Genomic DNA, 72,089 nt, shown 5'->3' on the forward strand with positions numbered 1-72,089 from the left:
TAGGCATAATACTATGAAAGTTCAATGGAAAGTTCAGTACAGGTTGGAACAGTCAAAGCAGAATGGGCAAGTTCCTAGTAGGCGTCACCTAAGCAAAGGCGCAAAGACAGGAACGAACTGAGTGTGTGTTAGGGGAAGCCAGTTTAGTTTAAGCTGAGATTCTGTGCACCAGAGAAGTGAAAGTAAGCTTGGTTTAGCTCAAACTGTAGAAGGCCTTCAATGCTAGGCTGAAGAAAGAATCTAGGCATACATGGCCTCCCCCGGATTTGTGTATTCCATTCTATGGTGTTGCTAAGTGATGCATTCCAGAGTTCTTGACTGTTCACTTCTGTTACTGCCAGTGGTGTGACTTAAGCACCCTTGGCCTTTTTACACAATGGCAAAGACCCAGGCTTACTGTGCGCAATTTTGGATTAAGGTTTATCGATGTTTTGTGGGGCTGTATCACTGCCTCAAGAAATGCTGGAGTGTTGTTAAGGGCTTTTTCACTAAAAAGGAGGAAGAACACATCCCTACAGCTGAGAGTATTTTTCACAAAGAAAAAATTGCGGTGCTTGGCCATATGTTGAAGGATAAATCTCTAGCCCTTGAACAGAGAGCTCAGGCTGCCTATAGAATTGGACTGTTGGCCTTTACAGGTACTGATTTAACCAGCTGTGCTGACAGAGGTGTTCCACAGTCTTTTCGCCTGTTCTAACACTGTCAGTGAGTGATTCTCACAGCACTCGTCTTAACATTCCAATAACATTTCCTTTGCCTAAATTATTAGTTTTTTGTCTTTGCACCGCCAAAGATATTACTAATTACTTTCTCCTCAAGGATCTCATGTTTTTAAAAGAATGTGTCCATCAAATAAATTACTAATTAGGTACTTTCCTGTTTTTAATTTAAAAAGTATATATATATATATATATACACACACACACGCACACACACACACACACATATACACTGAAATTGCCTATCAAACTTTTCAGTATCATGAAAAAATTGAATCTATACTGAATTGATATAATTTCAACCCTTTTACAGAATAAAACGACTCGGTATTTTATTTTTTATCTTGTAAAAATGCATTACACAGACACTAGTTCAGAAAAATTATGAAGAACTTAAGGCTTTTAAAATACCTACTAGGAAAGCCAATAGGTGCCTTAGTGAAAAGCAACCATGTATACTTGGCTAGAGAATTCAGTGGTAAACCATTTAAAGACACACTGCTCTGATTGTCAAGTCCAAACTTGCTTCACTTTTTTTTCTAATAAATTTCATGTAAAAAAATTTTATAGACAATCCTCAACAACACATCGCCTTATTAGAAGCTCTTGTTGGTAGCTGTTAGTGTCCTTGGTAGATCGATTATTTTTTAAATGGGAAAATGAATTACTTCAATGCAGTTTAATAGACTGCTTTCACAGAATGGTGTCCATGAGAGAAAACATTTACTGTTTTCAAGGACCAGGGGGTCCGAGGTACCAGAATGATTGAGAACCACTAGCATAGGACCAGAGAGAAGACAGAAACTCAGGAGAACACCCAGGTGAGGGGGTGTAAATGGCATCCACTACTTGAGGCAGGCTCAGTTCCCTGTAGAGCTGTGGTCACCATTTGGGGTAAGAGTTAGCTAATTATAAAGGGATCAGAATCCTTTAACTTGATGTTACTTAGCCTTGGTTGTACTGGTGGGAAACAATGGAAAGGGCTTATGCCCAGGCTTTGGCTAAAGCTTTACACTGCATAGAATATCCTTGGGACCATGGGACTGTGGTAGTGCAAATAAGAGGAATCCAAACCAGGTCAAAACTCCAGTGGCTAGAATCCAGCCAACTGTGCCAGCTTCTCCTCACCATCTAAATTGTCTCCATCAGTGCCTTCTTATCTAGGACCTTCTCGGAGTTTGAGATTTGAACTAGGATGATCTGGGGTTCAGGTATATGATGGAAGTAGAGTCAAGCACCAGGTTGGTCCCAGATCTGCAAAAGATTTGAGCTGAGAAATGTGTAAGGAGAACAGGACAGTGATGGACAACTCATGAAAAACCTCTCTCTTACCATTTAGACCCTGGCTTTGCAGCTCAGCCTTTTGGTGTTTCCTTTGTTTGCTCTAATGCTCTGGTACTTTTTCAAGTACTGAAGACAGAGACTCAGGAATGAGACCATGAGGGAGATTTGCTAGGTGAACACAGCCAGGCTTTATTCATCTTGCAATTCTGACTCATAGGCGCCTGATTGAAGGAAACAGGGAGGAGCTTTGGGCAGGCAGGGACCTCCCAGTGCTCTTCATATAACTCCACACTGATCAACACACACTTTCTCATCTTCACAGCAGCACACAGGGTGGGGGAGAAAGAGGAAAACTCAAAATATCCGAAGTATCACATCCATAGCGATGAGAATATGAACACAGGAGCACTCAAATGTCACTAGCTACTAGATACGCCAGATACTTCTGGAAATGCAAATGCTTGTTTTACAGGAGGACCAACTGCTGGAAATTTTGCAGCTGAGTACATGAAAGAAGTAGCTCACTTGTTGCAAAATTACGAGATGGAACCAAAAGTAAAGATCCAGCTACTCCAGAGTGTTGCATCTTGGTGTTACTTAAACCCTGTCAACCAGAGAAGAGCCAAACATTTGCAGTTTATTCCTATTCTCATTGATCTTTTTGATAACAGACTTGAGCATACCATGAAAAGTGACGTAAACAGCAACCTCCTGGTTAAATTTTGGAGTTGCTATGTTCTCTCTGTCATGACATGCAATAACCTGCCCTGTATGCAGGAGCTTAGAGACTACAGTTCTCTAAAATATCACTTGCAAATGTTGGCCAGTGAGAATTGGTCTGGATGGCCTGAGAATTTTGCAGAGGTGCTGTATTTCCTCATTGGTTTTCACAGGAATTAATTTCTCTAAATCCAGTTACCTGATGCAGCTGTCTGCACCATTGTATCACCTTGGAAAACTGAAATAAATAACAAAAGCCAATCACATTATTCTTCAGCATTTTCTTTTAGATAGTTGAAAAATTCTATATACATTTTCATAGTTACTGCAATAACCAAACTTATGAAAAGCGCCACTGTTTAAAATAACCTCATAAAAATTAAGTTCATAAAATGAGAATTCATTGGAAGATGCATTACCTATATAACTGTTAGGAGCAATGGTGTGTTTGGGGGGCTATTAGATGACATTAAGCTAAGGCACCCAGAAATGCCAAATCCAGACCCAACTCACAGCCACACCCTACAGTGGACACTGTCATCCCACCCATATGTATCCTTTCAGCCCTATTTCAGTGCTGGCCTTCCGGTTGCCGCATCTTTGGCTGAGGTTGCGTTCTGGCTACCAGACCATGATCTTTCTGCACATCAGGCTGACCAGTTTGGGGGAATTTACACTGAATAGGAGCAGTGCTTACCTCCACTGGCACAACTCTGGATAGAGATGGAGTACCATGTGTTCAGACACCTAAAGACAAGCCTAAAGCTAGGCTCCTGGATTTTTACTCTCCCTATTTTGCCTGTTAAGAGAATATGTAAAAGAAAGCTTGCACCTGACTTTTGTACTGCCCAGCCTCATCAAAAGCTTTGTTACAAAAAATGTTTACGGAGAAGCGCTTACAGGATGTGTACCTGTTTGTGTCTAACTACATTAACATTTGCCTCTAGCTTAAGTCGGAGCCCTCATAGATTGAACTACGTACTTTCCTATTTCACAGACTTGCCTTGACTAAGCTTACTTTAGCGTTACGCTTCTACCTTTCACTGAGGGGCCTGTAAAAAAAGTAGTGTAGGTCCGTGATCCTTGCTTGTATTTATTACAGGAATGTTGTTAGGGATGCTAATCACATCACGTGGATTCATGAGGCTCTCAGGGGCAATTTTCTCAAAACTTAAACCAGGAAACGCTGTGTTCTACTGAGCAACTGTTACCTTTTCATCCTTTGTGGATTTTGTGAATTGTGTTAACGCAGAGTTTCTCAAACTAGAATTCAGTTTACAGTGGGAGAATAAGGGTCGGAAATCATAAGTCCCCTTTAGAAACTGGGTCACGGTCACAAATTACTTTTTTCAAGTGCTTTTTAAATTGAATTTTAATTTTTCCTCAAAGTAATTCATGAACGTAGTTTGAAGAGTCAAATAATGCCAGGCCTCTGATGAGAAACAGAGGTTCAGATTTGGGCCTTGAGGCATTTTTATGCTACGATTTTAAAATCGCTTACCAAAATTCTAACAACAAATGGTTACTGTTTTCCTTTGTTGTCCCTTGTAAGCTCATCTCTCTGTAACATTTGGATTTTCTTAGAAGCAAATCCACGATAAGACTTTGAGCACAAGGGCTTTATTTGCTAATCTTCATGTGGACATATGCTTTCATTTCTCTTAGGTAAATACCTAGGAGTAGAACGGCCGGATCATACAGAATGTGTATGTTTAACTTTTAAGAAATTGCTGAACAGTTCGATAGCATCTGTGGCATTTAACATTGCCACCAGCACTGCCGGACAGTCCCAGTTGCTTCACATCCTTAACACTCGGTATGGTCAAGTTTTGTTTTTCAAACTTCAGCCGTTCTGATGGGCACATAACAGCATCTCACTGTAGGTTTAATTTGTACTTCCCTAAGGACTGTGTTGCCATCTTTTCACGTGCTTATTTGCTATCTGTGCATATGCTTTGCAAGTGTCCAAATCTTTCCTCTATATAAAAAATAAGGTTGTCTACTTAATGAGTAGTAAGTTCTTTATAGATAGAAACCCTTTGTTGGGTATATTTTGCAAGTATTTTCTCCCAGTCTGTGGCCTGTCTTTCCATTCTCTTAAAAGTCTTTCAAAGAGAAGTTTTTGATGTTTATGCAGTCTGATTTATGGTGTAATTCATGATTTTTGTGTCCTTTTTTGAGAAATCTTTACCAAATCCAAGGTCACTAAAATTTTCTCCAATGTTTTCTTCTGGAAGATTAATAATTTTAGCTCTGACATTAAATTTTAAAACCCTCTTCAATTCCTTCCTCTTTTGCTCCCTGCCATCAAATCCTGGCAATCCATTTTTGACATTTTCCAGAAATACTTTCTATTTGCCAAGTCATCCTATTCTACTTAGCTCTCCTCTTTCTTTAGGCTGATGGCCCAAATCTAAAACATACACAGCTGCACTAATACAGTAGCCACTGACCTCACATGGCTCTTTAAATATAAATTAAAATTTTAAAAATTAAAATGTTAGTTCCCCATTCATACTAGCCACATTTTGTGCTCAAAAGCCATATATGGCTACGTGGTTATTATACTGGACAACTCAGTTCCAGCATCCCAGGAAACTTTATTGGACAGCGTTGCTATAGATTAATAATAGTTTCCATTTATTTTTTTTTTTTTATAGCTACTTTTATTATTTATTTATTTATTTTATTTTTGGCTGTGTTGGGTCTTCGGTTCGTGCGAGGGCTTTCTCTGGTTACGGCAAGTGGGGGCCACTCTTCATCGCGGTGCGGGGACCGCTCTTCATCGCGGTGCGCGGGCCTTTCACTATCGCGGCCCCTCCCGTTGCGGGGCACAGGCTCCAGACGCGCAGGCTCAGTAGTTGTGGCTCACGGGCCCAGCTGCTCCGTGGCATGTGGGATCTTCCCAGACCAGGGCTCGAACCCGTGTCCCCTGCATTAGCAGGCAGACTCTCAACCACTGCGCCACCAGGGAAGCCCAGTTTCCATTTATTTAAGCATTTAGTTCAGGCACTCTAGGAAAGGTTTTCATTCTCACAAAAACAGAGGTGGACTTAATATCGGAGATAAGAAAATTAAAGTTCTATAAGAATAACTTGCCTAAAGTAATCCTTTAAAGCTTGACACTGCTCTTTATTGCCAATTTATACAAAGCTTCTTGTATGCTTTCCACAGAACTTAATCCCAATGCTGTATACTTTGCAAACAATTTCCCTTTATTTTGTCCTTTTCTTCCTTCAGAACAGTCCACATGAGAAATCCTTAACTTTACCCTACTCTTACTTCATATTCCTTCAATATACATACTTTGTCTATACCAGTATGTGAAATGTGCAAATAGAAAGTTTCAGAATGCTTAGCTATTCATGCATCTCTTCATCTGCTCCCCACTTTGCTTCTCTAGAGGACTACCAACACCACCCCAACATTTTAAGCTTCCAAGAAGAGTATGATCATACCAGCCTTTACTTGGCTTCTCAGATTCACTTGGGGAGCCTTTGCCTCTAGATGCTCACACTCCTACTGGGTTAGATTACCTGGGCGTGGGGTCTAGAAATCATCAACATTCCCTCCAGTGAGCTTGAGGTGCAACCAGGTTTACGAGGTAAGACCTCAGCTGTCTCAGTCTAAAGAGGGAGAATTCATTTTCCCCTTGTTTCCTCCAAGCTAGCAGATTAGAAAGGAAACAAAACAAAAGCACAGAAATAGACAAATTTTCTACCCAGACTCCTTATACTTCATTCTTCAAGATATACACAAAGCTCAACAGAATGAAGTTTATTTATCATATACACAAGTCATGTCTGACAACTGAGAAAATGCTATTTACACAAAACACCGTAGATTAAAAATACATAGTATTTGTATTTTAATACAATAATAGGGCCCCAGGATACAAACAAGGAAGTCTGAGTCCAAGTTTTCATTATAAAGTTATTTGCTCTGCTACAAAGAACTACAGTGGAGGTGAACGTTGGCAGTATATTTCTCAAGAGTCAATATTACTGAATTTCACACACATGGTTTTGCATCTGTAGAGGAAGAGACAACTTCTTCAGCACATGTACCAATTTCTGAGTCTTCTACTTCAGAATCCTCACCAGTTTCCTCTTCAGAATCAAATTCCTGACTATCCGGTGATTCAAAGTTATCCAGAGGTTCTTGATTCAGTCTCTTGTAAAGAATAAACCAATAATTTATTGTAAAAACTTCACAATCCAAGCTCATTATCAGTATGCTGATATAACTGACCCTCAATGTTATAATGAGGTTTCATTTCATAATGTCTCTATGTTAAATTCACTTACAAGCAGTCAAGTGTTTGTTAGATCAAAGTGCTAGCCATGTTAGATCATATTTCTGCAAAGTCACAGTGTTTAAAAGTTTGCTTATTTTTTTTTCTAAGTACTCGCGTGCTTTCAGAATACAATTTAAATCAGTACTTCTCCAACTATCTACAGTAAAGGACCAGGTTTCCTAATTTCCCATCTGCTTTGGATTAATACTTCCATGGCAGTTAAGAGAGCTACTACAGTACTTCCAAATGAAAACTTCAAACGTGAGTTCTGTCATGGCGCTAAAATGTATGGCAGAAATTCAGTACAAGAAAAGTTTTGATTTGAAAAATGTCCTTCCCAACAGCAAGATGATTTTTTGCAGACATGAATAAGTTTAAGACCTATTTTTTAAGACTGGTAACAGTCATCAGGCTAATTCTTATAAACACATTAGCTACTTCCAAATTAAAAAAAAAAGTCAGATAAGACGACCAAAGTTATTTCGTACACCAATTACCAGTTTTATAAATGACAGTAGTATCTCATTGGCATTATAGTTAAATTAAAAACTGTCTGGAGATATATATATATATATATATATATATATATATATATATATATATATCTGATTCACTTTGCTGTACACCTGAAACTAACACAACGCTCTAAATCAACTATACTCCAATAAAAATTTAAAAAAAACAACTTGTCTGAAAATTTGACAACTGTGAAATATAATTTTCCATATGTTTTTCAGATGTAAGTTAATTCCTTTCTATACTGTTACAAGAAAATAAGTGTTTTTTTGCTTCATAATAATAGCATCTAACAATTATTGAGCTCTCACTATGTATACGCAATTCTCTCAATTTTCTACCTATTCTCTACTTGTTATTCTCATAGCAAGCCTATAAAGGTAGGCACTATTACTCCCATTTTATAAATGAGGAAAATGGAGCCCTGACAGGATAAATAACCTGTTTGACTCAAACTTAATGGTGCTAGGCAGGGGGCTAGGACTCAAACCCAGGAAATCTCATTCTAGAGCCCAAACACTTTCTGATCACACTACTGCCTCAACTTTATAGAAAAATAGATGCCTCTGAATCAGGTGAATGTTAAAATACCTACCTCTATTATCTCTGCCATATACTGTACATGTTCTGCTACTTCTGCCAATTCCTTATTCTCCTTCTTCAGGCGGGCAATTTCATTGTCCTTTTGTTCAATTTCTTTATGAAGCTATGTGACATAAATCAAAAAGTTCAGTTTTTCATAGACTTGCTATGCTATAAACCAAATTATATGCCTCCAAGTATATAGCTGACACACATTTAGCACAAAGTTCCTAACAAAGGTGCTGTCTTCGGCTCTCAACACAAAAGGCTTCTTTTTGTATAATAGTTCTGGTAACAGAGTTGCCTAATTAAATTTTTATTAAGACAACATTAAAGCTAGTTTATATTGCTCTAATAAAATATCCTGGGCAGCAGAAAGAAAATAATCCTGGAATGTTTAAAAATTCCACAAATTATATTCAGTACATACTTTCTCATTTTCCTTAAGTGCTTCATAGAGAGCCTTCCTCCGTTTTTCCGCCACTTCTTTCCAATATTGAGAGGATGGATTTTCTAAAATAAATTGTTTTACATGTAACTTTGAAAATCATTACTGTTATATACTGCTGTAAAAACCCAATAACTAAAAAAAAAAAAAAAAAACCAATAACTTTTTTGTCTATTTTTTAAAAATTTACAGTCTCATTCAGTACTTAGTAATACCCATTTTTTTTTTTTAGTAATACCCATTTTTAAAAAAATTAAAGTTAGAAAGCCGAATCAGTTTTTTTCTCTTATTTTTCCCAACAATTTGAAGATTTCAGTCCCTTCAAAGGAATTGCAACACAAGTACAATGCACATATAACTTTCACCTAGATTGTTAAAGGTGTTTGCAACATTTGCTTTGTGTGTTCATATTTTTTAATTTGTTTAACATTCACATTTGTGAAAAGTCCAGATCAATTATTTTTACACTGTCCTTAAATTTGGATTTGTCTATTTCCATGATTAAATTCAAGCTACACAAGTTGGCAGGAACACTGTAAGAATGCTGTATCCTTCTCAGTGTATCACCAAAGAAGCACATACTAATTGGTCACAATACTGGAGATGTTAAATTTGATCACTTGATTAAGATGATTTCTCCCTTGTAAAGATACTTTTTTCCTTTAGTAACAAATAAATGATCTATGGAGTAAAATTTTTGAGTCTGTGGTATTAATATCCAGTTCCCTAACAACCTTTCACCCAATTTTACCTCCACTGATGTTTCTTGTTCCTTCTACATTTAGTAGTTGGCATTATTCTGTAAAAGAACTTTCCCTACCCCAATTCAAAAGAAAATTACCAGTATGGATTCATGTATTCTTTTTTAATTCAATGTATTATAATCCATTCTTGTCATTATTCATTTTGATGCTCAAACTTTCCCAAATTTAGCCAGGGGGGGATCCCTTCAAGCAGACTCCTCGTTTTAACCGGTGTCCATCAGGTTTTGAGTACTTCCGTATTTTCTAAGACAAGAGATTCCAAGCTCACTCTGTAGTTTCCCTGCCCCGGTCCTGGAAGCAGCCATTTCTCCAGGGAGCTTTAGTGGAGAATAGTGTTTACAAACCAAGAACTGAATGCGATTGTGCTTCTTATTATTCGGGTGTCATTTGTTTCTGGGCTCTTTTCATTGGCAGAGTTAGGAAAGGTTCTTTTTAAAAAATCATCAGTTTACACCAACACTCCCAATTCCAGTTCCACAACAGAGTTCTTCCTTTCCTTCCCCATTACATACTGTATCTCCCTTAACCATACCATGGACCCAACAATATCAACATATTACTCATTTGCTCAATCCTAAAATATACACAAATTTTTTCCCAAACTGCTACTACACCAATACCACTGCCAACAAAAATTAAATTCAAGATTTCTTTGTAGTTCTTTTAATCCTCACAGTATAGCCCTCTGAGGGTCTACAGTCAAAGTTCTGTGTTCAAGTTGCATGGATTAATGTTTTTCATCTATGTGGTATGTTAGCAATATAATGTATAGTTGAGTTGTTTATTTCCGTATTTAACTTTAGTGTTTTTTTCCCACCAATCTTCATTAATTTTAGCCAAATCAGATATAAGCGTCACAAATCCTGTTGTTTATTCTACATTATTATTAGAGCTTCTTTATTTGTATGCAGTCAACCTTTCTATTGGGTTGGCCAAAAGGTTCATTCGGGTTTTAACATCTTAAAGAAAAATCTGAACAAACTTTTTGGCCAACCCAATAAATGAAATCCTACTGTCTTACTCATTTTTCCCCTCACTGTCTTCAGGGGACTCAAAATGAGCCCAAATGTCACTATAACCTTGAGTAAGACAATTAACTTCTGTAGGCTCAATTATTTTCCTCAGTAATAATGACCCATGATTAGGACAGAAGTAATCACCTTCCATAATACTTATAAAACATCATTAACTTCCTCTTCTGATTTCCACTGCCATTAAAAACTAGTATTTATTATAGGCACATGCTTCTCATTCATCTTTACTCCCTTTATTATTCCTACTGTTCCCTTCATTCTCCTGGTATCTTTTCTTCAAATTCACTATCTCTAGACATTTTTCTTCTGAAAAGACTATTTCCAAGTCTTATAAGTCCAATATCAGAGCTGCCATATTAATCACTTTCCTTTTCTTTAATATTTCATCCATATATGGATCTTACCAAACAGTAGGACCTGCCCGAATGTACACTGTTTTATAATTTACACCATAAAAAACCTTAAATTACCAAAAACATAAAAGTAAAATATCTAATAAATTAAGAGCTGTGGGCAGAGTTCATAACAGTACAACAAATAATATTTACCCTTATTATAATTAAAAAATTTAAGATAAAAGCCATATATATATATATATATATATATATATATATACACACACACACACACACACACACACATTTTTGTTTTTTTCCATACCTGTAATCATAAGATCAAATGCTTCTTGGGTGACGCCTCCAAGATTTTTATTTTCACTATGTTCTGGGTCAGTAACAACTCCAGAGCTGGAAGTCTTAGATATTAACTGGTCATTCCAATGTTTCCGTTTGGACAAGCTTTTAACCAACTATAATGAAAATATATACATCAGTCATTTTGTTTAATGAACAAGAAAGCTAAGCGGTTTAGTCTCTTATGAATTAAAACTAAAGCACTCAGATATGGGGATATATGTAGAGCTGATTCACTTTGTTATAAAGCAGAAACTAACACACCATTGTAAAGCAATTATATTCCAATAAAGATTTTAAAAAAACAAAAGCACTCATATCTCTTTCTGATATCTTTGACCCTTTTAAGAAATTACACAATTCAAAACTCTACCAAAATGTATAGTTATATTTTAGGAATTTTATTTACATCAACTATTCTGAATTAGACTTGAGTCTAAGGCTTAGCTGAATTTATTTTTATTTAAATGATTCAGTACCATGGAAAGGCACTATTTTCAACCTGCAGAAGTCTAGAAACCCTCATCCATGATTTCATCATTTACATACAGGGGTAAATGATTGAATCTAACATTTTATTCTTAAAAACAAAAATCAAGCATTATGCCTATAGGTTAACTCATAACTTATTACATTATCCCAGTTCTACTACAGGTATTCATACCAATTTTGAACTTCCTAAATTGAAAAATTAAAACAAAAACCACTTTTGTGGGGAATATACAATTGTTATCCTTAAATTATTTCCAAATTTCAATGACTTAGGTATTTCCGACCAAGGAACTCTTTGAAATGTTTTTAATGTAAAGGTAGCATCATCTGTACCCCATTCTAGCTCAATAATACACACCTCATTTTCTCTTCCGACTAGCGATCCAGCCGTAGAAGGCTGAATCATCTTCAGAGTTCTTCTTGGAACAGGACTACTCTGAAAGTCAAGATAATGAATTATCTGGTTACTGAGTTCCTATATGGATTGTTACCATCTTAATCCTACCATAATTTACAAAAGAAAAAAAACTGCTAAGGACACTAATGTTTGATCTGCTATATAATTTTATAATGCTACATACGATTTGGTCAACTAGCAAGCTTATTATTTCCCTAAAATTATAATAAAGTTTGAAGAAATTCTAAGAATAAATCACATTACCCAAACTTGACACAAACAAGTAGCTCTTCTTCCATTTCAATATACGTTCTTGCTATAGTCATGTAGTCATTTGTTTAGTTAAAACAAAAATATAACATTAAGTTCTAATACTCCAAACCATATATGATGAAATTCCAGTAAAACAGGAATATTTGTATTCCCTCTTAAAAAGATCTTCTACACAGAAACTAGAAATTTACCAAACATCATAACATTTAATGCTACCCACAAAAAAGGTAAATTGGAGGAAAAGGTTAATTATTTATACTGCAAAATACTTCTTTCCCCTAATCAAAAGGATTCATCTCAGGCTTCCTTTAAATTGCGAATAGTCCCTAACACATTTATATGAATCCACCAAAAGAATATCACTTTAAAGAATATTACACATGTAAGAAGACCCACTTCCCCCCCTTCAACCTTTACCTGACTGTAGAAACAGTTTTGCTTCAAGCCCATTCATTAGCAGACAGAGAACATGTCAGTGCTTGAGGCATACAAACACTCTAAAATGCACAAGCTATTGTTTTTGAAAAAAAATTGGTTTCCTTGTAATATGTAAATACCTTCCTGTATATTTCCTGATCTAAAAGGTCTCTCTATTTTTGCAAAAAATGATTAGTTATACTGCCACCACGGGATAGCAAACAATGGTGAATACTCAAACAAGGTCAGCAAGAACATGACACCAAAGCAGCGTGAGAAAGTTACTAATTCCACACTGTACTTCACAGGACTAGAGTTCACCTTTCCCACGGTAAGGTTTCTACTGCTGATTATTATCTCACTATTTAACTGAAGAACAAATGCTGGCTACTGTGAGAACAAATATTACACCAACATTTCAGATATAATTTAGATTATAGATTAGTCAACAGTCTCCAGACAAATAGAAGAAAATACAACTTTGGAACCTTAATAATAGGAGGTGTTAATTTATTTAAATGCTTGCTACTCATAAAGGCCAAAGAAGCCAGCTAAATGACCACTTCCAAGATTTAACTTTCACAACTGTAAGCTTTATAGAATCCAGCCATCCAAATGTAATATTGCTATTATCATTTTATTCATACAGATCATGCATTAGAATAATAAGTTCTTTACAGCCAGAAAGGTTCTTATATATTGAGTCGTAATGTTTTTAGAAAACAATTTGAGATTCTATGAACCCCCTCAAAAAAAAGAGCATACTCGCACAGAATTTTGTGTACAATTGGCAAGGAATCGATGAACTCCTAAAATGTACTCTTACAGACCTAGTTTCAGTCCAACTCCCTCATTTTACAGATGAGTAAACTGAGGCTGAGATGCTAAATAACTCACCCAACGTCACAGTTTTGGAGGCAGAACCAGAACCAAACAGAACCCAGATCCTTTTATATCCCAGATAGTTGTACTATAGATAGTAAATATTAGACTTCTCTTTTAACTGTTAAAATCTGCTGAAATTACATGAATTATTTGTCTGGGATTTGATTCAGTGGAGGAAAGGGGGAGTGAATGGAGATGGAGATGAAACAAGACTGGCCATATACTGATAATTGTTGAAAATGGGGAAGTAAAATGAGATTATACTATTGACTCTCTGTTTGAATATTTTAAAATTTTCATAATAAAAAGTTTAAAAACACACACATACAAAGCACAGTGGGAAGATGCCATCACCCTTTATGAAAGCTGATGGAATAAAATTCACAAATTATCGATGCAAAGTATTATTCATGAAAAATAATGTAAGAAAGATACTAAGGCAAGGTAAACAAAACAACCTATCAAAAAGCACCTGCTATCACTTACAAAAAGGCTTTTATTTATACTATTTAATTTAAATCTGGAAACTGGTACACTTTCCTGACAATGTAGTCTCATTCCCAGGAATCCTGAGAATACATATAGTCTAAGTTGTGTGGCAAGACCTCCTAGCTAAGTTGTAAATTCATTTAGAACCTTAAGAGCGAAGCCAGTCAAAATTACAAACTCAAAATTAAGCTCTGTCTTTATTGTTACAAGAATAAACATTTGGAACAAGATTTCCAGTGATAGTATAATACGGGGATTCAAAAAGTGTGGCAAAATGAGCAAGTTAGATGGTAATGAGCATGATGTACCCTGGAAATATATGCAATATAATGCAAACTGTGTCTCTGTGGTCAAAGACACTAATCTGAAGATACACAAAAAGGATTTTAATAAAATCATTTCATGAAATGTACTAAAAGTAGAAACAAAGCATTTCTTGTATATAGAAAATCCTAAGGAATCTACTAAAAAACTATTAGAATAAACAAGTTTAGCAAGGTTGCAAGATACAAGATCAAGATACAAAAATCAATAGTACTTCTATACCGTGGCAATGAGCACCCCAAAAATTTAATTAAGGAAATGATTCCAGCTACAATAGCATTACAAAGAATAAAATACTTAGGAAAAAATTTAACAAAAAAGTGAAAAGGGGCTTCCCTGGTGGCGCAGTGGTTGAGAATCTGCCTGCCAATGCAGGGGACACGGGTTCGAGCCCTGGTCTGGGAAGATCCCACATGCCGCGGAGCGGCTGGGCCCGTGAGCCACAATTACTGAGCCTGCGCGTCTGGAGCCTGTGCTCCGCAACAAGAGAGGCCGTGACAGTGAGAGGCCCGCGCACCGTGATGAAGAGTGGCTCCCGCTTGCCACAACTAGAGAAAGCCCTTGCACAGAGGCGAAGACCCAACATAGCAATCAATCAATCAATCAATTAATCAATAAAAAAATAAAATCTTTAAAAAAGTGAAAAACTCAAAAAACTCCAAAAACTTTGTTGAAACTTTTTTCTTTCAACAAAACATTGTTGAAAGAATGTAAAGAAGACCTAAATAAATGGAAAGACATCCCATGTATGTGGATCAGAAAACTTAACATTCAACCATAATTAATTTTTAAACAGTTCTCTATTGTTACTTGCCCTCAGACTAAAAACTGATTAACTCAACGTTCATAGAAATTATATTCAGGTTAAATTTGACTAAATTATGTCAAAAAACATCTTACTACATGCTTTCTATAACAAATTAAAGTGATTGCATCACATACCTTTACATTCTCTTGGATTCCTTCTTGTTTCTGCTTCATACTGTGATTCATTATACACCTAGTGAAGAACAGAAGATTAGTAATTCAAAAACAGAATATGGTCTGCATCAGAAAGTGAAACCTAGTTTTTTGTTGTTGTTGAAAGTACAATCATAAAAATAAAAATTTAAAAATCATAGCAATAAAAAATGATGGAACTATCTTTTCTCACTGTACCCAAACTCAGCCCTGTCAATGACAAGTGACTAAAGCTAATGACTCTTAATATCTTTACTTTATACACACATATACAATAATTCTGGCTGGAAAAACATTGTTACAAAAGGGAAAATGTGTATTCTAAACAAACTTACAAAACGTGACGGTGTCCTGGATTAAATACAGGACTCTCAAAGATCTGAAAAACGGGACTTCCCTGGTAGCACAGTGGTTAAGAATCCGCCTGCCAATGCAGGGGACACAAGTTTGAGCCCTCGTCTGGGAAGATCCCACATGCCACGGAGCAGCTAAGCCCATGTGCCACAACTACTGAGCCTGCGCTCTAGAGCCCGCGAGCCACAACTACTGAGCCCACGTGCCGTAACTACTGAAGCCCACACACCTAGGGCCCATACTCCGTAACAAGAGAAGCTACTGTAATGAGAAGCACACGCACCACAGTGAAGAGTAGCCTCCACTCCCCTCAACGAGAGAAAGCCCCCCCCCGCACAGCAACGAAGACCCAACACAGCCAAAAGTAAATAAATAAATTTAAAAAATAAGATCTGAAAAACAGTCACCAGGAAAAGCAAAACACAGATACTTGGGTGTGTCCAAGTCAAGAGCAGCATCCTAACTCTGCTGTTTCAAAGGCAGATTTCAGCTATAATAAACTTGGCTCTGGTAACCAGCAATAACTTAATAGTGATTTAATATCCAATCAAGTAAGATTATGCATTTACATTTGTAGGGAATGTTTAACCACCATCATGAACTGAGACACTGGTGGAAGCAAAGAAAAGGGAGCAAGAGACAAAGGGCTATGTGACGCTGTTAACCACACCGCTGGGCCGGACTCACTCCAAACCCAACTTTGAATTCCCCAGCCATGTCTCTCCCTCAAACAGATCTCCCTGATTTCTGTGGCATGCCTTTCTTTACCCAGTGCAGTGGCTTTTAAACTATGACTATGACCCGTCCCATGTGAATACACTATACACTGTGCCCTAGCACACACAAACGCAAACGAAAATGTTTAGGAAAGAAAATCTAATTGTGTGACGCACCCTATTTTCTATTCTATTTAATATTAAGCAAATGCTGATCGAGCTGAGCCAGGGCAATGATTTTCAAACTGCGGGTTGCAGCCTGGGATTCCAAAATCACTCAGTGGTTGTTTAGAAAAATGTAACTAAACAGACGAGAAAACATCAGAGTGCAAGGCATATAAGAAATAAATACTGCTTAGTGAAGGTTCTAATTTAGTTGGAAGGTTGCATCCTAAATTGCGATGTAAAAAATGTGCTTTAGTACATGTCCAAATTTAAAAAGTTGAAAGCCACGGATCAAGTCTAATCCTTCACTTGTTCATCACACTCCCGCCAGAAACCTTGCGTCCTTACTTTTTATTCTCTAGCTCTTTTAAACGACTAGATTGAAGATTGAAAACTCTGGCATAGGACTGGGTCCAAGGAAATCCTGATAAACTGTTGAAACCAAGTGTCACCAAGTTCAATTTTTTTTTTTTTTAAAGGGGGACGCAGAGTTCAGGGACCTTGTCCCATGAGCCCAGTTTGCAGACCCCCTTGGATCACCGCCAGTTAACTACTGGTCAAGAGGGTGGATGTTCCGCCTCATCCCGACAGCCAGGCACGCCCAGGCTGAGGCCCTCACACCAACCAGCTGCACACAAACAGCCCCGCGACCCCGCCAGCTAGTCCTACGGACAGAGACCCAGAAACCAAAACCTAGGCGGAAGATGCGGTGCCGCGCGCCCGAGCCCTCCAACCGCCGAGCGCGCCACAGGGACTGCACCCGCCAGCCAATAGAGAGCGTGGACGGGACAGCGCGCCAAAACCGATCCAACCAATGGGGCAGCCCCGAGCCTCACCTCCCTCCCCGTCCCGGCTCCTGTGACCGTTCAACAGCCCCTTCACCTAGACCCCAGCAGCGGCCCGGCAGCTGTCACAGGAGTACCCGACTTCCGGCCGGTGGGAGCCCAAAGCGGCTGGTCTAGCAGCCCCTGCGGACCCACTCCGGCCACCTCTCTCACACTTACTGGATGGAAGCGGGCAATCCTCGTAGCGAACGCACGTAGTTGTGGCTGCGGCGCCTCGCGTGGGGTCCACAGGCAATACGCGTTCGTCCCCGCAGCCGCAGGAAGGCTTGCGCGCGCGGTTGTGAAAGACTAGAACTCCGCCCTTCGGCCCTAGACGGCCACGTGATCGCCTAACACGAGACGGAGGGCGGGGCCATCCGAATGCGGCGAATCGCCTCTGGGCTCCGCCCGCTTCGGCTCCGCCCCTTCCTGCGCCTGCGTGGTGGGCGTAGCCTGTGTTTGGGCTGGAACATCCTGGGGCTTCTCCTACTTGATTAGAGTCCTCGGATTCTGCCCTCTGACCCGTGCTCGGAACTTCGCTTCAGAGCGGAATCCTTTTTTTTTTTTTTTTTTGACTTTTACAAGCGGGGAAAAGACCTGCCCCCACTAGTTGTAAACACTGGGAGAACAAAATATTGTATATGTAGTACGGCTTATTTTTCTGTAAAACCCTCGTTCCGCGGACTCCTAATTGTATTAAGAGCTTTTATGTTTTGGCTTTTTGTATTTTGACTACATTGTGGTGCGGTAGTAGTGCCGGAAGGCCTAATCCTGCAATGAATCCTGCTATTCACTGAGCATCTAGTACGTACCAAGTACTGTTCTGGGCGCCGGGAAAACAACTACCATTGCAATTTGAAGGAGCAGGAAAGCCTTAATAATAATTACGTCTAGCTTTTTTTTTTTTTTTTTTTTTCTTTAAGTCGTTTTACAAATTTCTCAACTTTCTTTGTGGGCATAGTACATTTCGGTTTACTGGAGTCTGGTTAAATCTTTTGTTTACACCTACCATAGCTATTAATACAAGTCTGTTTTCCCATTTCTTAACTTTTCATAGGATTATCATTCTCAGAAGGAAGGAAATATTTATCTACTAACTACGCACAGCACCGCCTTTAGGAAATGCTTTCTCAGCTGTATACCCTGCAGACACTGCGTGCCCACCTCCTGCCACCCGCCCCACCCGTATTTCTTTTTGACAGCGCTCAAAATCTAGCTTTCTTTGGGGTGAAATGTAACATTTAATATAAATTCCAAATAAAGGAAACAACCCACTGATTTGAAAACTGTTAGTAGACAACTGAGTTTCCGAGTAAGAATTTTGATGACCTTGTAATTTGACTTTGAAACACCAGCCAGTCAAAACTAAATCTGACTTCTAATTTCTTCATTCGGCCACATGATAAAAAGGCATCACTGATGAAAAAAGCCCAAATAGTAAGTATATATTTTAAAATATATAAAAAGTTATATTCAGGTAGTCTGTACTAAGTATTGTATAAAGCAAAGTACCTAATGTTATTTCTTAACAGAACTAAAAAGCTGGGAAAGAAAAATGTCTTCCGTATGAAAAGGGTAACCAAACCAGAGGGGTAGAATTTAGAGGTTATCCTAGTTGAAAATCTAGAGGCAATAAAAGAATTGATTTTTTAAACGTCTTATGAAGCACACCTCCCCAAATGTTATCTGTAGTTGCTAATAGTACTGGTTAGTTTTGGAATGGTGTGGAGAGACATTAACTTTATACATTTTAGTGTTATTTGACTTTTTTTAAGTTTAGCATACCAAAGGAGATGATGCCTCCCTTAGGAAAAATTGTGAAGCCCCCAGAGTCTGCAACCACCATGTCACCAGCTTAGGTAAGATCCCTTATGCTTTGCCTGCTAAATGATCAACTAGTTGATGTGACAAATTAATTCAGATATCTACCTATGCTATTCATTTGGGTGGCTACCAGCCACATGATGGCTATTGAGCACTTGAAATATGTCTAGTTTTCATCGAAATGTACTATAATGTAAAATACACACCGAATTTCAAAGATTTAGTGTGAAAAAGGTAGAATGTAAAATGTTTCCATAATTTTTTGTATTGATTACATGTTGAAATAATACTTTGGATATATTGGGTTGAATACAAATATTGTTAAAATTAATTTCACTTTTAATTTTTTTAATATGGCTACCAGAAAAAATTGTAATTACAGATGTGATTCACATTTGTGTCTCACATTTTATTTCCATGGCACCTGGCTGCTCTAAACTATCGTAATGTACATTATCCCATTGAATCCTCTCAGTAGCCATGTAGGGCAAATGTTTTCTACTCCCTTTTTTATAAGACTGAGAGGCTAAATCACAAGTCCAAGATCTCACCCAACTAGGCAGTGGTAGACTGAGACTTCAGATCTTCTTTTTTTTTTTTTTTTTTTTAAGTTAATTAATTTATTTATTTTTATATTTATTTTTGGCTGTGTTGGGTCTTCGTTTCTGTGCGAGGGCTTTCTCTAGTTGCGGCGAGCGGGGGCCACTCTTCATCGCGGTGCGCGGGCCTCTCACTATCGCGGCCTCTCTTGCTGCGGAGCACAGGCTCCAGACGCGCAGGCTCAGTAGTTGTGGCTCACGGGCCTAGTTGCTCCGTGGCATGTGGGATCTTCCCAGACCAGGGCTTGAACCCGTGTCCCCTGCATTGGCAGGCAGATTCTCAACCACTGCGCCACCAGGGAAGCCCGAGACTTCAGATCTTCTGACTCAAAGTCCACATGTGGAAAGAGGGAGGTTCTAAAAATATTCCTCTCTCGAGAGACAAAGGTTCCTCAAACCCTCGAAGTACTGGGGAATGTCTCCAAAACATATGCTTTTTGTTTGTTTGTTTTTTGGCCGTGTTGCTTGTGGCTTGTGGGATCTTAGTTCCCCACCAGGGATCTAATTCGAGCCCTCGGCAGTGAAAGTGCGGAGTCCTAATCACTGGACCTCCAGGGAATTCACCGTATCCTTTCCTATTGCTTTTGAAGAACAATTTATAAGGAAACAATTTTGCAGGTATCTGGAAAAAAGTTATAAGTAGTTAATCATTTAATCAGAATTTTTCTCTAGGCATCCAAATATAGTGTCTTATCTTTAGTATGAAACCATGGGTATTGATAGGGTTAAGTTTATGCAGTGATGTTGACTCATGTATAATCCTTTAATTTATTGCAGTCTTCCACTGTACAAGTTTTGAAAAATTATGGGTATTTTTATGTAATCTTTCTATTAGCCATGTGTAGCTTAGCACAGACTCCGTTGCTGGGCATTGTAGGGCTGTGTCTTCTTATCTTGCCCAAGAGCATTTATCAGTTTGTGAAAGAGAAAGGAAGAAAGAAACACAATACTGTATGATAATAGAAAAATAAAGCTAAATCATTTAGCATGGTATAAAGAATAATGATAAATTAAAATGTTAATGAAAAGCAATAGAACCTTTTAAAATTTTGTTATTATTTATTAAGGCTAAACTAAATTCCCAAGGTTTTCAGCCAGAGTGCAGAAGTTGCCTGACTTTTACATGATAATCTCTATCCTTCTGAAAACTGCCAAGGGGAACAAATAATAATTTGTTACATTCTGATTCAGAAAGCTCATGTAAGATCATTTGTAGAGCATCCATTTTACCCAATTCCCCAGCTCTGAATTGTATTCAAATAGTTTAACTTAGGTTTTAGGTTACCTGTGACATGTGCAAGGTTTAAAAAAAAAAAAAGTGAGAGTAGGAAAAAATGTTAAAATTCAATGTATCAGAATTAAGTTTTTTATTTTTAAGATAACATTTTAATAATAGTTAATATGAGACACATGGTAATTTTAAAGATGAATAATCAGCTATAAAAGATAGTTAACAGGTGATTACAAAGCACCAAAGAAATGAAAAATAAAACACACAATGAGTGCAGTCCATGATGAACATAAACCTTTTACTTCAGACATTATAATTTCTCTTCTCATTGTATATTTCATTCTCACTTTAAAAGGGTGTTTTCATTTTCAAGTGTCAGAACAGTGAGTATTGATCCTGAGAAGTCCATTATTTACAGAAGACATATTTCGGTCTACTAGTTGTCATTTGTATAAAGAAACTGTTGAATTTTCATGATGGCCTGTCAGTGTTCTTTTTTCAAAACAAGTGCATTCCAGGCAGAAATTTTCTTCTTGATCTCTCTTTCATTTGATGTTTATTTATATTTTATTCCTTAAACCCAGACCATTTCTGAAAGGATTTGAACATGGAGAAATATTTCACAAAATCCATAGCAGTAATTTTACAAAAGTTAGTTGGTAAATTTGTATGATGAAAATGAATTGTTGGCTACGTAAGGAAGGATGGATGTATTAGGGCTCTCCAGAGAAACAGAACCAATAAGGTATATTATATATATATATATATATATAAATAAGGAATTGGCTCACATGATTATGGAAGCTGGCAAGCCTAAAATCTGCAGATCCAATGTCCATTCTGAGTCCAAAGACCTGTAGCTGCTGTAGAACCAGGGACCAGTTCAAAGGCTCCCAGGCAGGAAAGTGTGCTCTTGAAGGGGGAAGGGGAGGTAGTGAGGCTTTCATTTGATTGAGTGAGGCACACCCACATTATGGAGGCCAATCTGCTTTACTCAGTTTACTGATTTAAATGTTTATCTCATTCAAAAACACCCTCACAACTTATATATACTATCAAATGTAAAATAGATAGCTAGTGGGAAGCAACCACATAGAGCAGGGAGATCAACTCAGTGCTTTGTGACCACCTAGAGGGGTGGGATAGGGAGGGTGGGAGGAAGACGCAAGAGGGAGGATATATGGGGATGCATGTATATGTATAGCTGATTCACTTTGCTATAAAGCAGAAACTAACACACCATTGTAAAGCAATTATACTCCAATAAAGATGTTAAAAAAAAAAAAAAAACCACCCTCACAGAAACACTCAGAATAATGTTTGTTCAAATATCTGGGTACCCTGTGGCGGAGTCAAGTTGACCCATAAAATTAGCCATCACAATGGGAAAGAAAGCCTTGTCTGGACCTTGACTGAGGATTTACTTGGATCCCCTTAGAATGGGAAGACCTGGGAGTACACTACAGTCCATGCTCGGCTGATGGGTTAATAGGAATGTCTTATAGGAAGGAGAGAGAAAATTATGTCTTGTGTCTTATTAGTATAAAGGAACCAAAAATTGTTGAGCTTTATGTGTAGGTGAGTGATTGCAGCTCTGTTTTCTAACAGCAGACCTTGGTTCCTTCTGAGAGCTATGAGGGAAGGATCTCTCTCCTTGGCTTATCGATGGCTATCTTCTCCCTGTGCCTTTTCCCATCATCTTCCTGCTATATGTGTCTCTATCCAAATCTCCCCCTTTTGTAAGGACATCAGTCATATTGGATTAGGGTCAGCTATAGACTGAATGTTTGTGCCCCTCCAAGATTCATATGTTGGAACCTAATTCCCAATGTGATAGTGTTTGGAGGTGGGGCCTTTGGACAGTAATTAGATCTTGAAGGTGGAGCCCTCATAAATGGGATTAGTGCCCTTATAAAAGAGACCCCAGAGAGCTCCCTCACCCCTTCTACCATATAAGGAAACAGTGAGAACATGGCCATTTATGAACTGAAAAATAGGTCCTCACCAGACTCAATCTCCTGATTCAGATCTCCTTGATCTTGGACTTCCCAGAACCAAGAGAAAATAAATGTTTATTGTATAGGCCACACGGTCTCTGGTAATTTTTTTTTGGCCACGCCGTGCGGCATGTGGGATCTTAGTTCCCCAGCCAGGGATCGAACCCATGCCACCTGCATTGGAAGCTCAGAGTCCTAACCACTGGACCACCAGGGAAGTCCCTCTGGTATTTTTATTATACCAGCACACACTGATTAAGATAGGATCATCCTGATTTTCTCATTTTAACTTGATTACCTTTGTAAAGACCTTGTCTCCAAATAAAGTCACATTGTGAGGTACTGGGCAATAGGACCTAAGCATAGGAATTTGGGGGGGTACACAATTCAACCCATAACAGAAAGCTTTTCGGCTTTCCCACTCTACCTTTCTCAGCTGCTTGCTCCTCACTTCAGAGTGGGAGTAGCCAGCATAAACTAGAACTAATGCAGAGCAACTACCTAAGCCATTCTGCAATTTGTGTAATTTTTCCTTTTTATGGTCATTTCATTTCAACTTTATTGTATTTGAAGCAATGCTAAGCAGCTCCTGCATTTTAAAAGGGCTCTCAAGAGGAGAAAACCCCTTTTCTTTGAAAAATCTGTTTATCTTGTTCTCAATGAAAAGAAGTATTTCTAAGTAAGTTTTGATATATGAGGCCCAAATTTAAACTTTTGACATTATACATCGCCAATCTCAGGAAGGTCTGTCCTGTTATATTATGTTTTTGAACATATAAGATGTGTTCCAGTAACACATTTGTCAGAAATAATACAGGAGACATAGAATTTTATTCACAGACATTAGGAAATATGAATGAAAATAATAACATATATTTAAAAAAAAATAAAAATCTTGAGGTAGAGAAAAGGCTTAAGACTGGCTGAAAGAAAAGTGGTCAGACTTGTGTTCAGAAAGGGCAGGAGACCTTCTGGGTAGATGGATTCCCAGTACAGGAAGAAGCCTGGTCAAGTAAGCTACATCATACTTCCCCTCTCAGTAGCTCTTGGGACTAGGTTTCTGTCGGCCAGTAAGAGAGCAATTCTATTCTACTTTTGAGGGGAAATTGTACCAGTTAGTAGAAGTTTCAGTTTAGTAAAGTATCTCAGATTGCATACAACAGACATTAATTGGTTAACTTCAGTGCTTAGATTGTGTCTCCAGGATCTTCCCATAGTGCAGTGCAGCTCCAATGACAGTCTGTGCCCCTATGGTCCACCCTTGAAATTCCTGGGAACAAGAAGCTGACTGACTCTGCTTGGGTCAGATGGTCCAATAAGCTCTGGCTTAGACATGTATATGGGGGGAGGTGGTGTGATGCATTGTCCCATAGACATGCCACTTCACCCCACTCCAGGTATAAGGGCTGTTCCTGGAGAACAGTGGATGGCTGCTACCCTAGGAGGTCTCCTTCAGGCATTAAAAAATATAACAAGATCATTAAAGATCACCACACTTTGAGGGTGGAGGTAAAATGACTAAGAAAAAACTTATGATGGACCTTTGCATTTGAGCCAGGAAAAGACTCTTTAGTTATTGAACTCTAAACCTGTCGGTTACTTCTACTCTACAAAATAGACAAAAACAGGGATGTTTCTCAGAAAAATGAAACGTGGTGACCAGCACAGAAAGTGAGTCTGAGTATTGAAAGTGGAAAATGCAAGGATGTAGTTCAAGTGATCAAAAGTAGTTGAGGCCAAGGAGACTTTGAGTATCAAGGATATGCTCTATATCTTAGTGTGATGGTGGTTACAAGACTGTATATAGTTACCAAAACTCATTAAACTGTATACTTAACATAGGTGAATTTTATTGTGTGTAAATCATACAATAACGCTAGAAAATAAAACAGGCCAGTTCCTGGGAGAGGCTGCCTGGATGCTGAAGGAGAATATAGACAGAACCCCTCACCTGTAGGAGGCTAGAGCCAACTTATCTGCCACCAAGTGACTGTGCTTCAGCAGATAACAAAGCAGAAACAGAACTTGGGCTCAGGAAAAGCTTCAAGTGGCCTGAGAAAATTCAACAAAATTAACATCGGAGAGCCTGAAACCAAGGACAGGCATCCTTACAGCCAAATAATTTTTAATCCTATCTTAACATTTGTATCTTTTATGAAGCATTTCACATGTACCATTTCACTTTCATCAGCACAAAAACCTGCAAAGTGAACAAAATTATTTTTTCTATATGCCACAGAGAAACTGAACTGGGCTGGTGTCAGAATGTGTGCCAGGTATCAATTTATTTCCTCTCGGCCCCAGATTCACTGTCAAGTTCCAGAGGGAGGATTTAACCACAAGTTCCGCCAGCAGAGCACCACAGCAACTTCTGCCACTGTCCTTTCCATCCTCTCCAATGAGGTCTGGATCTCAGAAAGGAGGAAATTCCTTGGATGCTCTATCTCAGCACCCAAGGAAGCAAAGAGAACTCTCGAGAATGCAGTATAAGGAGCAGCCACTGTTCCTGCATCTAAAACACAGCATCCAAGGCAGACCCCATGCCCCCAGCCAAGATCTAGACCTTGTTGGAGAGGGCATGCCAGTGGCAGGGAGGTCCCTGTGGTGCTGCACCCAGGGAACTTGCTGGAAATCTTCCCTCTGGAACTTGCCTCAGATCCACCCTCTAGGGTGCCAGAGGAAGCTATTCCCTGGGAGGTGTCTCCCCTGAGACCAGAGGGGTATTCTACTACAATATTGCCCAAGATGTGGGGGCCGGTGGCACCTGGGAAGCTGCTGGCTGCTGGGTGCTGATGGCCTCTGCAGACTCCTGTCACACGCACTATTGGGTATTAATGGGAAACTTAGAAATGTAGCTTACTCAGCAAAGTCTCCTTCTACACATGAATCTGCAGGACAGCAGTTGTTCTAACTGGCTGCCACTCCAGTGCCTTTGGGATGTGTTGATCCCTGCGCACCTGTACGCACACATAGAAAGACCCTTAATCCCCTTTAGAACTTGCTTCTGACTAAATCCTTACTTCTGACAAGTAGGATGAACGCCTTGTTTTAAATCAGATTGTCTTTTCTTGTGTTTTCTATCTCCCTAGGGTAACGTTCATTATTTTATCCCCAAGAGACTAGATACAGCTTGTTCAAGGCTGTCAGGAAATTTGAAGTCGTTCATCTTAGTCTCAGGTCATCTCGTTTAGGCACTGGGCTGTAGGCAGGAAAATTACATTGGACTCTTGAGGCTTAGGTAAGTGCCTAGAAGGGCCATCATCCTAGGTGAAGCTGCCATCTGAGAAAACTGCTGAGAGTATGAGCTCTAAAGACTCTGCTCTTAAATCCTCTAATATGAGAATGTCAAGAGTTCAGAATTTATTTTCCAGATCAGCAAGGTTATATTTAGAAACAAAGATTCACTGGCTTTTTCCTGGATATTTCTTTAAAGATAAATGCACCACTTATGAGGTATTCTTACCCCCAAATTGAATGTGAATTGGAAATCTACTGCCAGTTTAAGGAAATACTGGGGACAGAAATGTGGTAAGCACCATGGGGATGCCATCAGCAAAATCCAAAGTATAGGAAATGCTACAGGACAAATAACCTGGTTTCTTAACTAAATGGCAGGATGAGAAGAAAAAAAAAAAAAGCAGAAGGAAGGATTTGTAGAGTACAAAGAGACATAATAACAGGTGCAATATATGGATCTTGTGTGGAATAACCAAATGTAAAAAAAAATGAAATAAGGGAAATCTGAACGCTGACTGGATATTTTATGATGTTAAGATATTAGGTGTAATAACGGTATTATAGTTTTTACTGTAATGGCTTTATCTGTAAATAGTGTTTACATATTGGATATTTTCTTTGAAATAATCATTGTGGGAAGGAAGGGTAAAGGTATAAGTTAGGCTTTCTAACATGGGCACCATTGACACTTGGAGCCAGATAACGCTTTGTTGTGGAGGCTGCCCTGTGCGTTGTCTGCTGTTCAGCAGCATCCCTGACCCCTACCCACTAGCTGCCGGGAGCACTGCCCAGTTGTGATGATCAAAAATGTCAACAGACGTTGACAGATATCCCCTGTGGGGCAAAATCACCCACAGTTGAGAGTCTTTGGTGTAAATAAGACAAGATTGGCCTGGTGTTGATAACTGTTGAAGTCAGTGTATATGAATACATGAGGAGTCGTTATTCTGTTTCCTCTACTCATATATGTTTTTTTTGTTTGTTTGTTTGTTTGTTTTATAAATAAATTTATTTATTTATTTATTTTTGGCTGTGTTAGGTCTTCGTTTCTGTGCGAGGGCTTTCTCTAGTTGTGGCGAGCGGGGACCACTCTTCATCGCAGTGCGCGGGCCTTTCACTGTCGTGGCCTCTCTTGTTGCGGAGCACAGGCTCCAGACGCGCAGGCTCAGTAGTTGTGGCTCACGGGCCTAGTTGCTCCGCGGCATGTGGGATCTTCCCAGACCAGGGCTCGAACCCGTGTCCCCTGCATTGGCAGGCAGATTCTCAACCACTGCGCCACCAGGGAAGCCCTACTCATATATGTTTGAAACTTTCAATAATACATCTTCTAAAAATATTAACTTAAAACGGGTGAAGAGATAGAAATACTGCAAAGTGTTTGCCCATAAAAACCTTGGCAACCACAAATATTTGCACCAATTAATTTTTGGAGACAAAAGACAAATGACAAGCTGAGAGAAAATAGATGCAATGTATTTCACAGGTAAAGGGCTAATTTCTCTAATTTACAGAGTTCTAAAACATTGAAAGAGAAAAAAGCCACCAACTCGATAGAAAAATGGGCAAAAGACAGGAACAGTCAATTCCCAGAAAAAGATACACAATTGGTCCTTGAATATATGAAACAGTACTCAACTCTACTCATAATAAGCTATATGCAAAGTAAAACACTGAGAAACCATTTCTCACCTATCAGATTAGCAAATATTCGAAAACTTGACAACATCCTTGTGGTAGGCAGAATTCTAAAATGCCCACCACCATGATGTTTGACCTCTGGAGTTATAACCTTGAATAGGTTATGTTATATAGCAAAGACAAGTGAAGTTTATGAATGTATTTAAGGTCCCAAATCAGTTGTCTTTAAATTAATCAAAAGGGGAATGATCCTGGTAGCCCTGACTTAACCAGTAGGCTGCCTTCAGCAGAAGGCTCAGACCTTTCTTGAAGGTGGAGACATTCTCCTGCTGTCCTTTAAGAAGCAAGCCACCATGAGTTTTATAGCCTCAAAGAAATGAATTCTACCAACAACCTGAATGAGCTTGGAGCCAGATTCTTCCCCAGTAGAGCCCTCAGATGAGAACACAGCCTGGCCAACACCTCTTTTAATGCTGTGTAAGACCCTGAGCACAGGGTCCAGTTAAGCTGTGCTCAGATTCTTGACACAAAAACTATAAGATAGTAAATATGTTTTATTTTAAGCCACTAAGATTGTAGCCATTAAAAAAAAAAAAAAAAAAGGTTGTAGCTATTTGCTACACAGCAGCAGAAAACTGATAGAACATTCTATAGGTGAGGCTTGGTGAAAACAAGCACTCTCATACATGGCTAATGGGAGTGCAAAATGATAAAAGCCCTATGGAATTTGGTAATATGCAACAGTGCATTTCTACAGTGTCTGTATATGCATTGACATTTTTTATATATTTATTTATTTATTTATTTATTTATTTATTTTTGGCTATGTTGGGTCTTCGTTGCTGCGCACAGGCTTTCTCTTGTTGTGGTGAGCGGGGGCTACTCTTCGTTGCAGTGCACGGGCTTCTCATTGCAGTGGCTTCTCTTGTTGCAGAGCACAGGCTCTAGGCACATGGGCTTCAGTAGTTGTGGCACGCGGGCTCAGTAGTTGTGGCTTGTGGACTCTAGAGCAGAGGCTCAATAGTTGTGGCGCATGGACTTAGTTGCTCTGCGGCATGTGGGATCTTCCCAGACCAGGGCTTGAACCCGTGTCCCCTGCATTGGCAGGAGGATTCTCAACCACTGCACCACCAAGGAAGCCCCGCATTGACTTTTGACTTAGCAGTTGCACTTCTGGGAACTTACTCTGAAGATATACCGCTATACATTTATAACAACATGTGCTCAGGGCTTTTCACTATAGCATTATTTATTTATAATACCTAAGTGTTGGAAACAACCTAATTGCACACCCATGGGAAACAGGTTGAATAATTATGGTTTCTCTACACAGTGTAGTACTATGAAACCATAATAAAAGAATTAGGAAGCTCTTTGAGATGGAGAATTCCTAGAATATATCATCAAATGAAAAGAGTAGAGTAAGAGAGTATATATAGCATTCTACCTTTAGTAAAGAAAGAAATAAGAATATAGGTGTGTGTGTATTTGCTTATTTTTTATTAAAAAAGAAACACAGAAAAGCTAAATAAGAAACTGATGAAAATAGAAAGTCATTACTTAGGAGAGGGGAACAGGATGAGAGTGAGTCTTTTGAGTGTATATAAAATTTTTGAACTCTGTAAATGTTTTACAAATGCAAAACAATTAAATCAAAAACTCTATTATTGATGTGGATGTGGCAGTATATAGTGGAATATGTACCAGTATCTGCAATCTATTTTGAAATGTTTCAAAAATATAAGATACATGGATGTATACAGAGCTGTTTAGATGAATGTGATAAAGTAAATATACTAAAATGTTAATGGTAAATTTAGGCAGTGGGTATACAAGTGTTCACTTAAATTTTTTTCTGCTGCTCTCTATGTTTGAAAATTTTATAGTAAAATGTTGGAAAAAATTAAATGAAAATGAACGCCCAAAAGCAAACCCTAAACTAATTCTAATTGTGCACCAAATTGATGATGTAACCACATAGAGAAAAGAATTAATTCAAGTACGTTTTGAACATAGTACTCCCTACACTCTTAGTGGGATGTATTCAAAAGACAAAAAATTTCAAAGCAATCTTGAACTTTGCTTATTAGGAATCTATGTTGACTTCATGATAAGCAGTCAGTCAGCTCTCCCAAGTTAAAGTAAATACCAGGACAACAGAATTCTTCCTGAAATAGCTTGCTTAGATTCAGTTTCAGAATGTTAATAACCTTATTCACAATAATTTACCAAACAGTATTCATGGCATATAGTTGCAGGAAGAATTTTTTTACTACCCACTAGGTGGCAGTGCTCTCCAATCTAATTAAAAGCAGAACTTGAATTGGAAAGACTCATCTAACAATCTATATGCTACATTGATTTTCTCACCTATCGAGCAAACTAGATTTTCATTAATATCTATGCAAAGTAATGTTCTTCAGAATTTTAACAACAAAAGAAATAGATCCTATTTCCCCACACATGGGCTATATTATATTAAATCAAATTCAGAATCACTGGATTGGTGGGGACTTCCGGAAGTCCGCTAGTCCCTTTACCTACCTGCAAACAGAATAATCTTCTGACTCATTATCTTTTCTCTGCCTGGGAAATAGGACATTCCTCAAAGTTCTGTCCCAACATTTAGCATAAAGTCAAGTGGTTCATTTATTTCTTCATTCATTCTTCATAAGGCAAACAATTTCTGAGCAATTACCATACGCCAGGTAATTTGCTAGGTGTTGGGGATAGGATGGTGCCCGCAGACACAGTCTGTTGCCCTCGATGATATTACTGTCAATTGCCCTGGCAGTTGGCCCTCCTGAAAAAGTGGAAAAGTTGGTGTGGCTCCTAGTAACATGGCTTACTCTGCTCTTTTCAGCTCAAGCAGAGGAAAGATCTTACAACTATAAGAAATGGAGTCCAGTGGGGAAGAAAAGATTAGTAAATAATTACAAGGCAACATGAGAAATGCAAGGGAGTAAGTAGAGGGTGCTGTGAAGCCCACAGGAGGGGGGAAGAGCCCAGCCAGGCTCAGGAGTAATCAGGAAAAGCTTCCCATGTGAAGGGGCATCCTAAATTGACTTGTGAAGGATAAGTAGACCCTAGATAGGGAGGGGGCAGATGGAATGGGAGAGGGGAAGGGCCATCCAGCTTGCAAAAGTTGGAAGGGGAGGAATAGCATCTTATTTGAATCTGTATCCCCAGTGCCCAACACAATGCCTAGCACACAGTAGACTTTTGTTAAACATAACTGTCACTCTGATGCTGTCATACAGTGTGACTTTGGACAGATCCGCCACTTCTTCGAGTCCAGGTGTCCTCACTCTGAAGGTGAATAAGATCACTTGAGGAGATTGTGGAGAGGGAGATAAGAGGGCTCAAGACCTAAGCCTGAGGACCTCAGATACTTAAGAGACAGGCAGAGAAAAAAGAGTTACCGAGGAAGGCTGGGAATCAGCAACGTCAGAGGCAGGAGAAACCAGGCGAGCGTGGTATCTCGGAGGCGAGCATTTAAGAACTTAGCATTGATCAACTGTCAGAAGTCAAGTAATTTAAGAAATAGTAAAAAGTGACCATTAATTTATCGATAAGAAGTTGCCATTAGACTTGGTAAGAGAAGATTCAGTGGCCTGGTGGGTGCAGCAGCCATATTGCAGTGGGTTGAGGCTAGAGTAGCACGTGAACCCGTGGAGCCAGCAAGTACAGAAAACTCAAGAAATCTAGCAGTGAAGGGAAGATCCAGATAGGAAAACGAATGAACATTTAAACCATGTTTAAATGCTGCTGGAAAGGAGACAGGGAGAGGTCACAGGTAGTGGGGGAGAGGCAGATGAGGCTGTGGGGCAAGTGTGGCATCTGGGAAGGTGGGAGAGCACAGGAGGTAAAGCCTTGTGGGCTGGAAGAGGGTCACCCAGAGGTGTACTGAGCTTATTAGACACCCAGAGTGGACCTTCTTTTTATTTTATGAGACTTTGCCTTTTTAGAGCAGTTTTAGATTCACAACAAAATTGAGTGGAAGGTACAGAGATTTCCCATATAATCCTCCCTGCCCCAGACACATGTATAGCCTCCCCCATGATCAACATCCCCACCAGAGTGGTGCATTTGTTACAATTCATGCACCTTCACTGACACATCTTTATCAGCCAAAGTCCACAGTCCCTTCAGGTTCACTCTTGGCTGGAGTACATTCTATGGGTTTGGACAAATGTACAATGACATGTAGACATCTTTATAATATCATACAGAGTATTTTCACTGCCCTAAAAGCCTTCTTTGCTCCACCTATTTATCCCTGTCTCCCCCACAGTGCCTGGCAACCCCTTATCCTTTTACACTCTCCAGAGTTTTGCCTTTTTCAGATGTCATATAGTTGGAATCATATAATATGTAGCTGTTTCAGATTGGCTTCTTTCACTTAGTAATATGCATTTAAGGCTCTTCCATGTTTTCTCCTGGCTAGATAACTCATTTCTTTTCAGTGCTGAATAATATTCCTCTGTCTGGATGTACCACAGTTTATTTAGAGTGGATCATTTTTTAAAAATTGAAGTATAGTTGATTTACAATGTTGTGTTAGTTTCAGGTGTACAGAAAAGTGATTCAGGTATTCTTTTTCAGATCCTTTTCCATTAGAGTTTGTTACAAGATATTGGATATGGTTCCCTGTGCTATACAGCAGATCCTTGTTATCTATTTCATATATAGTAGTATATATCTGTTAATCCCAAACTAATTTATCCTTCCCTTGCCCCTTTCCCCTTTGGTAACCCTGAATTTGTTTTCTATATCTGTGAGTCTATTTCTGTTTTGTAAATAAGTTCATTTGTATAATTTTTTAAAATTCTACATATGTGATATCATATGATATTTGTCTTCCTCTGTCTGACTAATTTCACTTAGTACGATAATCTCTAGGTCCATCCATGTTGCTGCAGATGACATTATTTCTTTCTTTTTTATGGCTGAGTAATATTTCATTGTATATATATACCACATCTTCTTTATCCACTCATCTGTTGATGGATATTTAGGTTGCTTCCATGTCTTGGCAATTGCAAAGAGTACTGCTATGAACATTGGGATTTGTGTATCTTTTTGAATTAGAGTTTTCGCATTTTCTGGATATATGCCCAGGAGTGGTATTGCTAGATCATATGGTAACTCTATTTTTAGTTTTTTAAGGAACCTCCATACTGTTCTCCATAGTGGCTGCACCAGTTTACATTCCCACCAACAGTGCAGGCAGGTTCCCTTTTTTTTTTTTTTTTTTTAAACATCAAGGAAGATAGCACCCCATCTCCCTGTGTCTGTGGTAAACTCCTAGGTTTTTTTTTTTTTTTTTTTTTTTTTAATTTATGGCTGTGTTGGGTCTTCGTTTCTGTGTGAGGGCTTTCTCTAGTTGTGGCAAGTGGGGGCCACTCTTCATCGCGGTGCGTGGGCCTCTCACTATCATGGCCTCTCTCATTGCGGAACACAGGCTCCAGACGCGCAGGCTCAGTAATTGTGGCTCACGGGCCTAGTCGCTCCGCGGCATGTGGGATCCTCCCAGACCAGGGCTTGCACCCGCGTCCCCTGCATTGGCAGGCAGACTCTCAACCACTGCGCCACCAGGGAAGCCCAGAGAGTGGGTCATTTTTAACACATTGTTTTCAGGAATCATGAAATGAAACAAATAATTAAATGGCCAGAAAGTAAATGCGGAATGTAAAAATGTTCTCTTATTGAACTTTGTACATATGTGAGTAAAAAAAATTTTTAATTAAAAATATTACAGTACAAAGGGGGAAAAGTAATGCATTAATACTTTTGTATTGCATGCAAAGGGTACAATTTAGGAAGAATACTGAATTGTACCACTGATGTGGATGTTCTTTAGTCATTCTCCAGTTTTAAACAATTAATTTAAAAAGAAGAAATGCCAATTTTAAAGTTTACTCAAATTCAGTAAAATATTTCAAGTATGAACTAAAATTTGTACTTACCAAACAAAAATACCACACTTTTCAGTTTGCACTGTTCGTTGTCTTATGTTTTAAACACATAAAAATCCCAAATGGTCAAATATACGGTGACAGAATTGAAGTAACTCAAGATCCGTTTCTCCACCTCTACAATCAACGTGCCATCGTTTATTTTGAATCTGGTCTTTAAAAGCAAAACTGTAATACGCCACGGACTAGAGGCAGGAACTGTACCCAAAGGGAACTCCAGTGATGCCACTAGAAACAGGACTCTCCAGACCCACTGTCTGTGGCTGAGGCTGGGTGTATTGAATGCCCACTCTGTGGCTGGGAGTTCTCTGAACTACTTTCCAGCTAGAATATAATGTTTATTAAAGAAGGAGTAATAAAAATGTGTTCATTTCAAGCTTATACGTATATTTTGCAAACTCAACAGTAAGTGCGTTAATTGTTCAGAACTGACTAGCAAAAGATTTTTTCCAGCAAGGAGTATTTTATCTGACATTGTTTAGCATTGCCAACATTTGGGGATGGTTAAAAGCAGACCAACTAAGCGGTTTTGTTTTTAAATAGCTACAGACAACACATGCCTCATGGCCTGCACCTGGGCGACTGCACCTCCCCCTCCCCCTTGGTAGGCCACTGAGACATTCTGCCCTCGTGGTAGAAGGAAAGCCAAAGGAGGCTTAGCAAGGTGGTAGGAGCAACGCCATCTGTGAGATAAGGGGAAGCTGACGTGGGTGGTGATTGTAGCAGAAAGTGCACTAGTAAGGCTCGCGCAGATTGGAAGAGGCACGAAGGGGGTGGGATTATGTTGCACGGAGGGGCAGGATCCAGAAATAGCATAGGAGACCACCTCAGCAGCTGACCAGTCACTCTGGGCCCCAGGACTTCTAAAACCGGGGTGAACAACAGGCCTCAGATAATTGGATGGATAATCTGAGTTCACATAAGCATTTGTCCTCACTAAGAGAGTGTTTGATTGGGTGGGTGTGCCAGTATTCACTGTAACGAGCGTCCCTATTGGGAAGAGTTCCACTCTACCGCCTCGGAGGAGGGGGACGGGGGCGGGAGGAGAGGCTCTGCCTTTACCGCCCTACTTTTGACCCCTGGCTGGGCAGCAGCACTGGCTTCTCGCAAATGGCGCAAACCACAAACGTTTTACGAGGAAAATGCTTTGCCTGGGACTACTTTCCTCAGAAAGGTCTAAGGGCTTGCCCTTAGAGTATAGAGCTCAGTAGAATGCTCTTCAGCACAGGAGAAATAGTTTGAAATAACTGCTGTGAAGAGTGAGACAGAACTGAAAGGAAATACAGGATGAAGGACCCAGAGGAGGTTGGAGACCACAAGTTCCTTTTGCTAAAGCTTGGAGTCATTTTTTCTATTACGACCTCAGTGGGGAGGGAAGGCAGATTGTTACTGTTCTCTAAACCAAGGTCTGGGAAACTTTTTTTCTGTGAAGGGCCAGATAGTAAATATTTTAGGCTTTCCCTATTGCATGCTGTTTGTTTTTACAACCCTTAAAAAACATAAAAACCATTCATAGCTCTCAGGAAGGACAAAAATAGGCCATGGGCCCAAATTGGCCTGAGGACCATACTTTGGTGAACTTTGCTCTAGATAGTTGACACATTCTTGAACTGAAAAGAAATCACAAGCAATCTGTTAGAGATAATGAAGTTACTTCTACTGTTCTAAGGCTATTTTCTTGCAAGAGACTTGGTAAATCATTTTGAAAGGGGTGTGTGAAAGACTCATTTTCTTTCTACCTGTGTGAAATAAAAGTTATATTTTTATTGCAAGACGAGAAATTTAAGCAAAAAATCTCTGCCCTTTGGCCTCCTCTCTCCCCTCAGTGTGCATGGTGTATCTGCATTATGCATCAACCAAACCTCCCCCATTGCTCAACTGTAAAGGGCAACATTCTCGCAGCATCAACAAGATACTCCTTAAAAGACAGCATTCTCTCTTGGTCTTGTAAGAGGTCACATGACCCACACGATGCCGCTTAGATCTGGATTATGTAAACTGTCAATAATATGTCATTTGATGTACAGCCCTCTGTCTCAAAAACTTATATAACTGTGCCTTGACTTCTGACAGGTAGAACAGTTCTCAGAGCTTTCTGAGATGCTCTTCCCAGGTAATAATCCTCAAATTTGGCTGGAATAAAATTTCCCATTTGTTTCTTAGATCGACTGATTAATTTTTCATCGACATGAGTGAGAAAGAAAATGGACAAGTGGGCAAGCAAGGTACAACTAAATAGGCTTATGAAAAGAGCTAAGGCAGGTGCCCTTAGATGAAAGGAGAATTAGGGGAAGTTATATGATGTCTTATTTGTGTTATTGATTTGCTCAATACATCTTTTTTTCTTTGGGGAATTTATAGGTTAGATATGAAACAGATTTTTGGAAAATGGACTGAAAAACAATTCAATGAAAAGAAGAAAATATACCCCATGATTTAGGACTCCAAAAGTGTTTAAGAAAAGTAGAAACACAAGCTCCAGTCTAAACTGTGAATAATCTCAGTGAGAATGAAGAGAGAAGAGAGCCATCTGAAGAACCATTGTGAATACAAAGAGTTTTCCTAGAAGTTCAGCATTTTTAAAGATTTATATAAAAGGTGAAAGACAGAGTACATTCCTCAAAATGAATGCAACATTAGCAAAAGCCTACATGAACAGTGTTTGAAAAGCTAAAACCTAGAACAAACTGAAAGTTATATCCTCCCCCTTAAGAAGCTGAAGGTTTTGGTTAGAAGTTATGGTGGGTTTGAGTGCAGGTAGTGATTAGCCTGGGTCAGGACCAGCTGCGTATTTGAGGGACCCAGTGCAAAATGAAAATGCAAGTCCCCTTGTTAAAAAATTATGAGTAGTTTTAAGATGGCGACAGCAGAGCAGTAAACCGAGCAAAGGGCCCTTCTTAGTGACTGCTCAGGTACACATTTAGGAAGCAGGGCCTGGGCTGAGGACGTAAGACTGATCAAACCCTGCCTCAGCCAAGCCATCTCTGCTTCATGGTTCTCAAGGGACCCATGCAAGACACAACATATAGGATACTACACCAGGTACCCCTTAATTCTTAGTGGGTTCCTATAACTGCCTCTGCAGGGCTCTCTGGTAAACTCAGCTGCAGGACACAATTGAGGCTCAGGACAGAAATCTTTCTTCCAAGCAGGAACTGAGAATGCCTGAGGGTTTATGTAAACAGAGGAGAGAAAAAGAGCAAATGACTGAAGGCACCAACTAAGCTAGAGGGAAAAGCCAACTCTAATGACCTCTCCCTCTGGCAGAAGCATCCTGTTCACTATTTATGACTCCAGATCAGTAGCAGCCTCCTCTAGGAGGCGAACAAAGTTGGAGGTGAGAAAAGGACTTTCTCCAGTCCCCTCACCCCATCCTGAGGGAATGGGCTTTTAAAGGTACATTTGAATTGAAAAAGAAACAGAAAAAGCAGTATTCTTTGCTGCTTTGATGGAGTAAGCATAAATGCTAAGAGATAACAATAAGCAAGGAAAATAACCAATTGTTTTTCTTCTTCTTTTCTGTAAAGCAAGGTTTAGTAATCTGCAAAGTTTTAACAAAGAAAAAAATGGAAACAGTAAAAGAGTGTGTAAGAGCATCAGATAATGCAGATGTTTTAAATGAATTTAAGTGTCTGGAACTAGACAAAATGCATTCCTGGGACACTGTAGGAATTGGTACATGTGCGCTGAGTCACTGTAATTACTCTTTGAGAAATCGTAGGACGAGTACGGAGAAACAAAAAAAATTGGGGGAAAAATCTCAAATTTTCACAAAAAGAGGAAAAAATTTAATTCTCAAACCAGGGACTGGTAATGTCAAACCCAACTTCATGTGCCCGATGCACAGTGAGGCCAAACAAACCGAAATGTCGGAGTTTGGAGCAGAGAATGGTTGGAGTTTGGAGCAGAGGTTGGTTTATTGCAGGGCCAAGGAAGGAGAACGGGTGGCTTGTGCTCAGAAGACCCAAACTCCTTGATGGTTTTCAGGGAAGTTTTTAAAGGCAACATTTGGGGTGCTGGCTGCAGGGTGTATGACTTTCTTCTGATTGGTTGATGGTAAGGTGACAGGGTGGTGCTCCAGGAATCTCAGTCATCAGCCTTCTGGTTCCAACCAGTCTGGGATCTCAGTAAGTAGTTACCATCCTCTCCCTAGGTGGGGGCCTTAGTTCCTGTAGGACAACTCAAAGATGTGTGTCAGATTGTTATGTATGTCCCTTGAGGAGGAACTAGGACTCCGTTTTATCACTGCATTATTGTTTCTTCACTGCTTTTCCTTTGTTCCTGCATTCCCTTACTTAGTAACTGCTTGAATCTGCCCTTTGGAACTCAGGGAAGGTATAGCTGAAGGCTTTTTTTCCTACAAACAAGAAACGGGGAACATGAAAAGGCTTTGGTACCCAGGAGGGCCCTCCAACACCCCCCTCCAACTCAATTTCAGTAAATTTGAAATTTAAATTTTTGGTAAAATCATGAATAAACACCACTATACAAATAATTTGCAAAGACTTATGTAAGAATGAAATGATGATAGAAGTCCTATTATGTGTCTGTAAACAAATCTTTTCAATCCAGTCTATTTTTAAAAGTGGGCATGGTGGGGTACAGTTGTGGTGGCAGATTGGTTGAATAAAACAGAAATTACAGCAAAATGATGAGCAGAATCTATCATATTGTCCTTGGGAACAAGATGAAGAAATGTTGACAGACGAATCAGCAGTTTGAGCCATCCAAACAGTGTTGATGAGTTAATATATCAGAGTCAACTTGTCTGGGTGGCATCTTACAAGGGTTTTACTCATCACTGTCTTATTTGGCACCTTTCTCAGTGTTAAAAAATAAAATTCAACCAAAACATTTGAAGATCTAATAGGCTTTATTAAGCAATTCATGAATCCAGCAGCATCCCATTAGCAAGTAGAAGCACACTTGGAAGAGTGGTACAAAATATAAGGCTTTTATTGAAAGGATGGTGGAGCAAGAAAGTCATTAGCAAAAGAAAAGAATGGGTTCTTTGGGACAAGGACTTCTTCTTAGGGTTGGGTGGGGAGTGGGCTGTGATACCAAGGGTCTTTATCATGCAGACTACCTTTCTTTCCTCTGGGGCGGAGTCGGGGAATGGAGAGGGCCCAGACAAATTACCTCTTTGGTATCATGGGCTTTAACACAAGTGATGCCATTTTGCACCTGTGGTTTTCTCTTTAATGTCAGTAATTTACATGTTGGCACAGAAAGTGTGCTTACAAGGTTTAACGATTATCCCTAACTAGGAGGGATAGTTAACACAATGGCTTAGCTAAAGATTCCCAACTATCTTCACAGCTGGAATCTCAATCCCAAATCAACAGGTTGACATTTTATCTAGAAAAAATGTAAAGAGATGTTTTTAGGTTAAAAAAAAATTGTGCAAATATAGGAAGGAGGAGACCAGGCTTGGTAACAACTCATAAAACAACACAAAACAAATAAAAATGTAGAAGGTTTGATTGATTATGGGTTAAAGTGAACCATCTCTACACTCTAACTGTTGAAAAAGCTCATATTGCTTTTGGCCAAATTATCAGAAACACAATAATCATTTACTGAGAGGGAGTTATGAGTACTGGCTCTAGAACTAGATTGTCAGTGTTCAAGTACTAGCTCTGCTACATTGGGTGACCTTGGACAAATTATTTAATCTCTTTGTGTCCTTGATCCTCCATTTAAAAAATGAGGGTAAGGATAAAGCACACTTAATAGAGTTCTTTTGAATATTCAAAGATAATACATGTAAAACAAAATAGCGCTCTATACATGTTAGCTGTTATTGTTCTGTTCTGGGCACTTTACAAACTATGTTTGCATGTATTTGTGTGTGGCTTTTATTTAATTGCATGTATTTATTGAAAAATAAATATTAAATATTAAAACAGGACTAGGACTTCCCTGGTGGTGCAGTCGTTGTGAATCTGCCTGCCATTGCGGGGGACACGGGTTTGAGCCCTGGTGCAGGAGGATCCCACATGCCACGGAGCAACTAAGCCCATGTGCCACAACTACTGGGCCTGCGCTCTAGAGCCCGTGAGCTACCAGTACTGAGCCCGTGTGCCACAACTACTGAAGCTTGTGCGCCTGGAGCCCGTGCTCTGCAACAAGAGAAACCACTGCAATGAGAAGCCCACACACCTCAACGAAGAGTATCCCCCTCTCACCACAACTAGAGAAAAGCCTGTGCGCAGCAACAAAGACCCAATGCAGCCAAAAATAAATAAATAAATTTAAAAATATATATATTAAAACAGGACTAAAAGATATACACTGGGGGCTTCCCCGGTGGCGCAGTGGTTAAGAATCTGCTTGCCAATGCAGGGGACATGGGTTCGAGCCCTGGTCCGGGAAGATCCCACATGCCATGGAACAGCTAAGTCTGTGTGCCACAACTACTGAGCCTGTGCTCTGGAGCCTGCGAGCCATAACTACTGAGCCCACGTGACACAACTACTGAAGCCCACGTGCCTACAGCCCATGCTCTGCAACAAGGGAAGCCACTGCAATGAGAAGCCCATGCACCGCAATGAAGAGTAGCCCCCGCTCGCCGCAGCTAGAGAAAGCCCATGCGCAGCAACGAAGACCCAATGCAGCCAAAAATAAATAAATAAAATAAATAAATTTGTAGAAAATAATAGATATACACTGAAACATTCTTCCTTGATTACCAGACCTTCTCCCCAGAGATAAACCATTGCTCAGAGTTTCTTGTGTACCTTTCATTATGTACAAATGGATACGTAAGACTACAATATTCTGTAGCTTGCTTTTTGCCTCATGTATACTGTGTATCTTGGAGACCTTCTCATATCAGCACACGTAGATTTACTCCATTCTTTTTTAAGCTTCATAGTATTCCATTGTGTAGAGGTACCATAATTTGTTTACCCTGTCCCCAAATCAGGGTCATTTATGTTTATATGCAGTCTTCTGTTTTTACAAACAATGCTGCTGTGGGTTTTCTTATAGCTCAGACGCTGGAGTCAGATTGACTGGGTTTAAATCCCAGTGCTGTCACTTATTTACTGTGTGACCATGTCTTAGCTTCACCAGCCTTAATTTCCTCAAGTGTAAAATGGTGATAATAATAGTGCCAAACTCATAGGGTTCTTGTGAGGATTAAATGTAAAGTGCCTTGCTTGGTGCCTTAGTGCATAGTAAGCTCTCAACAGATATAAAATGCTCCTATTTTTTATTTTCCAACTTTATTTACATTTGAGTTTCTCTGTAGGGTGAATTCTTGGAAGTTGAATGGGTAGATCCAAGGGTGTTTATTTAAAATTGATAGATAATGTCAACTTGTTTCTGTGTTGGATAGTCTCTTTGTCCTCTAAATATACACTGCCTTTCACCACTCTGCTTGGTACCCCAGGAGGCTGACCTCCATGAAAACTCTTATCAGCCAGTGTCTTTGCCCACCAACTTCCAGTCAGGTTCCCTGTGAGAAACACTAGCACCAGATGGAAGGGCGGGAGAAGGGAGCTCCAGGCTTGTTTGGCAGTGGCTGCGTTCCTTTTCCAGAAGCCTGTTTGGCAACTCCTCCCCAGTGGCCACCGCTCCCTCCACGCTTCAGTAGAAGCTCCCTCCCCTTGCCGGTTCAGGCCTGGTGGCAGCCACCTCCTGCAGCTGCCTGTCCTTGGGTGCTTCGCCAACCCTGATACGTTCCCTCAACCCTTACATCTCTATAAATAATCTTTTCGTTAATCTTCCTTCAGTTACCCTCTTAACATGCCATCGGACTGGTACACTAGCCAATTTACACTCTCTCTAATAAGCTGAGAATACTTGTTTTCCCATACTTTTGGCAATACTGTCATGCCAAACGTTTTTTGAGGTTTTACTTAGCATTTACCCTTATTTCTTTATTTTTTCTGGGCACCGATGTTGTTATTTATCCTTTATCACAGATAGTTTTTCCTATTGAACTTCAGTTTCTTAAAGGCCATTGCATAAGTATGATCTCAGTCCCTTCAGGCTGCTATAACAAAATGCCATAGACTGGGTGGCTTATAAACAATAGAAATTTATTTCCAACAGTTCTGGAGGCTGGGAAGCCCAAGATCAAGCCCAATCAGCTGGCAGATTCTGTATCTAGTGAGAACCAGCTTCCTGGTTCATGTGTGTCCTCACATGGTAGAAGGGGCAAGGGAGCCCTCTAGGGTCTCTCTCTCTTTTTTTAAAAAAAGTGAGGTATAGTTGATGTACAATATTATGTAAGTTTCAGGTGTACAACATAGTGATTCACAATTTTTAAAGGTTATACTCCATTTATAGTTATTATAAAATATTGGCTATATTCCCTCTGTTGTACTATATATCCTTTTAGCTTATTTATTTTATACATAGTAGTTTGTACCTCTTAATCCCTTACCTCTATCTTGCCCCTCCCCCCCCTTCACCTCCTCACTGGTAACCACACGCTTGTTCTCTGTATCTGTGAGTCTGTTTCTATTTTGTTGTATTCACTGTTAGTTTATTTTTTAAATTCCACATATAAGTGGTATCATACAGTATTTGTCTTGCTCTGACTTACTTCACTTAGTATAATGCCCTCCAAATTCATCCATGTTGCTGCAAATGACAACATTTCATTCTTTTTTATGGCTGAGTAGTATTCCATTGTGTATATATACCACTTCTTCTTTATCCATTCATCTGTTCATGGACACTTAGTTTGCTTCCATATCTTGGCAATTGTAGATAATGCTGCTGTTAACGTTGGAGTGCATGAATCTTTTTGAATTAGTGTTTTTGTTTTTTTTGGATAAAATACCCAAGAGTGGAATTACTGAGTGATATGGTAGTTCTATTTTTTTTTTTTGAGGAACCTCCATACTGTTTTCCATACTTGCTGTACCAATGTACATTCCTACCAACAGTGTACGAGGGTTCCCTTTTCTCCACATCCTTGCCAACATTTGTTATTTTTGGTCTTTTTGATGTAGCCATTCTGACAGGTGTGAGGTGATATCACATTGTGGTTTAGATTTGCACTTCTCTGATGATTAGTGAGGTTGAGCATCTTTTCATGTGCCTGTTGGCCATCTGTATGTCTTCTTTGGAGAAATGTCTATTCAGGTCTTCTGCCCATTTTTTAATTGGTTTTTTGTTTTTTTTTTTAACTTTAAGTTGTGTGAGCTGTTTATATATTTTGGATATTAACCTCTAGGGTCTCTTTTTTTTTAATTTTTTTATAAGGGCACTAATCCCATTAATGAGGGCTCCACCCTCATGACTTAATCACCTCCCAAAGGCCCCCACCTCCAAATATCATCATGTTGGGGGTTAGGTTTCAACATATGAATTTGGGGGGGTACAAACATTCAGTATATAGGAAGATAAATATTTATTTCCTCAATATTGTGTTAGTTAAGTTTTCAGAAGGCCAATTAAGAATATCACAAAAGTCAACCAAAATTATTTTAAGAATTATTGGAGACTCTTAATACTTTAAAATATTATATGCTATAAGGATTCATTATAAATTCTGTTGGGTGTGATGATGACACTGTTGGTAGGTTAAAAAAAAGAAAAAGTCCTTATCTTTAGAGATATCCTCAAAACACTTATACGTGAGATGATATGATGTCTATCTAGATTTATTTTTTTAATTTTTATTTATTTATTTTTATTGGAGTATAATTGCTCCAGAATATTGTGTTAGTTTCTGCTGTACAGTGAAGTGGATCAGCTATATGTATACCTATATCCCCTCCCTTTTGGACCTCCCTCCCACCTCCCCGCCCCTTCCTCCCCACAGATATCTAGATTTACTTTAAAATACTCCAGATAAATAAAAAATAGAGTGTGAGGAATACATGGACCAAGACTGGGAAAATGTTGATAATTGTTGAAAATAGGTGGTGTTTCATTATATCCACTTTTTTCCATTCTGTACCCATTTATTATCCCCACTCCTGTTTGTACGAAAATGTTCAAAATAAGTAAACAAATGAGAATTCCCTGGTGGTCCAGTGGTTAGGACTCTGCACTTTCACTGCTGGGGGCTGGGGTTCGATCCCTGGCCCAGGAACTAAAATGCAAGCTGTGTGGTGAGGCAAAAAAAAAAAAAAAAAGTAAACAAACAAGAAAAGCCCATAGCAACAACAAACAAACAAAAAGGTAACTAAAAAATTCAAATAGGGGAAAGAATGGCCAGCACAGTCCCCAGGAGAGGCTCTCTAGCCTGCCTCAGCCCCTGGCTCTCAGCATCCGCCGGACCAGCCCTGCTCAGCCCAGGCGTGATAAAGGCGATCCTCATTTTCAGCACCCATGGTGCTGGGCTGCACCCTGCAGACCTACAAGCCCTGTACTTGCCCATCCTTGAGAAAGAGCCGAGAGTCAGCGACAGAGACATCAGTAGGGGGATCTCACACGGTGCTGGAGTGACACCCCAACTGTGTGTGGCAGATGGGGGGCAGGACATGGCAGTAGTCTTCGTTCCCAGGGGAAGGGAGAGGTTACCAGTTACACGGGGAATTGACTTAGGGTTGGCTTACCAGTTACCGGGGAAACTAGCAGAGGGACATACCTCTCATTGCCCCTTTGATAAGCTGTCAAGGTGTAGATGTTCTGATCTAAGATAAGAACAATCACTAGCTGGTGCCCGCACAAGTATGTAGGAAGGTCAGTCATGTGAGTCGGGTGTAGGTGAAGCGGGCGCTGGTGGAGCAGGGAATGTACAGAGAGCGAAAGAACAGCCATCTTGGGTGGCCTAATCATACACATGGGAACTTTCCAAGTTCTACCAGCCCTACAGTAAAGATACGCAACAGCAAATCATCAGGGAGACTTTCCATTTGGTACCTAAGAGAGATGAAAATGTTTGTAATTTCCTAGAAGGAGGATTATTAATTGTAGGATCTAATGACAAACTGACTTATAGACATTATATAACATTATATTTTGTCTTCCATGTGGATTCTTCAGAGAGTGAACTTGGCATTTTAGATCTAATTCAAGTATTTTGGAAACTTTAGATAAGTGTTTTTGAAAATGTCTGTGAACTGGTTTTAATTTTCCATGTAGACAAGGAATAGAAATGGTGATGGGAGTAATGATATTAGAGACCAATATGAATGAGATTATTACATAAATTGATGCACAAAATAAGCTGAAGATCTCTGAGCCTAGCATAGCAGGAGCTCCAAGCTGTACTGTATGTATCAGATGTAAAAAAAAAAAAAAAAAGAATCTTCCTGTGATCCAAGAAATGTCAGCGGTGGTGATATAAGTATAAAAGTGCCAAACCTGCCTTCTTTCAGATAAAAAATTTAAAAGGTTACTCCCAGGTAAAATCCAGAGGGAAAAGTCATCTAAGTTTACCATTCACTTGTTCACCCAAAATAGGGGAGAGTCTTAGCTTTTGCTCTTGGATCGAAGCCAAGGTACTATATACAAGTTGTGCAAAATTAGTATGTGTAGTTCAATGTTGCTTTCCTTGCTCGGTGATTTTAAAGAAATTGAGTAGTTGCTGTATGATTTTTTTTTCCTTTTCTAAACTGCATTTCTATGCCCACCAAAGGCATGCTCTAGTATTGGCTACTGTAGTATTCAATATTTCAAAAAGTGTTTGAGACATTTCTTTAACTATCAACACCCAAAACGTTGGCGTTTGAATGGGTATCAAGTGCAGCATTCCTTAATTCTTTCTGCTATTTGTCACAATTGTTATTTAAAGAACCAAATATGTATTGCATGAAGACGTTGTACCCTTTTTCCCTTAGTTAAAATAAATGCCAAGGTACCTGGAAAAATAATTCAAGTGTACAATTCAGTAAGTCCATATCTCACTATGATCTGCATTCCATTAGGTATGACTATGAACATTTAATCAAAACTTTTCCGTTGTAATTTTATGTTCACATTGTATTTTAATACCTCCCAATATTTTTGAAAGAAATCTTTCAAACACACATATATGACCTGTCCACAGATTTCTCACGCTCTTTTTATTTTGAAAAATTTCAACTATACATGAAAATAGAAAGACTAGTACTGTGAAAGCCTCTATGCCCCCTACCCAGATTTAACAGCCATGTTTTTGATCTCTCTGCATATAGTTTTTTTTAACTGAACAATTTGCAATTCTTCGTGACACTTTTGCTCCTTCTATTTCTTCCCTTTCCTCCTGAGCTTTTAATTGTCCCTGCTCAGGACCCTTCACCAACTCTGCTTGCTGCTTGCCCCTTGAACCGGGCATTCTAAATGACTCAGCTCCATCCTTTGTCTTCAGTTAAGCACTGAAACATTTTGTCGCTTATTAAAGGAATATCAGGCATCAGTAAGAAGATGGAGAAAATCTGCTTTGTGTGGGAGAACTCAAGAGAATGTTCTGGCCTTTGGGTGTTGACTGAAAAACCATACCCCGAAGCTATTCAGAGGAAGGAATGTAGGTAAAAAGCAAAAATGGTTTTGCATGTTAGAGGCTTAGGGAAAAGATCTGATGGCAAATAAGGCAGAATATCATCTTTCTCAATTATAAAGTTGTGGGATGTCATCTATCCATGGTAAAGACCTGTCTCCCCCATCTCCACACATAAAGTGGACAATTGCAAACCCCACTAACAGTACACATGGTAACCCCAAATACACACAGTGCACCTTGATCTCAGGTCTTAGTGCTTCACAGGGTTAATCAAACTGTTTCGCTTGAAAGGACTGCATCTAATCCTTTAAGTATTAGGGAATGGATTGCTAATCCATAAACAAAAGAGAAAAGCAAGTCCCTGTGCTACCTGAATGATAGGTAAATCTTCCATTCAGGAGTTCATTGCTGTTAAGGAGACAACACCTGTGCTGAGAATTAAGCCTAAACTGAGGTAAAGTGGACCTTGAGATTAGGAGAGAAAAGGAACCAGTACACAGTGCTGATGTGTCAGGTAAAGAACAAGGAGGCAAGCTGAGTCCTTTAGTAAATTGTGTGTGTGTGTGTGTGTTTAAATGGAATAAGAAAATTGGATGTTTAAATCAACAAAATGCAGAAAATAAATTAGTATGTAAGATGGGCATTAATAAGCATATATTTTTACTATTGGGAAAAAAAGTTTTAAAAAAAGGAACTAGTTTAAAGCAAGATAGTTTCGTTTTGGGTTTTCTTTTATTTACCAAATATGGTAAAACTGTAGCAGCTACAGATTTAACAGAAGTAAAACAGATGATGTTATTAGGAAGTCACAAATGCACTGGTTTTAGACTTTGTTGGCTTTTAAAAATAAAACAGTTGCCCTTATTATTTTCCATTCCATATTACATATTAAATACTCTCAAATATCTAAAGGACCCCAATCAGAATTTTGTAATAATAAAATAATCTTGACGTGGCTTCTTTCTTATGAATTTACTAAAATACTTAAGGAGAGGAGAAAGAATAGTTAAAAAGACATATCCTGTGATTGTAATCTACTTTTAATCTAACTAGAGACTAAATTAATTACTAATTTTTATGCCTGCTTTATTATAAAATGGTAGCCCAGTTGTAAACAACTTACTCTGATTTTATGTCAAAAGACTAGCACAGGTGAAAACTGAGAGTCTAGAGTTTAGTTAATAGTAATGTATTATACCAATGTTGGTTTCTTATTTTGGCAGCTGCAATACAGTAACATAAAATGTTAACATTGGTGGAAACTGGCTGAGAGTAATATGGGAACTCTCTGTAAGTAAAAGAGTAAAAGGAGTCTTTGTGACTCTTCTGTAAATATAAAATTATTCTAAAAGAAAAAGGTTATTTTTTAAAAAGCCTAGCACGTGATGATATTTATAACAATGGGTGTAAGGATGTAAGGATAATGGCTTGCTCAATATTATCCAGATGATTACTGTAATCATGAAAATTGTACATAAAAAGCTTGTTAATTAATATTTTGGACTTTTCTAAGTAAAATCTACATTTAAAAATTCAGCTCAGACTATCAGTTCTAAACAAGTAACCTATAAAGCACAATCAGACTAAGAACAGTTCTCTAATTTGGGGGATATTAGAATACCGAGAAATAGTCTTTCTTGAGACCAAAATAAGTTGGATGAGGCCATTTGAACAAAAGAAAGTTATTGTCTGCCAGTTTCTCCTGCATTTCTGGTTAATTTGGAAGGAAAAATAAAGAACTGCAAGGAATCAGATGTCCATATATATCTTCTTTTTCCATTTTTTTCTGATATTCAGATATTTCTGAAATCAGGGCAGTTGGTAAGATCTAAAAACCCAGGAGACAGAGTTCTTTTAATAAGTAATTTTGTAGAGCTCATTAAAGATATCACATGCATTCTTATTAAATAAACTAACTAACTAACTAACCCAAAGAACCTGTGTCTGGTCCCACCACAGTTCTTGGCATTTAGTCTTACAGACCAGGCAGCTGGCAGACAGTAGCCCATGGACCCAATCTGGCCTGTTGTTGTTCTTTTTTTTAAAGCCCATGAATTAAGACTGGTTTTTACACTTTTGAATAATTGAAGAAAAAAAGACCAAAAGGAGAATATTTCATGACACATGAAATGAAATTCAACTTTTAGCATCTGTAAATAAAGTTTTTATTAGAACACACCAATATCTCTATGGCTGCTTTTCTGTTATAAAGGCAGAGCTGAGTAGTTGTGACAGAGACGATAAAATCTAGCATATATACTGGCCCTTTAGAAAAAAAGTTTGTCACTTCTATTATAGACAACTTCCGCCATATGCACACACCTCCCTCTTGGTTTTCAGAGCAGTGTTCTCATTTGACTTTCCAACTAACTGCCACTCTGGGATTTAAGCAGCCATACGACAGGCTTGGTCTGGTGAGGACAGGACAAGGAGCATGGCTAGCTAGGAGGGGCCTGGCAGACACTAATAGGAAGGTAAGATGTCAAGTACTGGAAGAGCTAATATATGGCTGAAGAGGTCGGGCAGGTCCTGGTGATCTGATAGAAGGGTCCCATTTTAGGAAGTCAGCCGAGGAATTAGGAGACAGGAATAGGAGACATGATATGAGTGGTCTAGGAAGAGCCTAGAAGGTCAGAGTTTGCAAGAGCTGCATGAACAAGCAGGGTGAAACCAAACCTACATTCTAATCTTGAGACAAAGTTCACTGCCCCATTTTACACTGCTATCTGGGGTTGGATGGCATTAGGTCCAGAACTACTAATGACATTCAGAAGAAAATCAGGGACGTGAGGGGAACCCTACCTTCTCATAGATTTAGCTCCTGTGATGGATGCTGAAGAAAAACCGTTTATCTCTCGACCACTAGACTTGCCTTGATACTGGTCTTCTTCCACTTACAATGGTATTACGTCCTGATGAACCCATCGTAAGCTGAACATATTGTAACTCAAAAACGCATTTAATACACCCAACTTACAGAACCTCATAGCTTAGCCTGGCCCACCTTAAACATGCTCAGACACTTACATTAGCCTACAGTTGGGCAAAATCATCTAACACAAAGCCTAGTTCATAATAAAGTGTTGGATATCTCATGTTATTTATTGAATACTGTACTGAAAGTGAGAAACAGAATTGTTTACCCTCGTGCTTGAGTGGCTGACTGGGAGCGGCGGCTCGCCGGCCGCTGCCCAGCATCACAAGAAAGTATCATACTGTTTATCACTTGCCCAGGAAAAGATCAAAATTCAAAATTTGAAAGACGGCTTCCACTGAATGCATATCACTTTCACACCATTGTGAAGTTGAAAAATAAGTCAAACCATCGTAAGTCAAACCATCGTAAGTTGGAGATCATCTGTATACAGTTCCACAAAGTATTGATTACAAGCTTTCTTTACTTTTATATCTTTACCTTGGGGCAGAAGCTTGTGCTTGTTTCATGACTAGGCCATATATCTAGTTCCATTATCAAAGTGAAAAGCTATCTTACCCATCTCCCAAGCAAGAAAATCTCCCTCATATGTCACTAGAAGTCCCCAGTGCCTACATTCATCCCAATTCCCATCTGACTTTACAGGAAGTATATACTGTAATGAACAATAGTTGGGTGATGAAAAGTGACAAAAAGAGGGAAGTCATTAAGTTGTGTTGATTCAATCATTTAATAGCCAGGAATAAAAATAGATAATTTTTTTGATTTGATAAATCAAGTATAGTAGAATAAGTATGTTTTAAAATGTAAAGATAAATACTAAAAAGAGCAGAAAGAAGGAAGAAGTGGTAATAATTTCATCAGTGCTGATAGTATGGGGTCAATTGGTCCTGTCTAAGGAATAGAGGATTAAGTGTATTACATAAATTTACATTTATAAAGAACCATTATGTTAGGAGTTTGGGATTAACATATTTACACTACCATATATAAAGTAGTTAACCAACAAGGACCTACTGTATAGAAGAGGGAACTATACTCAGTATTTTCTAATAACCTATAAGGGAAAAGAATCTGAAAAAGAATATATCCATATCTATATCTATATATATCTGAATCACTTTGCTGTGCACCTGAAACTAACATAACATTGTAAATCAGCTATACTTCAATAAAAAAATAATTTTTTTAAAAAAGTAACTGCTGGGGTAAAAATGCAAATATGTATTTCCTTATAACCCACACCCATACCCACAGAAGAAAATACAGTCTGAATATTGAAAGATTTAAACAGTAACAAAACAAAACACCACAAACAAACAAAAAACAACCAATCCAGAAAACGTTTTACAAAATGTGATGCACAGTTAAGACCAAACGTATATGTATATGAGCTTAATTAACTCTGACAGGCACTGTTGCCTACCCAACAGCCATTGCCCTGCCTTTTCCCCGTTTTTTTGTACCCTGCTTTTGTTTGGAGCATGCACCCAGCCCTATGGGATGAGTCACTATTGGCTAAGCTGGGCATGGGTATTCTGTCCTTTTGTCAGCATCCCTTACATCTAAGAGTAGCCAGGAGTTGACTGAAGGAAAATGTACAACCTAAAAGTTTCAAGTTATGTTTTAATCGGGGACCTTACTGTAGACTATATAGCCCAGGAGACAGCCTCTCAGATAGCTCTGAGAAACTGTTCCAAAGAGGGAAGGGAGGAACCAGGGTATACAGGACTTTTTGTTGGGAAACAACCCCCCCCCCACCACAGCCCTGCCCAGAAAAAAAAAAAACCCATGTCATCAGACATCAAAAGATTACTGCTGGGATTCCCTGGTGGCGCAGTGGTTGAGAATCTGCCTGCTAATGCAGGGGACACGGGTTCGAGCCCTGGTCTGGGAAGATCCCACATGCCACGGAGCAACTAGGCCCGTGAGCCACAACTACTGAGCCTGCGCGTCTGGAGCCTGTGCTCCGCAACAAGAGAGGCCACGATAGTGAGAGGCCCGTGCACTGCGATGAAGAGTGGCCCCCGCTTGCCGCAACTAGAGAAAGCCCTAGCACAGAAACGAAGACCCAACATAGTAATCAATCAATCAATAAATAAATCTTTAAAAAAAAAAAAATTACTGCTAATCACAAAAAAACAGATCTCAAGTTAATGATTTTAGTGCTTGTCTGTGTATGGGAAGATGCAAGAGTCTGGACTCATTGAAATTATTCCTTAGATGTGTATCTTAACTATCTAGGGCCAGTATCCTGTTTTTCTCCATCCTGAATTCTCCTCAGGGTGCACCATTGGGGTGACTGCAGTGGCTGATGGCTTGATTACAGGCAACATTCGTTGTTTACTGGAATGGCAGGCAATTTTTCTTTTTTTTATACACTGGTATATGACCCGTTTTTATGACCAGTGAGACTTGAGGGGACATCTACTGCAGGGCACCGGGAAATATAGTTTTTTCCCCTGATAAGAGTAGCCCCAGGAGGATAAAACCTTTTATCCTGACTACCCTTTGTTTTCTGCCTTTGAATGTGCCTATGATGTTAGGAGCTGTGGGAGCCATCTTGTGTTCATGAATCAACAAGAATAAGGGCTGGCAGAGCAGAGGGAAGGAGCCTGAGATCTGATGACTTTGCTGAATGAAGGCCAGCTACCGAGTGGCAGAGTGACTCATATCTTTCCTTGCAACTTTCATTTCTGTCTTCAGGCCTATAGTACAAGGAGGTCATGATTAATCTTGCTTAACAAAATATTCCCCTCCAAAGCTTTTAACCATTTGCCTTTGCAGACGTTTAGGTATTTCACTTACAGCAGAGAAGAGTTGACTTTGTACTAAAAATCTTCCTAGCAGAGAATCTTCCCAGCTTCGGATTACATAAGTGACCTTTAGCTTGTGGCATAGAATTCCAGAACACTGGAAATGGCAATGCAATAATGGAAAATGATTCAGAAGGAGCTTCTTGAGGTCACACACTTGGGTTACATAAACTGCTTCAAACAGCCTTTAATTCTTTATTCTTATACATGCTTAAGCTCCTATTAGTTATTGGGTATTACTACTGCTTGGTATCTTTTACTGATTTCAACAATGACCTCTTTTTAGCTAAATCCATTATTCTTCTCCGGTTCTTCGTTTTCTTGACCTCTCTATTGCATTTTTAGAAAACAATTACTGCTACCCTCAAATGCTCTCTTCCTTGACTTCTGTTCGATTTGCTAGCAGTTTCTTCTCTTTTTATTGCCTTTGATTCCTCATGCCACCCCTTCACGGTATATTCCCTTTCCCCGGTCCTTTGCTCCCTACGCTCTTTATTCTTTCACTCAAGGTCACATCATCTTCCCTACAGCCATTACCTCTGTGCTAACAAAGGCCTGTGCTACTTTCTCACTTAAATTGTAGTCCCCCACTGCTTCTTGCTATTTACTCTTGGATATTGCACTGGTACTGCAATTTGAACGTATATCCTTTCTCAAACTGGCTCCTTTTTCCATTTTCCTGCCTGTGGTCATGGCACGGTCATTTTCTTAGTAACTGCTGTTGTTTGGTAGAAACGAAAGAAATTTAAGTTGGCTCAAACAGCAGAAATTTATTTTCTTACAGCTCTGGAGGCTAGGAGTCCAAGATTAAGGCATTGACAAGTTTAGACCTCTCTCCTTGCCTTGTCGATGGCTGCCTTCTTGCTGTGTCTTCATATGATCTTTTCTCTATCCACACACATCCCTCATGTCTCTCCCTCTCTTTTTTTTTTTTCTTTTTTTTGTCTCTCCCTCTTTTTATAAGGACACCAGTCATATTGGATTAGCGCTCACCCTAATGACCTCATTTAACCTTAATTACATCTTTAGAGGCTTTATCTCCTGATGCAGTCACACTCTGAGGTGTGCTGGGAGTTCGGGGGGGGGGTGCATAATTTCATCCATTATAGTCACCCAGGCCATAAAACTTTGTTCTCCTCTTTACTTATCTCCATTATCTTCTATCCAGACATTTAGTCTTCTAGACTTTTCCTATTGTGTCTAAATCTGTTTCTTTACCACCATTCCCAGTGCCATTCTCAGACCTTAATCGATTCTAAATTTCCTTGCCTAGTCTTTATAAGGCCCTCTATAATGACTCACCTAATCTTTTCTTTTGGTATTTTTGTCAAAGCCATTCATGTTTGTAAGAAATATAAATGCTAATAATCAAAAGGAACAGTCCTCTGCCCTAATCCCAGGCCCATCGCCCAGATGTAGCCTCCATGTAGAGCTAAATACTGTGCCAGGAGTACATTTTTTCCTTAAGATCCGCTGTTCTTAGAGACTAGAAGCAAGATAGTTTGTGACACATATGCGTTCCAAAAACTAGAATAGATTTTTACTGAATAGTGGTATAACTGATGGTATATGTTTCTTAAAGGTCCAAATGTAATTTTAAAAATGGAAAAGGAAAAAAAAAGACCCACTGTTAACAATCCCTGGGCCATCCGAAATAAACTGCTCTTAACAACCATACAAATACTTCCTCTTTTCTGTCACTCCACCAATTGCTCAAAAATCTTGCCACATTTAGTTCATTTCATATTTGGACATTTTCTAATTATTTTTAGAGCTTCTAATTATTATTTTCTTCCTTATTGAAAGGTATATTAGTTTCCTAGGGCTGCCATAACAAATTACCACAAACTAGATGGCTTAAAACAATATACATTTATTCTCTCATAGTTCTGGAAGCCTGAAGTCAAGGTGTTGGGAAGGGGATGCTCTCTCGGGGCTCTAGGGAAGAAGCCTTTCTTGCTTCTTTCTAGCTTCTGTGGAACCAGCAATCTTTGACATTCCTTGACTTGTAGTTTCATTATTCAGTTTCTGCCTCCATCTTCACATGGCCTTCTTCCTTGTGATTCTGTGTATGTCTCCTCTTCTTCTTGTAAGGACACCAGTCATTGAATTTAGGGACCACCCTAAATCCAGGATGTTTTCATCTTGAGATCCTTAACTAATTACATCTGCAAAATCCCTATGTTCAAATAAGGTCACATTTTCTTTTTTTAAGGGTGTTGTTTTTCACTTTGTTTCACGAAAAGAAATATTTACCAGGTTACCAAGAAAATGCATAAGGCAACAATAAGTACCAGAAAAAAAAAGACAGAATGTGCATTTGAGTTCAGCTAAATCATAGTATCTAGCATGTTGACTGGTACAACTTCCAGATTTGCAATGTGTTCTTTTTTTTTTTTTTTTAAAGAGGGCTTGAGTTTTAGCTCAGTTTTTTGTTTTTTATTTTTTTTTTAATTAATTTATTAATTTATTTATTTTTGGCTGTGCTGGGTCTTCGTTTCTGTGCGAGGGCTTTCTCTAGTTGCGGTGAGCGGAGGCCACTCTTCATCGCAGCACGCGGGCCTCTCACTGTCGCGGCCTCTCTTGTTGCAGAGCACAAGCTCCAGACGTGCAGGCTCAGTAGTTGTGGCTCACGGGCCCAGCTGCTCCGCGGCATGTGGGATCTTCCCAGACCAGGGCTCGAACCCGTGTCCCCTGCACTAGCAGGCAGATTCTCAACCACTGCGCCACCAGGGAAGCCCGCAATGTATTCTTGATTGAGGATCCAGATTCCAGTCTTCTTTTTCTCCATTAACTCTCAGTTTTTAGGGTTAGATCTGTATTCCCTTACAGATTTTCTTCTCTTTCCACAAAAGGACAAAAATTCAGGTCAAAAACAGTAGTCACATCCCGGGCTTGAGAAAATAATTGGTAGTTAAATAATGAAAGCGGTTATTCCTCCCCTACACATTCCCAAAAGAGAACATGAGGGCTGGATAATTATACATTGGCTTTTTGACCATCAACCCCCAACAGGATTTTTCCATTCTACCATTAAAGTGTTGATTTCTCAACACTGTCCTGTCATGTTGTTGGACTGCTCTGGTTAGAAAGCTCTGGATGTTAGGAGGTTCTTCCCAACATTAAGAAAGAATCTGGAGTGAATGTTCTTGTCTTCTGCTGAACTTAAAGCTTCTGTTTGGAGTAACATAAACCAAGACTAGTTTCCCTTTCATGCAACAGCCCTTTATGTGTTTGAAGATGGCTACTGTGCTGCCGCTGAGCCATCCTTCCATCAACTAAGAAATGCCCCAGTTCTTTCAATCATTCTTTGAATAACTTGATTTCTTGTACTTTACCCAGCTTATCTGTGCCTTCTAGACAGTGCAATTCTTCAATATGCCTAAGTGTGTACCTAAAACTAAACACAATACCCCAAAGGTGACATCCTGTCCTGCCCAGAGAGATGTGGTTACTTCCCATCAGCCATGCAGTGTTTCTTTTAATGCAAACTAAGTTTGGGGACTATTTTAAAGTATCTGCATCCACTGTTGTACCAAGCTTGTGATGAACTAAAGTCTTTATCTTTTATTTTAAGACTTAATACCATTCTGAGTCTTTAATTGCACTTATGCAATTGATTTAAAAAAAAAACTAAATATGAGATTTTACATTTATTCCTATTAAATATATCTTGAAGCTTCCAGCCCATGGAGGCCATGTTGATACTCTCATGAGCTCTGAGGGCCAGAAGGTCACATTTTGAGGTTCCATGTGGACATGAAGTTTCAGGGGACACTATTCAACCCACTATAAGGGAAAAATATGACTTGCTCCGTATATCATTAATGTTTTTCCCACCCTAACTACTTTGAAAAAAGAGGGAATTATGGTCTAAAATGAACCCAGGAGCTCAAACAATGTCATCACTGCCTTGTTTCTTTCTCTCCAACACTATGGCTTTGTTTTCCTCTATGCTGGCTTCATTCTCAAGCAAGCTTACCTCATGTGCCAGCAAAGATAGGTTCTAGCATCTCTCTAGGCTCATCCTCTTCATAGATGATGATCCAAGAAAAAATACAAATGACTTTCCCGATAGTTCCAGCAAAATACCTAAGGAAGTCTCAGATAGACCTTGTTTGGCTCATCTCTGAACCAATCACTGTGGTCAGGGGAATGAACAAAGCTTACTCGGCCTAACCTGGGTCACATGCCCACCCCTAGTATGAGAGGTGGAATGACCCTACCTAAACCACAGGGAATAAGAATGGGGAAGGATGGTGCCCTAAGAGATCCTTGGTAGATGAAAATCACATTATTCCTTGCAAAGCTGAAAATAGCTTTATCAATAGCTTGATTGATAGTTTAACTGTACATGAAAAAGTTCAAAAGTACAGAAAAATTGAAAGCATTTTATGTGAACACCCATATGTCTATCACCTAGATTCTACAATTGTTATATTTACATTATCAAATATCTATCCATCATTCATCCCTCTATTCATCTATTGATCCATCTTATTAGGCATTTCAAAATCAGTTTCAGACATTACTACACTTTACTCCCAAACACTTTGGCATGCATATCATTACCTAGAGTTCAATATTTGTTTATAATTTTTTAATTTGAGTTAAAATTTGTATACAACAAAAGGCAAAAATTTTAAGGGTACCATTCAATGAGTTTTGACACTGCAACCCAAATCCATATCAAGATACAGAACATGATGTTCCTTCATGTCCCTTTCCAGTAAACCCCTGTACCTACCCCTCACAGAGACAACCATTATTCTGGGGTTTTTTTTCAATCATAGGTTAATTATGCCTGTTTTAGGACTTCATGTAGATGGATTCATACAGTATTCATTCTTTGTAAGAATTATTTTATTCCACATAATGTTTTTGATGTTCATCTACATCGTAGTCTGTATCTATTCCACTGTATGAATGAATATACCACAGTTTATCCATTCCCCTATTGATAGACGCATGGGGGCTGTTTCCAATTTTCGGCTATTATAAATAAAGCTGTTATACACAATCTTGTACACATGTTTTTGTGGGCATAGTTTTCAACTTTCTTGGACAGACACTTAGGAGTGGAATTGTTGAGTCATAGAATAGCTGTAGGTTTCATTTTATAAGGACCTGCCAGATCTTTATGCAAAGGAGTCGTACTGTTTTATAGTCTACCAACAATATATGAGAGTTCTAGTTGCTCCACAATCCTTGCCAACATTTGTTGTTGTCAGTCTTTTCAATTTCAGCCATATTGATGAATATGTTTTGATGTTTCATTTTGATTTTAGTATTCATTCCCTAATGTCTAATGATTTTGAGCACTTTTTCATGTGCAATTCATGTATTTTCTTTTAGGTAGTGTCTAAGCAGATCTTTGTTCATTTAAAAACTTGGATTATCTTTTTATGAATTGTAGGGGTTCTTTTATATTCTGGATTCTACACCTTTGTCAAATATGTGTTTTGGAAATTTTTTTCCCCAATCTGTGGCTTGACTATTCATTTTCATTTTTTCTTTTATTTATTTATTTATTTATTTATTTTTGGCTGCGTTGTGTCTTCGTTGCTGCGCACGGGCTTTCTCTAGTTGCAGTGGATGGGGGCTTCTCTTCATTGTGGTGTGCGGGCTGCTCATTGCGGTGGCTTCTCTTGTTGTGGAACATGGGCTCTAGGCACATGGGCTTCAGTAGTTGTGGCACGTGGGTTCAGTAGTTGTGGCGCGCGGGCTTAGTTGCTCTGCGGCATGTGGGATCTTCCTGGACCAGGGCTCGAACCCATGTCCCCTGGATTGGCAGGCAGATTCTTAACCACTGCGCCACCAGGGAAGTCCTCTTCATTTTCTTAACAGCATCTTTTTGATGAGCAGAAGTTTGAAAATTTGATGAATTTATCAATTCTTTCTTTTATGGTTTTTGCTGTCAGCATCCTTCCTACTCCCAAGTCATGAAGATATTCTCCTGTGTTTTCTTCTACGTTTTTATTTTAGTTATTACATTTAGGTCAAGAATTCATCTCAATTTTTGTGTGTGGTTTGATGGGGGTGGTCAAGAATCTTTTTCCTCCCATATGAATATCCAGTCATTTTAGCAACGTTTAAAAAAAGATTCTGTTGTTTTTCTGATGTCTGATAATTGCATATAGCCTGTTGCCAGTCTGATTTTTTTTTTTCCTTTGAAGCTGACCTATTTTCTCTCATCTCTGAGTGCTTTCTGGATCTTCTCTTTTCCTTAGTACATCTAATATTATCTTGCTTATCTTTCAGTATACCCTTTGAATCTGAAGATTCATGGCTATCTTAGCTTTGGTATATTTTCTTCAATGATTTCTATAACATCTTCTATTGTTGCACTTTCTTTGAGCTTTCTTTCTGGAATTCCTATTGGTTAGATCTTGGACCTGGATTGGACCTCTAGGTCTTTTATATTTTCGCTTTATTTTTGGTCTTTTTCTGTTTTCTAATGCCATATTACCACCTTTCTAGAAAAAATTTCAGTTTGGCAAGCATATTTTTAATTTCCAAGTGGCCGTTCTTGACTTTCTTGTTTTCCAAGTGTCTCTTATTTATAGCACCCTGTTTTTTACATTAGGTGTTCATTGTCTTATAGAATACCTCTGAGAATATTAATTAGAGGTTTGAAAAAATCTTTTTCTGTTACCCAAGTTGGTTCTTGTGAGGTCAGCTTTTATTTTTGCTTCTTCTGTTTTTTGGGGTTTTTTTCTTTTCTGTTTTATGTAGCTGATTTCCCTTGTGTGTCCAGTGATGTGAGGGTGCTTTTTTTAACATTTGAAAAAGAGGAAATAGGCTGATTTTTTTCTAGATTTGTTTCTTCAACTGTTACGTATCAGGCTGTTTTCTGCTAGTTAATTTCCCGGAAAAACAGAAGAGGTTGACAGAAAATTCTGTGTTCATGAGCAGAGCTTGCTAAACAGGGAGGCTTCTAGTTACAAGGAAAGGCTAGGGAGCCAGAGAGAGGAGGGCTTACCTGGACGGCTACCACTCACCTTAGCATTAGTTCATCAGTATTTAATTAAAGTTATTGTCTGCTTATTGTCCTGTTCCCATTACTCTTAGCTTTTATGGCTTTATTCATTTAAAGAATTCTTTACTGCTCTTTTAAATTGTGTATTGTAAGGGAGGGGAGACAAAAGTTTTTGCTTAGGCTGCTGTTTTGAACCAAATCTTCTATCTTTTAAAAATTATTTCCTGCTCTTTCTAAATGGGCATCTTCCACTATATTTAGGTTGTTATGTTTACTGTCTCATGGATATACCAGACTAGTAGCTACCTTCTTGCCCTCAGTTATTGTGTTTCTTTTCCAGATATTTCCTTCTTCTCTTCACCCTCTTCTTCCACCTAAGCCTAATGAAATTTTTCCCAACTTTTGAAGCTAACTTGAGCACACTTCCTCCATGAATCCCATCTGTTTAATCCAGCTTTCATTGACATCCCTTTCATCTTACTACTATCCAACTCAGTACCTGTCATTCACAATTCAGCTCTTTTTTAAAAAAATATTTATTTATTTATTTGGCCACGCCAGGTCTTAGTTGCGGCACGCAGGATCTTCATTGTGGCATGTGGGATCTAGTTCCCTGGCCAGGGATCGAACCCGGGCCCCCTGCATTGGGAGCGTGGAGTCTTAACCACTGGACCACCAGGGAAGTCCCCACAATTCAGCTCTTAATTATACAGGCTAGTATTGCTCATTCTTGTTTCAGATGTTTATTATTATGTTGGTAACTATTAAAAACTCTTTGGGAACAGGTATTTATTTTTTCTCTGTCCTTCAAAACACGTAGCATAGTATGCATGTGTAGTAGATATTCAGTAAGTATTTGTAATAACTTCCCTACTATTTGCAAGAAAGGAGGCAGACGACAGCTTTCTTTTTTCTTTCTTTCTGGAAACAGTAGGAGACCTGTCTTTGAATTGGAAGCTGAACTGGGGACACTCCATTCCGGGCAGAAGAAATGCTTATTCTTATCCACTAAGGAAAAAAACAAGTTACATAGCATAAATGTTTGCTGAAAGCAGTGGAGATAGAATGATCCACCAGAGTTGAATCAACAGAGGCAAGAGTGGTTTGGAAAAAAAACAAAGTAACAAAATGTGATTTAAAAATACATTTTACAGTCTAGAATTACACAACATTTCTAACAGTGGGTTCTCACAACATTGCTAACAGTGTCATTTTCAATTAAAAAGGAAAGAGGTCTAGTGGTGGAACAAGAGCGAGAGGATTAGTTATAAGTGCTGTTCACCAAATATATCAGCTTCACCAACCTTCTGGGCACATGGTAGGTTTGTACCGCCTTGATCCCATGAAGTTAGGGGTAGCCGTGCAACTTGCTTTGGCCAAAGAAATGAGAGTGGGAGTGATGTCGCTTCCAGGTGGAAGCTTTACAAGCCAGTGAGGGATTTGCCATATTCCTGTTTTCTGCTTCAGTGGTCACGGAAGCATGTGATGTTCCATAATTCTGAATTCTTAAAAGTCCATAGTGAACAGTCTCTCTGAAGACCTGTGATGGAAACATAGTGTGACGGATAAACCTTTGTTGTTTAAAGCCACCGAGTATAAATTATTGCTGTCCAGGGTCAAGCAAACTACAGCCTGCAGGCCAGCTGTTTTGGTAAAATTTTATTGGAACACAGTGATGCACATTTGTTTATGTATTGTCTATGGCTGCTTTCATGTTACAGCTGAGTTGAATAGTTGCAACAGAGACTGTGTGGCCTTCAAGTCAAAAATATTTACTATTACTCTTTAAGAAAAAGTTTGCTGACCTCTGACCTAGGCTGTCTTGCCTGTGATAGAACTAGAGGTCTTTGATACGTGCCCTCATGCGGCCACTATCTGTTTTGTGCACAACGCAAATGATGTTTATAATAGCCAGCCTCCAAGATAGCCTGGATGATCCCCATCTCTTGGTGTTCACACCCTCGTGCATTTCCTTCTCACACTGAATAAGGGCTGACTTGTATGACCAATGTGGAAGTGATGCAGTGTAGCTTCCAAGCCTATGTCATGAAAGACACTGTCGCCTCCATCTCCCCCTCTCTGAGATCACTCTGGAGGAGGCCAGCTACCACCATGTTCTGAGGACACTCAAGAAGCCCTATGGAGAAGCCCATGTGGTAAGAAACTGTGGTCTCCTACCAAGTCATGTGAGTCGAGCCTTCAGATGTCTGCAGCCTTGGCCAACATCTTGACTGCAACCTCATGAGTGACTCTGAGCCCAGATCACCCAGTTAAGCTACTCCTGAATCCTGATCCATGGAAATTATGAGATAGTAAATGTGTTGTTTTAAACCACTAAGTTTTGGCATAATTGGTTATGAAGAAATAATTAATGCAAGGTTCAAATGAAAAAGTGTACTGGTACTCTATATGCTTATATATATATTTGTACATAGAACTTTATACACACACATTATTTTATTTTATTACTAGACAAAGAATTTATGTACTTTAATAATTAGAGTATACTTGTGTGAATATAGATAGGTGGAATTATCCTGTGAAGGAAATTATTATACATATATGTTATCTTCCCCATTTGCTTTTCAACGCCTTAATCTTTGTGGAATAAAGGGTGAAATGTGTTCTGGGAAGGAAGGGAAAAAATTCCCCAAATATTTAAATTTTCCTTGATAATGTTAACTGCTCAATTTGCTTTAAGTTCTTTGTAAAAGAATTGGGTAGAATGAATGGAGCAAACTTTTTTTTTTATTGGAGTGAAATTGCTTTACAATGTTGTGTTAGTTTCTGCTGTACAATGAAGTGAATCAGCTATATGTATACCTATATCCCCTCCCTCTTGGACCTCCCTCCCACCCCACCCCTGCATCCCACCCATCTAAGTCGTCACACAGCACCAGGCTGAGCTCCCTGTGCTATACAGCAGGTTCCCACTAGCTATTTTACCCATGATAGTGTATTTATGTCAAACCTAATCTCCCAGTTCGTCCCACCCTCCCCTTCCCTCCGTGTCCACATGTCCGTTCTCTACATCTGCGTCTCTATTCCTGCCCTACAAATAGGTTCATCTGTACCATTTTTCTAGATTCCACATATATGCGTTAATATACGATCTTTGTTCTTCTCTTTCTGGCTTACTTTACTCTGTATGGCAGACTCTAGGTCCATCCACATCTCTACAAATGACCCAGTTTCGTTCCTTTTTATGGCTGAGTAATATTCCATTGTATATATGTACCACATCTTCTTTGTCCATTCATCTATCGTTGGACATTTAGGTTGTTTCCGTGTCCTGGCTATTGTAAATAGTCCTGCAATGAACATTGGGGTACATGTGTCCTTTTGAATTATGGTTTTCTCAGGGCAGGGTATATGCCCAGTAGTGGGATTGGAGCAAACTCTTTATAATACTTTATTTCTAATGGTGATCATGTATTTCTAACAAAAGTGTTAGAAGCCAGATTTTTCCAATTGACTGCTATAACCTTCCTATATACATTAAATGGAATAGTTAGTAATAGCATTTGGAATTTGGGGAGTGACAGGGAATCAAGAAAGATCTTTGAAGTGAAGTTAATAGTGAAGAAGCAAAAGTCAGTGGGAGCCAGGGTTCAAGGAAAATGAAATTAAAATGTTTCTGATCGCATTTACTTTTTCTTTTACAAATTGAGACTAACAGACAAAGATAATGGGTAAAAAATTCCTTCTCAAATAGTATCAGCAGATTCTTCTGGACAGCAGTCTGTACATCTTTAACCCAAAGTATAAACAGGAGGACATGAAGTAATATTTTTGGATAATACCTGTAGGCATAAAGCATGAGAAGTAGAAAGGAAAAAAGGAAAGTTAGGAGAGAGAAAGAAAGGAAGTGGGGAAAGAAGAAGAGGTTAAAAAATAAAGAAAAAACATAGTGTGGTGTAAGTACTCCCCAGCTTATTCCTCTGGTTCTTAACTGTGTTTCAAACTTAGGATAATGCTGGTTACCTGGCCAAATCTTATTTTCCAAGCCTGTAACTTGCTTTAGGCCTTCAGTAAATATTCAACTATCAGGCTGCAAATAAGTACTGACCTCCACAGTTCGGGCCTACATGAAATTAGGGTAAGCCTAGAGGAGAAATTAACTATCTCCTTATGCTCCCCCCACACCCCAGAAAAGGCCCAGAAAACAAATATAATTTCTCCCTTTATATCATTTTTGTTTAGTAACCATGTGACTGCTGTGGATGGGAGGGCTGTATGTACCAGAGTGTGTGCTGTGAATAAACCCTCTTGGACTGTGGAATTTTATTGCCCCATATTATCAGTTACCTTAGATGGTACACCTGTAAGGTTGAAATCTGGAGACCAGGCTCTGGTGCTGCTGCTTTTAGGATCAAACTGGAGAGTTTCAGAACTAGTTCTCTAGGCCTGGATTGACTTAAGCATAAACTTGTTCTGTATAGATGTTTATCATGCTTATTAAACTGTAAATCATACATATGACCAAAATCAAGGCCCATGTCTGATAAACTTAACAGCATTAATGAAGAGAGACAAAATATTTGAGAATTCCTGAAACAGCTAGTATGCTTACTGGCCGTAATTATAGTTATAGAGAAAATTGAGCTAGAAGTGTTTTCTTCCTCCAGGGAACATTGCTGCTATTCCTTGGCTCATGTCACTGAGACCTGACATAGACCCACAGCACACAGTGTCTTAGGATTTGTTCAGCTTGTGACCAGGTGTCTCCAATTCTATTTCATAGTAGCTGAAACTGAAAACTTCATTTTTTCCCTCAACATCTGCTCCATCCTGCTTTTTCACGATTATTATAGCAGTGTAAAAAGTTTTCAGTGGTTTCATAGCTAAGACACCAAAAGCACAAATAACAAAAGAAAAAACAGATAAAATTAACTTGAACAAAATTTAAAACTTTGTGTGGATATAGGCAGCAAGATGGCGGAAGAGTAAGACGTGGAGATCACCTTCCTTCCCACAGATACAGTAGAAATACATCTACACGTGGAACTGCTCCTACAGAACACCCACTGAACGCTGGCAGAAAACGTCCGACCTCCAAAAAGGCAAGAAACTCCCCCCGTACTTGGGTAGGGCAAAAGAAAAAAGAAATAACAGAGACAAAAGAATAGGGACGGCACCTGCACCAGTAGGAGGGAGCTGTGAAGGAGGAAAGGTTTCCACGCACTAGGAAGCCCCTTCGCGGGCAGAGACTGCGGGTGGCAGAGGGGGGAAGCTTTGGAGCCACGGAGGAGAGCGCAGCCACAGAGGTGCGGAGGGCAAAGCGGAGACATTCCCGCACGGAGGAGCAGTGCCGACCAGCACTCACCAGCCCGAGAGGCTTGTCTGCTCACCCGCCGGGGCGGGCGGGGCTGGGAGCTGAGGCTCGGCTTCGGTCGGATCGCAGGGAGAGGACTGGGGCTGGCGGCATGAACACAGCCTGAAGGGGTTGGCGCACCACAGCTAGCCGGGAGGGAGTCTGGGGGAAAAGTCTGCAGCTGCCGAAGAGGCAAGAGACTTTTTCTTGCCTCTTTGTTTCCCGGCGGGCAAGGAGAGGGGATTCAGAGCACCGCCTAAACGAGCTCCAGAGAAGGGTGCGAGCCGCGGCTATCAGCGCGGATCCCACAGCCACAGGGGTGCAGAGGGAAAAACGGAGAGACTCCCGCACAGAGGCTCGGCGCCGAGCAGCGCTCACCAGCCCGAGAGGCTTGTCTGCTCACCCGCCGGGGCGGGCGGGGCTGGGAGCTGAGGCTCGGCTTCGGTCGGAGCGCAGGGAGAGGACTGGGGCTGGCGGCGTGAACACAGCCTGAAGGGGTTGGCGCACCACAGCTAGCCGGGAGGGAGACCGGGAAAAGGTCTGCAGCTGCCGAAGAGGCAAGAGACTTTTTCTTGCCTCTTTGTTTCGCTGCGCGCAAGGAGAGGGGATTCAGAGCGCCGCCGCCTAAACGAACTCCAGAGAAGGGCGCGAGCAGCGGCGATCAGCGCGGACCCCAGAGACGGGCGTGAGACGCTGGGGCTGCTGCTGCCGCCTCCAAAAAGCCTGTGTGTGAGCACAGGTCACTCTCCACACCGCCCCTCCCGGTAGCCTGTGCAGCCCGCCACTGCCAGGGTCCCGGGATCCGGGGACAACATCCCCGGGAGAACGCACTGCGCGCCTCGGGCTGATGCAACGTCACGCCGGCCTCGGCCGCCGCAGGCTCGCCCCGCCTCCTCTGTACCCCTCCCTCCCCGCGGCCTGGGTGAGCCAGAGCCCCCGAAGCAGCTGCTCCTTTAACCCCGTCCTGTCTGGGCGGGGAACAGACGCCCTCAGGCGACCTACACGCAGAGGCGGGTCCAAATCCAAAGCTGAACCCCAGGAGCTGTGCGAACAGGGAAGAGAAGGGGAAATCTCTCCCAGCAGCCTCAGAAGCAGCGGATTAAAGCTCCACAAACAACTTGATGTGCCTGCATCTGCTGAACACCTGAATAGACAACGAATCAGCCCAAATTCAGGAGGTGGACTCTGGGAGCAGGAGATATTAATTTTTCCCCTTTTCCTTTTTTTTTGTGAGTGTATATGTATATGCTTCTGGGTGAGATTTTGTCTGTATAGCTTTGCTTTACAATAGCTTTATTTTACTTCACTATATTATAGCCTCTTTCTTTCTTTCTATTTTTTCTCCCTTTTACTCTGAGCCGTGTGGACGAAAGGCTCTTGGTGCTCCAGCCAGGCATCAGGGCCGTGCCTCTGAGGTGGGAGAGCCAACTTCAGAACACTGGTCCACAAGAGACCTCCCAGCTCCACGTAATACCAAACGGCAAAAATCTCCCAGAGATCTCCATCTCAACATCAAGACCCAGCTTCACCCAACGACCAGCAAGCTACAGTGCTGGACACCCTATGCCAAACAACTAGCTAGACAGGAACACAACCCCATCCATTAGCAGAGAGGCTGCCTAAAATCATAATAAGGCCACAGACACACCAAAATACACCACCAGACGTGGACGTGCCCACCAGAAAGACAAGATCTAGCCTCATCCACCAGAACTCAGGCACTAGTTCCCTCCACCAGGAAGCCTACACAACCCACTGAACCAACCTTAGCCACTGGGGACAGATACCAAAAACAACGGGAACTACAAACCTGCAGCCTGTGAAAAGGAGACCCCAAACACAGTAAGATAGGCAAAATGAGACGACAGAAAAACACACAGCAGATGAAGGAGCAGGCTCAAAACACACTGGACTTAACAAATGAAGAGGAAATAGGTAGTCTACCTGAAAAAGAATTCAGAATAATGATAGTAAGGATGATCCAAAATCTTGGAAATAGAATAGACAAAATGCAAGAAACATTTAACAAGGATGTAGAAGAACTAAAGAGGAACCAAGCAATGATGAAGAACACAATAAATGAAATTAAAAATACTCTAGATGGGATCAATAGTAGAATAACTGAGGCAGAAGAAAGGATAAGTGACCTGGAGGATAAAATGGTGGAAATAACTACTACAGAGCAGGATAAAGAAAAAAGAATGAAAAGAACTGAGGACAGTCTCAGGGACCTCTGGGACAACATTAAACGCGCCAACATTCGAACTATAGGGGTACCAGAAGAAGAAGAGAAAAAGAAAGGGACTGAGAAAATTTTTGAAGAGATTATAGTTGAAAACTTCCCTAATATGGGAAAGGAAATAGTTAATCAAGTCCTGGAAGCACAGAGAGTCCCATACAGGATAAACCCAAGGAGGAACACGCCAAGACACATATTAATCAAACTGTCAAAAATTAAATATAAGGAAAACATATTAAAGGCAGCAAGGGAAAAAAAACAAATAACACACAAGGGAATCCCCATAAGGTTAACATCTGATCTATCAGCAGAAACTCTGCAAGCCAGAAGGGAGTGGCAGGATATACTTAAAGTGATGAAGGAGAAAAACCTACAACCAAGATTACTCTACCCAGCAAGGATCTCATTCAGATTCGATGGAGAAATTAAAACCTTTACAGACAAGCAAAAGCTGAGAGAGTTCAGCACTACCAAACCAGCTTTACAACAAATGCTAAAGGAAATTCTCTAGGCAAGAAACACAAGAGAAGGAAAACACCTACAATAACAAACCCAATACATTTAAGAAAATGGGAATAGGAACATACATATCGATAATTACCTTGAATGTAAATGGATTAAATGCTCCCACCAAAAGACACAGGCTGGCTGAATGGATACAAAAACAAGACCCATATATATGCTGTCTACAAGAGACCCACTTCAGACCTAGAGACACATACAGACTGAAAGTGAGGGGATGGAAAAAGATATTCCATGCAAATGGAAATCAAAAGAAAGCTGGAGTAGCAATTCTCATATCAGACAAAATAGACTTTAAAATAAAGACTATTACAAGAGACAAAGAAGGACACTATATAATGATCAAGGGATCGATCCAAGAGGAAGGTATAACAATTGTAAATATTTATGCACCCAACATAGGAGCACCTCAATACATAAGGCAAATACTAACAGCCATAAAAGGGGAAATTGACAGCAACACAATCATAGTAGGGGACTTTAACACCCCACTCTCACCAATGGACAGATCATCCAAAATGAAAATAAATAAGGAAACACAAGCTTTAAATGATACATTAAACAAGATGGACTTAATTGATATTTATAGGACATTCCACCCAAAAACAACAGAATACACATTTTTCTCAAGTGCTCATGGAACATTCTCCAGGATAGATCATATCTTGGGTCACAAATCAAGCCTTGGTAAATTTAAGAAAATTGAAATCGTATCAAGTATCTTTTCCGACCACAACGCTATGAGACTAGATATCAATTACAGGAAAAGATCTGTAAAAAATACAAACACATGGAGGCTACACAATACATTACTTAATAACGAAGTGATTACTGAAGAAATCAAAGGGGAAATCAAAAAATATCTAGAAACAAATGACAATGGAGACACGACGACCCAAAACCTATGGGACGCAGCAAAAGCAGTGCTAAGAGGGAAGTTTATAGCAATACAAGCCTACCTCAAGAAACAGGAAACATCTCGAATAAACAACCTAACCTTGCACCTAAAGCAATTAGAGAAAGAAGAACAAAAAAACCCCAAAGCCAGCAGAAGGAAAGAAATTATAAAGATCAGGTCAGAAATAAATGAAAAAGAAATGAAGGAAACAATAGCAAAAATCAATGAAACTAAAAGCTGGTTCTTTGAGAAGATAAACAAAATTGATAAACCATTAGCCAGACTCATCAAGAGAAAAAGGGAGAAGACTCAGATCAATAGAATTAGAAATGAAAAAGGAGAAATAACCACTGACACTGCAGAAATACAAAAGATCATGAGAGATTACTACAAGCAACTCTATGCCAATAAAATGGACAACCTGGAAGAAATGGACAGATTCTTAGAAATGCACAAACTGCCGAGACTGAACCAGGAAGAAATAGAAAATATGAACAGGCCAATCACAAGCACTGAAATTGAAACTGTGATTAAAAACCTTCCAACAAACAAAAGCCCAGGACCAGATGGCTTCACAGGTGAATTCTATCAAACATTTAGAGAAGAGCTAACACCTATCCTTCTCAAACTCTTCCAAAATATAGCAGAGGGAGGAACACTCCCAAACTCATTCTACGAGGCCACCATCACCCTGATACCAAAACCAGACAAAGATGTCACAAAGAAAGAAAACTACAGGCCAATATCACTGATGAACATAGATGCAAAAATCCTCAACAAAATACTAGCAAACAGAATCCAACAGCACATTAAAAGGATCATACACCATGATCAAGTGGGGTTTATCCCAGGAATGCAAGGATTCTTCAATATACGCAAATCAATCAATGTGATACACCATATTAACAAATTGAAGGAGAAAAACCATATGATCATCTCAATAGATGCAGAGAAAGCTTTCGACAAAATTCAACACCCATTTATGATAAAAGCCCTACAGAAAGTAGGCATAGAGGGAACTTTCCTCAACATAATAAAGGCCATATATGACAAACCCACAGCCAACATTGTCCTCAATGGTGAAAAACTGAAACCATTTCCACTAAGATCAGGAACAAGACAAGGTTGCCCACTCTCACCACTATTATTCAACATAGTTCTGGAAGTCCTAGCCACAGCAATCAGAGAAGACAAAGAAATAAAAGGAATCCAAATCGGAAAAGAAGAAGTAAAGCTGTCACTATTTGCAGATGACATGATACTATACATAGAGAATCCTAAAGATGCTACCAGAAAACTCCTAGAGCTAATCAATGAATTTGGTAAAGTAGCAGGATACAAAATTAATGCACAGAAATCTCTTGCATTTCTATACACTAATGACGAAAAATCTGAAAGTGAAATTAAGAAAACACTCCCATTTACCATTGCAACAAAAAGAATAAAATATCTAGGAATAAACCTACCTAAGGAGACAAAAGACCTGTATGCAGAAAATTATAAGACACTGATGAAAGAAATTAAAGACAATACAAATAGATGGAGAGATATACCGTGTTCCTGGATTGGAAGAATCAACATTGTGAAAATGACTCTACTACCCAAAGCAATCTACAGATTCAATGCAATCCCTATCAAACTACCACTGGCATTTTTCACAGAACTAGAACAAAAAATTTCACAATTTGTATGGAAACACAAAAGACCCCGAATAGCCAAAGCAATCTTGAGAACGAAAAATGGAGCTGGGGGAATCAGGCTCCCTGACTTCAGACTATATTACAAAGCTTCAGTAATCAAGACAGTTTGGTACTGGCACAAAAACAGAAATATAGATCAATGGAACAGGATAGAAAGCCCAGAGATAAACCCACACACATATGGTCAACTTATCTTTGATAAAGGAGGCAAGCATATACAGTGGAGAAAAGACAGCCTCTTCAATAAGTGGTGCTGGGAAAATTGGACAGGAACATGTAAAAGTATGAAATTAGAACACTCCCTGACACCATGCACAAAAATAATCTCAAAATGGATTAAAGACCTAAGTGTAAGGGCAGACACTATCAAACTCTTAGAGGAAAGCATAGGCAGAACACTCTATGACATACATCACAGCAAGATTCTTTTTGACCCAGCTCCCAGAGAAATGGAAATAAGAACACAAATAAACAAATGGGACCTAATAAAACTTAAAAGCTTTTGCACAGCAAAGGAAACCATAAACAAGACCAAAAGACAACCCTCAGAATGGGAGAAAATATTTGCAAATGAAGCAACTGACAAAGGATTAATCTCCAAGATTTACAAGCAGCTCATGCAGCTCAATAACAAAAAAACGAACAACCCAATCCAAAAATGGGCAGAAGATCTAAATAGACATTTCTCCAAAGAAGATATACAGATGGCCTACAGACACATGAAAGAATGCTCAACATCACTGATCATTAGAGAAATGCAAATCAAAACTACAATGAGATATCATCTCACACCGGTCAGAATGGCCATCATCAAAAAATCTAGAAACAATAAATGCTGGAGAGGGTGTGGAGGAAAGGGAACCCTCTTGCACTGTTGGTGGGAATGTAAATTGATACAGCCACTATGGAGAACAGTATGGAGGTTCCTTAAAAAACTACAAATAGAACTACCATACGACCCAGCAATCCCACTACTGGGCATATACCCTGAGAAAACCATAGGTCAAAAAGAGTCATGTACCAAAATGTTCATTGCAGCTCTATTTACAATAGCCAGGACATGGAAGCAACCTAAATGTCCATCGACAGATGAATGGATAAAGAAGATGTGGCACATATATACAATGGAATATTACTCAGCCATCAAAAGAAATGAAATGGAGGTATTTGTAATGAGGTGGATGGAATTAGAGTCTGTCATACAGAGTGAAGTAAGTCAGAAAGAGAAAAACAAATACAGTATGTTAACACATATATACGGAATCTAAGGGGAAAAAAAAAAAAGGCCATGAAGAACCTAGTGGCAAGACGGGAATAAAGACACAGACCTACTAGAGAATGGACTTGAGGATATGGGGAGGGGGTGGGGTGAGATGTGACAGGGTAAGAGAGTGTCATGGACATATATACACTACCAAATGTAAAATAGATAACTAGTGGGAAGCAGCCGCATAGCACAGGGAGATCAGTTCGGTGCTTTGTGACCACCTGGAGGGGTGGGATGGGGAGGGTGGGAGGGAGGGAGATGCTAGAGGGAAGAGAAATGGGAACATATTGTATATGTATAACTGATTCACTTTGTTATAAAGCAGAAGCTAACACACTATTGTAAGGCAATTATACTTCAATAAAGATGTTAAAAAAAAAAAAAAAAAAAACTTTGTGTGGCAAAGACCACCACCAAGAAAGGGAAAAACCACAACCCATAGAATGGGAGCAAATATTTGCAAATCATATTTCTGATAAGGGACTTGTATCTAGAATAAAGAACTCCTGCATCTCAATAATAAAAAGACAAGTAAATCAACTCCAAAAAAACGGGCAAAATCTCTGAATAGAAATTTCTCCAAAGAAGATAGAACAGCCAAAAGCACATGAAAAGATGTTCAACACCATTAATCATTACGGAAAGGCAAATCAAAACCAATGTCAGATACCCACTTCACACCCACTAGGATGACTATAATCAAAAAGGCAGATAATAACAAGGATGTGGAGAAATTAGAGCCCTTATACACTGCTGACTAAAATGTAAAACGACGCCAACACTTTGTAAAAACAGTCTGGTAGTTTCTCAAATGGTTAAAGATAGAGTTAACGTTTGCCCCATAATTCCATCCAATAGAACAGAAAGCAGAAGTCTACACAAAAACATTTACACAAATGCTCATAGCAGCTTTATTCTTTTTATTTATGTATGTATGTATGTGTGTATGTTTTGGCTGCATTGGGTCTTTGCTGCACGCGGGCTTTCTCTAGTTGTGGCGAGCGGGGGCTACTATTTGTTTGCTGTGTGCGGGCTTCTCATTGCGGTGGCTTCTCTTGTTACGGCGCACGGGCTCTAGGCACGCGGGCTGCAGTAGTTGTGGCACGCGGGCTCAGGCTCGTGGGCTCTAGAGTGCAGGCTCAGTAGTTGTGGCACACGGGCTTAGTTGCTCC

At 39.5% G+C, this 72,089-nt stretch overlaps 2 protein-coding genes, 1 non-coding gene and 1 pseudogene across 3 annotated transcripts; 2 read left to right on the forward strand and 2 right to left on the reverse strand.

Annotated features, from left to right (window-relative positions):
• Nucleotides 1-376: 376 nt before the first annotated feature.
• ARMH2 (armadillo like helical domain containing 2) lies at nt 377-2,903 on the forward strand. The gene is made up of 2 exons (XM_007197123.2): nt 377-638; nt 2,476-2,903. Exons 1-2 carry the CDS (start codon nt 377-379, stop codon nt 2,901-2,903), a joined length of 690 nt encoding a protein of 229 aa, XP_007197185.1.
• Nucleotides 2,904-6,485: 3,582 nt separating this feature from the next.
• Nucleotides 6,486-17,689, reverse strand: GMNN (geminin DNA replication inhibitor). The gene is made up of 7 exons (XM_007197124.2): nt 17,533-17,689; nt 15,276-15,333; nt 11,907-11,984; nt 11,025-11,172; nt 8,549-8,631; nt 8,132-8,242; nt 6,486-6,896 (listed from the first exon to the last, which is right to left on the reverse strand). Exons 2-7 carry the CDS (start codon nt 15,324-15,326, stop codon nt 6,735-6,737), a joined length of 633 nt encoding a protein of 210 aa, XP_007197186.1. The 5' UTR covers nt 15,327-15,333; nt 17,533-17,689; the 3' UTR covers nt 6,486-6,734.
• Nucleotides 17,690-44,152: 26,463 nt separating this feature from the next.
• LOC103016692 (AP-3 complex subunit sigma-1-like) lies at nt 44,153-45,148 on the forward strand (annotated as a pseudogene).
• A 14,438-nt stretch (nt 45,149-59,586) lies between these two features.
• Nucleotides 59,587-59,659, reverse strand: TRNAW-CCA (transfer RNA tryptophan (anticodon CCA)). The gene has a single exon. It is a non-coding gene; the product is annotated as a tRNA-Trp (tRNA).
• Nucleotides 59,660-72,089: the final 12,430 nt, after the last annotated feature.

Source organism: Balaenoptera acutorostrata, chromosome 10 (assembly GCF_949987535.1).
Source record: "Balaenoptera acutorostrata chromosome 10, mBalAcu1.1, whole genome shotgun sequence".
In the NCBI taxonomy this organism is placed as follows: Eukaryota; Metazoa; Chordata; class Mammalia; order Artiodactyla; family Balaenopteridae; genus Balaenoptera; species Balaenoptera acutorostrata.

Excerpts from the sequence above, each read along its gene's own strand:
- ARMH2 (XM_007197123.2), top strand. The coding sequence starts at position 377 with ATGGCAAAGACCCAGGCTTACTGTGCGCAATTTTGGATTAAGGTTTAT. Across the intron at positions 639-2,475 it reads TGGACTGTTGGCCTTTACAG|GAGGACCAACTGCTGGAAAT; the intron begins GTACTGATTTAA and ends CTTGTTTTACAG.
- GMNN (XM_007197124.2), bottom strand. The coding sequence starts at position 15,326 with ATGAATCACAGTATGAAGCAGAAACAAGAAGGAATCCAAGAGAATGTA. Across the intron at positions 11,173-11,906 it reads TAGTCGGAAGAGAAAATGAG|TTGGTTAAAAGCTTGTCCAA; the intron begins GTGTGTATTATT and ends TTTTCATTATAG. Across the intron at positions 6,897-8,131 it reads ATATGGCAGAGATAATAGAG|AGACTGAATCAAGAACCTCT; the intron begins GTAGGTATTTTA and ends ATTCTTTACAAG.